The sequence below is a fragment of the Magallana gigas genome, chromosome 8, assembly GCF_963853765.1.
Source record: "Magallana gigas chromosome 8, xbMagGiga1.1, whole genome shotgun sequence".
Lineage (NCBI taxonomy): Eukaryota > Metazoa > Mollusca > Bivalvia > Ostreida > Ostreidae > Magallana > Magallana gigas.
Window position 1 is genome coordinate 31,683,693 of NC_088860.1, and position 60,000 is coordinate 31,743,692.

General features: G+C 33.6%; 3 protein-coding genes across 3 annotated transcripts; 1 reads left to right on the top strand and 2 right to left on the bottom strand.

The window, feature by feature from the left end:
* The first annotated feature begins 5,881 nt into the window (after positions 1-5,881).
* LOC117686008 (uncharacterized) lies at positions 5,882-13,421 on the top strand. The gene is made up of 8 exons (XM_066069714.1): positions 5,882-6,315; positions 7,621-7,676; positions 8,188-8,265; positions 8,693-8,779; positions 9,165-9,355; positions 9,991-11,191; positions 11,402-11,597; positions 12,148-13,421. Exons 1-8 carry the CDS (start codon positions 5,895-5,897, stop codon positions 13,239-13,241), a joined length of 3,324 nt encoding a protein of 1,107 aa, XP_065925786.1. The 5' UTR covers positions 5,882-5,894; the 3' UTR covers positions 13,242-13,421.
* An 8,589-nt stretch (positions 13,422-22,010) lies between these two features.
* Positions 22,011-27,463, bottom strand: LOC105339353 (zinc finger protein ZIC 4). Its single transcript, XM_011444873.4, has 2 exons — positions 26,279-27,463; positions 22,011-22,670 (listed from the first exon to the last, which is right to left on the bottom strand). The coding sequence occupies exons 1-2, from the start codon at positions 27,141-27,143 to the stop codon at positions 22,159-22,161; spliced, it is 1,377 nt and encodes a 458-aa protein (XP_011443175.3). The 5' UTR covers positions 27,144-27,463; the 3' UTR covers positions 22,011-22,158.
* A 20,241-nt stretch (positions 27,464-47,704) lies between these two features.
* LOC105339352 (zinc finger protein ZIC 4) lies at positions 47,705-54,367 on the bottom strand. The gene is made up of 2 exons (XM_034473921.2): positions 53,192-54,367; positions 47,705-48,725 (listed from the first exon to the last, which is right to left on the bottom strand). Exons 1-2 carry the CDS (start codon positions 54,054-54,056, stop codon positions 48,169-48,171), a joined length of 1,422 nt encoding a protein of 473 aa, XP_034329812.2. The 5' UTR covers positions 54,057-54,367; the 3' UTR covers positions 47,705-48,168.
* Between the last annotated feature and the right edge of the window lie 5,633 nt (positions 54,368-60,000).

Sequence of the window (60,000 nt, forward strand, 5' to 3'; positions counted from 1 at the left end):
TATGTACATGTATTACAATAACTAAGTTTGCCAAATATTGAACGTTCATCAAAATTAATTGAAATGTCGCATCATTTGCCAAGTGCATTTGTGAAATTGTTTGTATATGTATATTTGCTTGTTTTGTTTACTTACATGTTTTTTTTGTAGCATTTTTTGGTTCAATTTACTTCTCCACTTGCAAACATAAACACATCATTACTTTGCCACCCATGTTCATTTGTCGAGTTCGACTTTTCTGCTTTGGTGAGGCAATCTATTGTCTCCGCTCCCCAAGCATTACGAAGATTTTTGTTCCGTTTCAATAACCTATAACGGTTCTTTATTTTACTTCCCGTGGTGAATTTCCACTTGTGATTGCCTTTCATGATTCTAAGTAGAAAATCCTCGCGAAGTTTACCATTTAGGGGAGTGTTACACGATCGAAAGTGTTAAAGGGCCTTTGAAAAACTCACCATGTTATCAAAAGAACTTTTTTTTCACATAAAGTCATAATATTTTTTATATAAGGGTTTTAAAAAAGGCACCCTGGGAAAGCTAGCAGGACTTGTATACATTAAAGGGAATGAAGTATTGAGTATACTCGCGAGAGGCACTGTCACTCTTGGAGTATGAGTAGTCAGTTCATTTTACCTTTTTTTTCTTCTAGAATATCACTCCAAAAGCAACAGAATAAAAAAGATCAGTCTTCATTACAAATGTAATTAGTTAATATGACTACTCTATTGCAATTTTTTGACACACCAAAGAGTCTTTTTTTTAAAATACAGATTGCTCAGTTTATATGTCTGCCGAATGTTCAATGTCTCTGCTGACAATGCAACATGTGAGACTACAATTCTTTACCCTCTGTATCAATTTTTTGCAACTATTCGTTGAACATGTCTTAAAAAAAACTTGAGTTTTCATTTACTCGTTTCCATAGTCAGCAGTCAATATGATTTTTCTTTTAAATAAGTAACGCATCTCCTTGATTTCATTATAATATCATGCGCGGATCTAGAAGGGGGGTCGGGGGGGTCCCGACCCCCCCTGGAAAATGAAAATTTATTAAATTTACATAGTAAAATTATCGCGAAAATATGCCTCGGACCCCCCCCTGGCAAACACAATTATCCTTCGGACCCCCCCTGGAAAAATTTTCTGGATCCGCGCATGAATATTATTATCTGCAGTGGATAGATGCAATTATTGAAACCTACAATTTAGAAAAAAAAATCCACTTTTTAATTAGATCGAAAACTTATAATAGAATGATTATTGCTTAATTTGGTAAATGTGATAATGCAACAACAAGTGTTTTGTTGTTGTTTTTGTTAATATTGTTGTCGAAATAGATAATAGGGATATTCATTGTAAACTGTTAAATGGTCTTATACGATTAAAGCACTGTGACAACAAAACCCTCAGACATAAGCAATAAGTCACAGCTACCTGCGGGTAAGAGGCTTGGACAATAGTTTAATGTATACCTCCTACCTCCATCGTGACGAGCTAATGTCAAAATTATTGAAATTAATGGTTTTCTTCATTCATTTATCCAATACAATATATGCATGCTTTTCTATAAAATTCCGAGGAAAGTTTAATAAAAATTAATGTTAGTTCATAGTAAAAGAATTAAGGGCACATAAAAACAAATATTTTCTTGAAATTAATTTAGTTTTTCTTTTGATACACTATCAGGAAATGTTTCAAAATCCCATTATAAAGGAAGTCAATTCCATCAATAAAGAGCTGTATTGTGTTGTAGCTTTCTTTGAAGTCAATGGCTTTGTTGCCACGATTCTAAAGTAGTCCTAATTGATAGTTCGGCGCCGAGAGGACGAGCTAAAACTTTCAGACGGTGATACTTGAATGAATCGTTTATTTGCAATTCCATATTGAAAAAATGGTTCAAAACATAAATAAAATAAAATCGATTGAAATTTGTATATTTCTGAACTGAAAACTTTTTTTTATAACCCATTATATCTTTTAGCTACCTTTAATGTTGCTTACAGGAAGTGGCGTCATTTTACGCATGCGCTTACGTATGTATGTTTCATTGTATTGCTCTAGTCGTGGAAAATCTGTCAGTTCACTTTAATGAGAGCCTATGATGGCTAACATTAAACGAAAAACCCCAAACCAAATATAGAAAAATTAGAGCTACATGTGAAACGCTCGCCCTAATTGCGAGCGAAATCTTCGCCATACAGGTGCAATACGTGGAACAAGTCTGTGCCCTGGGCGTCGTGATCTCTATTTATATAGAGACAAATTACTGCAGAATCGTTCTATTAAATACAGCTCCGACCACGGAGATACCCCACAACAGAGGCATGGACGGATAAAGGAAGCGGACAATGGTTCTTGTCGGTAATTGTTGAATGGCTGACGACCCGCTGGGGATGGAGATTAATTGACACTGCCCCCTCACGGCCAGGGTAAAGCAGAATGCCCGCTCGTCACCACCACTTCATTAAAATTCCGAAAATTATTTTCCTATAACATGAAATATGTGCTTCTGCAGGGTATTACCAATCTAGACAAACAATTTTGTACAGTGTATTTTAGAAACCAAAATTTATATATACAGAAACAGAAATTCTATCGTAAACTTTTATGAAAAGACGCACCTACAATATAAATTGTGTAATTTTTTTGGTACAATAATTCATCAGAATTCTGACGAAAACATCGATTAAACCGATCTAAGTACTATACAAATTAGCGTTGTAATAATATACATAATTATGTAAAGTTAAGTTATTATTAAAAATATTATATAGTATATAAATATACTGTATATTAAACAGATACGTATACAATTATTTTTAACATAATTGGAAATAAAATAATGAAACAGATGACACCACTAGAAACACACAAAGACCCATGCAGATCCATTTTCCAGTTTTGCAGTCTAATTTTTGACTCCTTTCTAAATGCTAAAATGTTTAACGGAACTTTTCTATAGAGGAATTAATATTCTATCAACAGAGTGCGTAACATGCCTTAGTCTCGGTGAGAATCTCCCCTTCTTCCCCCAGGATTCAACCCGTGGGGTAAAGTATCCCCTTTCTGAAGAGGAGGACATCTTCCATTCATTTGTAAAGAAATAAAACATAGACGATCTATTTCCAAGATCAGCGGTGGCTACTGATTGCACGGCGAGGTGCTCATGCAACATTGGTGTCATCTGTATATGGTAACTGCAAAGGATGTCGTTTTTGTATATGACTGCAGGTAAAGTCTGCTTAAGATACGAAATTGGAATCACGACTAAATAATTTTCCTTATTTTTTTTTTTTGTCACGTAAGGCGTTATAATAATTTCTTTTTGTGTGTTGTTGTTTTTATCACTCTTGATTTATAGAGTTTTAATTTATTGTTTTTGTATCATTGGTATTTTTTAATTTAAACAAAGATTAAACTTTATTTTAGTTCATACAAATTGTCTGTTCGATGCTGCACAAAAATATAACAATTTAAGACACATAAGACTGTAAAAAAAAAATACTTAAAATTAAAAAATAAATTTACAATAAATTTTTATTACATTTCATTAAATTTACATAAATTTGATACTTTAATAAAATTTTACTTTAAAGTAAAACAATTTTGATGATTTTTACCTATCATTTGTATTCATGTGTGCTTTTTAGAGATTTCTAGCAGTAGTCAGTATGTACACGTATTGTATCTATATTGATAAATCAGACCATTTCTCATGCACGGTAAAAGTTTGTTTTTCAATAATTTTAAAGTTTTGAGGGCAGTTTAACTTTGCGAATTGTGCTTAGTTCCATTGTCTTAAAAATACGATAAATATGTAAATTTAGACAAACTTTTCAGTTTGAACTCAGAAGTCATTGACATTTTTTTTCAATTCAGGTATTTTCGACAATCTGGACATCTCTTGTTAATAGAAATTCTTCTAAACCAGCGAGACAAACTGAAAAATGAAAAAAAAATACATGAATAAAGATTAACAATCTTTAAATAGTTTAATTAGCAATCTCTGCGAGGAATTGTGATTTGCGGGATATTATTCCATTGACAAAGAACAACTGATATGAAAATTTGATATACCGGATTTCACAGATCTTCCCACAAGACAAAAAGAATTCAGAGGGAAATACTTTATCCGGATTAGTGTCAGTACCGCACGGAGAAGCGGACGGCATTTAGACTACCTGCAGTGGTAATCATAGCCAGGGTGAGCTGTTTCCCAAAAGAAGACCAATTTCATTGATATCAAACATTTCATATTTTTGTCTGTAAAACAAAAGCAAAATGTCCTCGCATGTGTGATATGGCCAATCCTCTTATATCACATCCACGAGTGTGACATGCTGGTATCTTTACAAAGACCCCAGGAATTTGTTAACGAAGCTGGTACAATGAGAGAAGACGCTGCTAATTTCTTACAATGATGGCGTCAAGTAGCGAGATCCCTGATAAAGCACCGACCAGTTTACGGTGGAGTCTGAAGACGACTTAGAGTAGGAATATGGCACCAGAACCGATTTAACGGTGCCTTTCAGCTAATTAATCATTCATTGGAGAGAGAGAGAGAGAGAGAGAGAGAGAGAGAGAGAGAGAGAGAGAGAGAGAGAGAGAGAGAGATGGGTTGCCTCATTTTTTTCCCTGTTTGACTTGCGGCTAGGTTTTGCAGACATGGGAAACTCCGCCTCCATTTCCGTACCTTGGTTTTCCTGACAGATAATGCAAAAAATTGTCATTCAAAAAACCTGTCATCCGAGAAAAAAAATCTAAAGTTTCTTTTCAAATTCTAATTATACTGTCTTTTAATATCAGTTAGATAAATTTTCTACATCGACAACGTTTTGGTATAGTTGTGCAGGTGTGAAGGAGCTGGTGGCCCACCTCTGGTATATACATCAATCCCAACTCATTCAGTTGACGGGGGAAACTTACATTTCTATTAGCATTTTAATTTGTTGTAAAATAGAATTGAGGTAATCATATTACAAAACTTTTACATTACCGAAATTGGTCACATCCCTTCCATGTCAAACGTCTGAGCGATGCACTTGTGTGATAAAGATCAGGTGCAGATGAACGCTTTCATCGTGCAGCGACTTGGCCGTTTGACTGTCAGACACCCAAATTAAGACCTATCCGTTTGTAATGACACTGATCTACGTTTGCTGACAGAGAACTCCCACTTCCAGGTGTTGGTGCAGCAATCGACCCCACGTGACAAATTCTTGAAGCTGCTCTCTTGGGAATCTTTTACCAATTTGCTGTACGACTCTAGAATCTGGTTATTGTGCAAATCCGAATAGGTTGCTTTGCTAAAATTTTGTCTTGTCGTTGCCTTAAGCAATTTTCTTAACAAAATTAGACTCATATTTTTTTTATTGACATATTTCTAAATATAAAAGCAAAAATAAGTTCAAAATACAGAAATATATATTTTCTAATTCTCTCACTCAGAATTTAATTGGGTTTTTTAAAAATTGAAACATATTAAGTACTGCTCCGTGTAAGAGTCAGGCAGGCCCTATGCAGGCATTACACACATTAAATTTTAAATTTGTTAATTTCTTTTCAATTGTCATTCAAATTAAACCTCTTTAACTTTATGAATTAAAAAAAAATCATTTCTTTGGTATATTGTGATATTCACCCCCAAGGTAAATAATGGGTTTGGTTGAATTTTTATAGAATATCATTAAAATTCACCCATTTTAAATTAATGATATTTACAAAAAGCATTCAAAGAAATTGTTTTTCATGATAAAAATATTTTTATTTTAATTTTTGCTTTCATATAGATTTGTTAATTTTTTGTGTTTTCTCCATGCTATTAAATATTTTGCTTCTAAAGTTAAGTCCCTTCTCCCAATTTTAACCACAAGAGTTATCTCCCGTTTCCCATAATGCATCGGGGCATCAATATGGCAGACTCCATTGAAAGATGCTCTATTAGTGTTTATTCCTCAACTTGTTGTGATTTTTCACCTCTTCATCCATCAAAAACAAATTTGACTAGATTAAAAGACTGCAAGAGAGGTATTGTTTCACATCTAATCAAAAATGGAGTTCGATCTGGTGTAAAAGGAGAGGCTGATGTGTTCAGTGAAGCAGATCTAATTTGCAAGCGGGTGGGACTCTTCACTGTCGAGGAAACATTCACAGTTTGTCCCTATCACAGAGATTTTCTAGGTATTCACTGGCGTCCCAAGACCTCTTGTCAGTATCCTAACCATAAGGGAACTGCCAAACCATATCGGAGTTTTAACTCTCGCATGTGTAAGCGGATGATTTCTGAGTTTGGAATTTTAGTGCCAGTCGGTTCTGGTAAGTTATTCTTATTCATCATGTTTATATTCAGCAAGATTTTTAACAGAAGCTATTTAAATTCTAAAATGAGACACAGTAACAGTAAAATATCTCGCAAGGGTTAATTAAAATTTTCATGACCCTGCATGGACAAAAACTGGGGGGGGGGGGGGGGGGGGGGGGGTGGTTCTACATTGGTCTATGTACCTGATACAAGTACATATACATGTATAATCATAGTCTGTCACAAGTTATTGCTTTCATCAATTTTTGATGATTTTTTATTAAAAATACACATCTATGTGAAAGAAATACAGTTGAAATAATATCAAAGATATCTTCATTTACACATGTATGCTATCATTTTTCACTCTGACATAAAATTTCACAGGAATGATAACAAATTCCTAAGTGAATTTATAATGGAAATTTTTACATCTTTTTACCGTACCATTAGGAACTCACTTGGAATACTTATTTTTCAATGTATTATAGCTATTTCATGACTGTTTCAATGCAAAATCCCCGTAGAATTTCTATTTTGGGTTAAGTATTGAAACCTGAAGTGGTAGAGGGGGCATTTCAAAACAGGTAATCCAACCTGGACATTTATCATATTTGTGGATGAACGTAGTTTGAGCACAAAGCCTTTAATGTAATGATGATTATCGAAATGTCAAGCGAAAAGTAGTGGAAGCAAAATCTTGGGGCAGAGTATATATAGCTAAGAATTCCAAATTACATGTATTTTCATATCTGATTCAATCAGTAGATTTATTTGATCAGCTGATGATTGGTAATTTAAATGCTTTTATACCCGCATGTATTAGAATTTTCATCAACCATACATTATATGATAAAACACATTTTTTGCATGTACAATTAGGAGGCCCAGATGGTATATTTGCTGAATCCATCAGGCAATACTTATTCAGAAAAACTGAATGAATTTGGCATCAGGCATACAATGCTCATAAATGTCCTCTTCATATCAGAAGTGAAGGTTGCACATACAATGAACTGAGTAAACATGTTATCATACATACAATGTATTACAATGGTTAATTAAACACGCTTACTTTAGCTCTCACACATATATACATATAAAGATATATATAATTATAAACAAGAAAATAAACATTGAAATGTTCATCAATGTTAAAAAAAAGCTAAAGAACACTCTAGGGATATGATAAATCTGTCATTTAAAATTTACCTCTAGAAGTAAAGAAGAGTTGTAAGTCAATTATTATGATGGACTTATTATACAGAGATATATTTTTAAAAAATGATAAATTTAATACTTTTCTCTTAAAATTTTAGGAATATGCAGAAAATGCCATGGAGATTACTTGAATCTTCCATCATCAATAGGAGAGGTAACAAATGCAATCTTATTTTACTACTGTTAATTTCCTGTTGTATAAAATAAGTTACTTATCCATAGTTGCATAATAGTATATGAATGTGAGTTAAGGCAATTAAGGCATGGACATTTTTAATTCACCTAAGTCAGATTACCTATTACATGTACTTTCCGTTTTTATCCGTCGTCATGCTTCATTGGATGTGTGTTATCAATAAGGCTGGGCTCTATTGATTGTACATGTTACATGTATAATGAAAGGTCATGAGGTTGGTAACCATTGTATTTATATAAGTCCTAGTGCCAAGCATCATACATGTATGCACAACATATCAAATCCATGCATTTTTCAGTTTTTGAGATGTAAGGGGTGTTTCAGACAAAGACTCCAGGTAAAGTGATCTTTAAGTGTAAATTGCTCTGCTCAGTAGGCAACACAAGAATATGTAGGTCTGTGTACTGTGATAAAAAAAAATGATTGTATCCAAGTTTAATTAAATTGTAAAATATATTATCTTTATTAGGTTGAAGTTCCCATAGAAGACAACAGAGAACATACAACAGACTCTCTCAAAAACCAGAAGTCTTCATGTACTGATGCTGTATGTAAAACTCATGTCTTGCAGTCAATATTTTGTTAATTTAAAGTGTTTTGAACCTTTCAAGTTGTATTCAACATGTATGGTATTTAAAAACCACATAATCAGTGATCTCATATGTACATAACAATGTATACTACATCAAGAAAAGTAAAGGGATAAAATTATGCATTTATAGAGGCTGTTTCAGAATAATTTCAAATTGTATATTTTGCCAATGATGAAATTTGAATCAGCAAGTTCTGCATGATCATTAAGACAGGCATTTAAAATTGCTTCATGCAGCTCTGACTGTAGAGTATTGAAAGGCCTAAAAAAAAGATATTAATTTCAGTATTTGGCTTTTATTTATGTGAATTATCAAATGAATATTCTTGCTGCAAATGTATGATTTCATTGCTATAACATTTCCATCATTTTTTTTTCTCAGCCTTTGAATGAAACAAATGATGAAGCATGGACTTGCAGACTCCGTACAAGACAGACAGATAATTCCATTTATGAAGACTTAGTACCGGTAAGTGTTGAATGAATTTAATGAATTTCATGTAAACACCAAAAAATCTGAAGAAATACTGTAGTTATACTTCTTCACATACATTTGCATTAGGAGAGGCAGTCAGACTGTAAAGTGCATCAATTAAAATTGTAAATGTCATGAGAGTAAAAACCTTCTCCACACCCATATGAAGAGATTAGGAAGTAGTGGCCATGAAAAAGAACCCCAAATTGTTACATGTGCTCAAGTGGGTTATGTGGATCACATGTCAAACAAATATATATGTTGCAAAAACTAAAATTTGCTGTCTTCAAAGTACATGTACATGCATAATATGCATGTATACATTGTAGTACATGTAGCTGTAATGTATTAATGTACATAACTTTTGATTTTGTAACAGAGTGATAGTCAAAGCAGCGCAGTTTGCAGCCAAAGTTCTAACTGGAGTCAGGAAGAGGAGGCACTTCCCCTTCAAGAAATTCAGTTGGCTGATGTTAATGCAGCCATCAACATCATAAGCCAAGGTCAAATTAGTCCTCTTCGCTCAAGACTAGGCACAGACTTGGTGGATGTTAAAGAACGAACTTTAAGGTGACTAAATTACACTAATGTTTTAAGATTTAACTTTTTTTCTTGGATGAAAATAATACGAGACCATCATTGTTTCCATGCACAATAACATTTGTTTAATTATATCCCCTGCAAACAATAATGGAGAGGGGTTATAGGAATCACCTTGTCCATCTGTCTTTGCTGGGCTTTAACTTTGTAATGGAGATTCAGTGATATCTCATACTTGGTATAAAGAATTGTTTATAACCTGAGGCTGTGTAATGAGTATGCCCCAAGATCATTCTACAAGTTCAAGGTTATTTGCAAAAAATGTACTGTCTACAACTTAGAAGTTGATACTTGACACAAAGATAGCTTATGACTTTAGGGTTGTCATAATCTAAGCAAAGGTCATTTTGACAATTTCAAGGTTACAGGCAGAAAAAGGTGTTAAATTTGTGTTTGATGTATAATTTTCTAATTAAGGAACATTAGTTCATTCTTCACACAAAGTTTAAATGTGTCTTGAAGTTATGTCCAAATTTACTCAAAGATTAGTTAATTGTGAGCATGCCCACAATGCCTCTGGTCTCATATGCACAGGTGTAGCTCTTGTCTATTTTGTGTCATGCACTCTTAACTACCTGTATCTTAATTGTTTTTGTAATTATTAGGTACTACAAAAGGAAAGCAGAAGAGACTTGTACAGCTCTGCTAGATGCGATTGCTCCTCATCAAGGACAAAGACTTAAGAGAATAGTTTTACCAAGTTCAGAATCTTCTGATGATGACCTTTTCAATGTTGTTGGTGAAATGTACCACAATATCAAAGATGCAAATTTGAAATGTCAACTTTTGTCCCTGATAGTACACAGGTGTTCTAAGGCTGAACTATTGACAAAATTTCCAGAGATTACAAAACATCAGATAGACAAAGCTAGAAGACATGCTTTTGTATATGGTCCTGGATCAGATGTTCAACTAAAAGCATCTTCTCAACACAGAGAGAGAATCAATTATGCTAAGTTACAACATGCGGTTGAATTTTTCAGTGACCCATCATTCAACGAGATTTCATCATACACTACAAGGAACCTAAAGCTAGATTCTGGAAACACTTTACTAATTCCTGATATAGTTAGGACTATGATCCATTCAAATTTGATCAAACTTTACAATGCTTATTGCACTAGTATCAACTTTGAGCCTCTAAGTGAGTCGACTCTATATGAAGTGCTAAATGCATGCAGTGCCTCAAAACGGAAGTGCCTGAAAGGACTTGATAACATTGCAGTTGATGGTTCGTCAGCTTTTGACAGTCTGAGCAGCTTAGTAGATAAGCTTGATGAACCTCAACAATGGAAAAAAGAAATGAAGGAGAAGCTGTTTAATGCACGACTGTACTTGAAGACTGACTACAAACTTCACATCAAGCGAGAGGATGAATGTGCTTTCCACTGCTTACAGTATGCACTGAGTGACCCCAAATCAAGCCTTCTTGGTGTTACATGTGATCATGAACATAACCAAAACTGCAGCAGATGTTATATATTTGGTGAGGCTGTGACAGAAATCCGTGAGGTCATCATAAAGACTCCATCAGAAGAGCAAGAGGTATTTTTGCAAGATTTAGAAATGTCCATTACCCAAGTAGAAGACTGGAGATCTCATATTGTAAGAACCGTGAATCAGGATGATGGAAGAATAGACGTTCTGCATGACCTGAAGAACAACGAAGTCCTAGTGATTTTAGACTGGGCAATGAAGTACTTGCCACAGATGTACCGGGAGAAAATGAAAGACTTCTTTGGTCAGAAAGGTGTACACTGGCATGTATGTGTTGCAGTTTTCAAGGATCAAAATGGAAGTTTGGTGGTAAGCTAATGTATTAATATTACTCTTATACTAAGTAATTAGCAAAGGTCTGATTGTCAGGGTTTTTTTGCCTAAAGTGTTAGATATACTTGTGTATAAAATGTGTATGGCATTTGAAAGTTTTGTTATTTATGTTTAGAAAAAAAAATGAAACTGTCTTACATTATAGGTCCATGTACCTTAAACAATTTTACTCTTTTGTACTTGTAGCACAAGACATTTACTCACATAATGGATTATGTGAAACAGGACTTCTTTGCTGTTCTTTCATTACTAGAACATACACTAGTAACCATTAAACAACATATGCCAAACATTATGGAAGCTTACCTGAGATCAGACAATGCTGGGTGCTACCATTGTGGGCAGATATGGCTCTCCATACCATCATTGTCAGAGAGAACAGGTATTTTGGTTTTTGTTTTAATTTCTGCACAGTATACAAATACATGTATATTGTACAATGAAAGCATCTTACATAGTTGTTGCTTTGGAATTGCTTTTTGGATGTTGTTTATTTTTAAGAAATGAGTGTTTTTCCTTGCTTTTTGGTAATCATGATTTCATCAATCTTAAAATAAGGTTCAAATGTTTAAATTTCTTTTTTGTAGTCATATATTATCTGTTTGAACATTATGCAAATGAAAGTCTTATGTCCTTTAAAAGAACCTTTGAGAATGTATATATATACATTCATGTATATAAAAGCATTGAATTGTTATTTTTGGAAAGATGAAGTATTATAAGTGCAATGGTGTGTGCAAACAAACTGAGTAACTTTCTAAATAAAAGCATAATTTATCTTAACCTTTTGACCTTCTGTACATGTTATGGTGTTTAGAATGCTTTCCACACATGTTATAAGCAAAATACATGTACATGTGTAATGTAAATGTACTGTAGTTATTAATATTATAAAAAAAAATTATTTGTGACTGTGTATTTTATTATTTTAGGTATTACTGTGAAGCGTTATGACTATAGTGAAGCACAGAGTGGAAAGAGTTACTGTGATGCTAAAATTGCTCATATGAGGTCAAAGATGAGGATATTTTCTTCAGAAGGTCACAATATATGTACAGCAACCCAAATGAAGGAAGCAATTGATAGTGGAGCAGGAGTAAAGGGAACTTGCATTGCTGTTGTTGATGTTGATGTCACCAAACAAGAAGTCACAAAACATTCATGGAAGGGAGTGAGCTTCATATCGAACATAGAGTTCACATCAACAGGAATTAAGACATGGAGGGCCTACGGAATTGGAGAGGGGTGCTTTAAGGACACAGAGAGTCTTCAGAAACTAGGACAAACCCAGTCGGCTACCTGTCTGAAAATCATCAGCGACTTTAACTATCCCGAGAACCATGGTAAAATTCATCTCAAGACACCAAATACAGATGATGAATCAGGATCACATGATCGGTCTGATAGCATATCAAATGACGAGGAGGAGTGCGAGAACGAACCTACTGGAATGAACTCTAAATTGTTCTTTTGTCCTGAATATGGATGTGTGAAGTCATATCAGACTTTTGGTAAACTTAATGAGCATCTGCTCATTGGGAATCATGTGTTCAAAAAATTGTCAGAATCTTCAAGTGATAAAACAAAGAAACTATGGGCAGAAACGTGCAACAGTGTGCTGACAACTACTCGTCCTAGAGTTGAACATGAACCAGAGGCTTCAGACAGTGTGGATTTGCCAGTTCGAGGATGGGCTTTGAAGAAAGAAAAAAGATACAGCAGATTCTCTCAAAAAGTGAAGGATTTCTTGACTGATTTATTTAAGAAAGGAGAGGAAAGTGGTAGAAAGGAGAATCCCACAGCTGTTGCATTAGAGATGCGGAATCTGGTGGAAGATGGAAGGAAGAAGTTTTCACCGTGTGAATGGCTACAGCCAAGTCAAATTTCATCCTTTTTTTCACGACTTGCTGTAAATTCCAGTCAAGCAAATGTGATTTGTGCCGAAAAGCTTGGATTAGATGACAGTGACTTGCTGAGTGTTCTAAGTGAACTTCAAAATGCAGAAGTTTTTCAAAATATCACTTGAACCTAGTTCATACTTGTCAACACAAATCACATTTGTTTGAGTCAAGTTTACATCCTAAGATATTTATATGGCATATCCATAACATAGTGTGGTCAAACTTAGTAATGCCATGTTGTTGATTTTTGTTTTGGATGTTATTTTCCCTTAGGCTTCTGCTGTGAATTTTGTACATCATCATTAGAAAATCGTCCATTTTATCTGACCCGATCTGAAAGCTCTATTGTGTTTTTCTGAGCAAATTTTGTTTGGAGTTGATGGTTTGACCTCTTCTCAAAACCACTGATGTAGAATCAAATTTGGTTAAATAAGGACCCATGGAGATAGGGTGGAGTCTTAATAGAAAATAAAACATACAGGATAAAAATCTAAATGGAAGACAGATAAGAACTTAGTATATAAGTTGTTTCTGAATGCTAGACTTTTTCTCTTTAAATTGTTGTTTTATTCTCTGGTTGATTGTTAAGGCCCTTAGGCCTCTTGTTTGGGATTGCATCAAAAGGTAAAAATAAACAGCCTTCTATTAATTTTGAGGTCAATGTAAATGGTAATTCCTATATACCAGTAATAATATATGTTTACTCATGACATCTGTATTTTTCTAATCTTTTGTAATTAAACTTTATGCAATAATGCTATACAATTTGCATAAGATCTCTATTAGGCAAAAAGGTCAATGTCAAATGTTGCCATAGCAACCAATAATGTCACTTATTTATGATTCAAGACTTTACTTTTGCTCTGTATATCATTTCTTTTTTAATTTATTGGAACTATCAATTAATAAAATAATTCTGTTAAGGGGATAGAGGATTATATTCAGAATGTTTAATGTTATAAATTGTCGAAATACGTTAAAAACGCCTTTTTTCCCCCAAAGTGTGTTTCATCAAAAAACGGAAAACGCAGAATTTTTATTTGATAATTTACATATCCTAAGGTTACAGTTTCTGAATTCATCAATGAAATTATACACACTGATTGCTTTTTCATGAATTTCCACTTAAAAGTAATTAAAATTTAGGCATTTTTGAGAATTGCTCAACTGGGCTATTTATAGATTTCAAGAATCAGTATTGCTTAGAAACATTAAAAAAAATCAAAACTTGAATTGTTGAAATAAATACATTTTTTATTATAGTTTTTGAAAATAACAAAAATTTCTTTATGAAATTTGCAGTGATTGATGGATTTTGTGTTGAAAATACAGTAAAATTGTAATTTTCCTGCACATTTGTTTGTTCTTTCATCCAAGAATGATATCCAGTTGGTTACCATAGCAACGATTAACAATGAAAAAAAAAGTTATGTTCAAAGCTCAAGTCTGTGAACATACATTACATAAAAATGATCAAATACATTTTTCATCATGCACATGTGCCACCCTCTGCCTGAATCTTACATAGAACAGTACTTAAATATTTTTAAAATTAAAATTACTGTCATTAAAGAATGAAAGGAAGTCATTTTCGTTCATTAAAAGCGAGCTGGGGTTTTAGACATCTGATTAATAAAATAAACAGTAACCTTAGAACTATTTTAACAAGAGCTTGGACTTTGGTTAGTTGTGTCAAACAGCAATGTGACGTAGGCCTGTCTATTTCATTGCTGGCCACTCAGCCATGGTTCTTTGAAATCAACAAGATTTGTCTGGCTTTTGAGCTAAGACTACGCAATCGGTGCATATTTTGCTTGAAAACGCGTCATTTTTAACTTGTTTTGACGCAAGAAAAAGATAGCTACATTCAACCGAAAGTCAAAGGACTTATTAAAATGGTTCTACTAAAATTACTTCACTTATTGCAACTGATCACACCTAACATCTTGGCACAAAAAATCATCTGCATTCTGTAGAATCATTTATTTAAATCCAAATACTAATATTCAAAAGTCAAATTCTTCTTCGCTCAAAAATGTAAAATAAACATGTACTAAAAATGGTCCGGTTATCTCCCCTCGTCATATACAACTTACGAGTGCGTCACATCTAAACGTACGTTTTATATAGAGCTTACAGAGAAAAAAAAATCTTCAAAATCTATGTGACCTTCAGTGTTTTTTAAAAAAAAAATCTCATTTATATTCTTATATCAGCATTAATATAGAATGTATGTTACATACACTGGGAAGTTTTTTGTTGAAAGATAAAGAAGATAAAACTTTCAGGTGCCAGTTTTTTTAACAGAATATAAAATATGAATGTAGAAACCATTTCATTCAGAATAAAAGTCGGCAGTCCTTTTTTATCCGCAACTTAATGTGAAAATCACAATTTCATGCTGTTTTGGATCATTTTTCAAAACACTTTCTATCTTGACTTGTGAAATGAATGAATAATACTCCCAGCAGAGTGCTCCTATATCGTTACACTGTGGCAAATGAAAAATGATTCCCTTTTAAGAGAATTTGCTCGCTTGTGAATATTGGAGCCTGTTAAAAATTGAAATTTGAACATTAATTGTACAAGCCGATCGAGTTAGTCATAAAGGGGATAATCCTTCAAACTGTATACTTCTCAAATTGTATTTTTAAATAAAGATTGAATCTGGACAAGTGGGCGTGTCAAAACCTCCCGGGGCGACGCGCATCGGGGGTCATTCATGGCCACAACAAAAACATGTTTTCAACATCAATTATACTGAATTCGTCAATTTTGATAGTCTATTTTCCCTCTAAAGACGCGTACATAATGCATTTAGTGTATTTAAAGCGTTCAGAATTTCGAGGCGGTGTAGAATAGCCGGGGTACAACAATGGCGGGTTCGGGAGGCGAACACTGCGCCTAATGACGTTCTCATTACAATCGTCTATTCTGTTCCTTTCATCGTTACCGGGGTGACACTTTTTTCATCAATTAGTCCAGTCTTTTAGTATGGGGATAGGTATCATCGACAGCGAATTGTGATTTTCAATTGAATGCCAAAAGAATAAGAGTTGTTTGTTACTCTGCGGGACTCCTCGGGAGTTTACTTATTCTTCGTGTGAAACAGCAGGAATCAACAGCTATCTTGCACTTGGCAATTAAAGAAGCATAATTATAAAGATTTGATATAAAGAAAAATTGGCGCAATTAAATGAATCCAAACCTTCCATCCTTCATGCATTCAAATGAATTTATGAGTTTTTCAATACGTATACGTAAGGTTTCATTGGTCTAAGAAAGTGCACTTTTAGAAGTTTGGTGCTACAGATATATACATGCACATTTAGTTCAAAATGGCAAAAACAATTTCAAAACCTCATTTGTTGCGAAATTTGTAGCAAGCATACCTTTTAAAAAAGGAGCCATAAACAGATATGAATTCATACACCCACAGTGAAAAACACCAATAAAACTTAATTTGCTGCGATTTCAGGAATTATACTATGTAGCAAGCATACTATTCGACAAAAAGAAGCTATTTATGTGCAAAGTGTTCTAAGAAAATCATCACACAAATATCCTCTCTCACAGACTCCACATCTGGCCCACTATCTCACGAATCAGACAGATGGTTGGCTTTGACACTCTGTTGGTTCTGATATAGGAGGAAAATTTCTATGGCATATGTATTTATTTTCATAAGTTTAACGTGTTTGTTTTTGCACTAAATTTGATAATGTCGGATGTTGCACTCAAAACGGTGCTAGACCATATGCAAAGTCAGTCTCGCTCGCTTCTCGTTGCATATATATAAACGCTTTTCTTACAGAATGGAAACTTGGGCATATATATATAATTCCGGCTGATCGCTAAAGAACAGACCACAATGACTAATGATGATTTGCAGTTTCGTAAAAAAAAGTTTTAGGTTGAGTTGGACCTTCACGAATTGTTTTAGTTTTCCCGAATTTCCTGAAAAAAGTCTTGAGTTGAATTAGACCTGTACAGAATTGTTAGTATTCCAGAAAATCGCCTGAAATTTTCCTGAAAAGCTCCCTCCTCTGTATCTTTGTTTTTCGATGAAGGTCAAATGTGTTTGGAACCAATTTAATGCCCACCTTCTAAGAAGAAGACCAACAGAAACGTATTTCATCATAGAAATAAATTATCACCGGCATCCTGAATACATTAATCTTGTTGAAAGTGATCCATCATTTTTCATAAATCAGAGGAATATATCGTCCGGTAAATGGGAATGGAATCACCATTCTTGTCCCATAAACTCGCCACTAATTCATTTCACAGGTTTATATGTTTTATGAGAAGGATGGATGGGCAAAATTCTCATCTACGGGAATTTATTTCAACAGATCAAATTCTGCAAGCATTTTGGTCCGATTTTCAAGAAAATTTTCAAAGACTTTTCAGTGAAGGTCAAACCTTATTCAAGACGTTTTCATCTAGCTACGAAACCGCGAGAGTCGGTGGAAAGAAGCGAGTGAAATAACAGTTTATATAATTTTACCTGTTGTGTTGATACTTAAGAATTCACTAAACCGAAAAGTTTACAATTAAAAAAAAGAACAAAACCTCATGATGAAAAGGGCATGCTATACATTGTAGATATCCAAAGTCAATTAAGAACTTTTTTTAATTTTAAGATTTCAATTTCTTGGTCCATAAATCTTTCATCTGAAATCATACCAGTAATTGTATAAATATAATATAACATTTTTTTTTTTTTTGCGGTCAAACAAAGAAAGATATCGCCGAATATTTCCCATATCCCACCCGTCAAAAACTGTCATAAAAGTCAACACAGATAATATTAAAAGCCCAGCTGTGTACACTAATAAACTATTACAGAACAATCCGGCAGTATTCGATCATTACATGTTGTGATAAAAAGACCACCTTTTTGTTGACAGAGAGGTCTAAAGTTAGTGAATAATGATGTTCTGATAAACCGAGGTTATATAAGTATACATAGCTTTTTTCCCCCAAAAAAACAGAAATCATTAGTAAATCGCATTATAATGATTTCTTTTATATATACTGTGTAAATCAGTTCAGGAGCAAATCAATAATGCGTTTCATTTCTTAGCTACGCATGATATCATCTATTGTTATTGCTTGTTTTGCTTTAGTTTGCATGTTTTTTTTTACTTTGGTCTAAAATAAAATATATATAAAATAAATATTTTTCAATTAAACAATATTATGCATTCATGAAAATATTTGTGGGCAGGTAAAATTGCAAATTTATGATATACATGTGCAAGATGCGCAGAGACTACCACCCCTAGAATCTTTAAAAGAAAAGTTTCAAACCAACTGCTATCATTATATACATGCATGTATTACAAATATCTGTTCTTTTACGCGCAAAAGGTACTTTTATCCTTGTTGGCACTGTACATATCTATCGCATCAAATATTTGAGTGCTATTTATGTTCCCGCTAATCTTACAAAAGATACCCAGGAAATAAGAACATGCTATTTTTAACTGATGATATCCATCCGAAGAGAGACAATGAGTGCATACTTTGCACTATACACATTATTTGTCCGCCCATCACTCATCACCGGAAAAACCTACAACACATGTCGACCCCCGATAACCCCTAAATCTTGGACATACTGTTACATAGGTGTATGTAATCACGAGCTTAGTTCTACTGATCTTAGTACTTATAATAATATATATGAGATTCGGGGTGGGGTAACTACAATTTTCTAATATTTTTGTAAGAATTAAAATTTCAATGCCTTATCAATGTCCATTTAAATGTATACGAGAAATATAAAGAAGGAGGCAGAGGAAAGTAAAAGCTGTATAGAAGATTTTTTGTTTGATGTTTCACATCTATTCGAGATTATTTGTGAAAATCTACATATTGAGTCAGAGGACTTCAGATTATGTTCTTTAATTCAGTGACATACGGTGGGACGATCCGAACCCTCGACTTAAGGATTAGATCTATCTGACATGCATGCATGACGCCAGAACGGAAGTAGTACCTCCGATCTGCCTCTGTGTCTTTGTTGCAAGGACGCAATTTGAAAAAAAAATCACTGTTATAATAAATTTCACCGTAGATAACAAAGAAAAATTCGTCACAACAAGTTTACGATAAAAATGAATTGGTTCGGTCTAATTGCCCTTAGAGTGATTTAGTTATGTCATAAACCGTTTAATACGAGCAGAATATACGGTGTCTGCCACAGTAGGCAGAGAAGAGACTACGTGGAAGAGGTGACGCATCAACTGTGAGGCTTTTTATGAAGACATAAGCGACCACCGGCATGGCGGTCCTAACTAGACAAGTTCCGCTAGAGACTGCTGGGAAACCATGGCGAGTCTTTTCCTTGCTGTGCTGGAATTCGTGCTAAAATAACAGGGACCGCGTTTGGCGGGTAATATGAGGGTAATTTTCTCTCTCTGTCCCAGTGTGAAGGCACTTTGCTTTGTCCTTTTATAATAATAAGTGTCATTGCGCGTATTTCATGTCGCTTAGGTCCGTCAGTGATTATGGCACGTTTTTGTTCTGGTTAATACACTACTCCCGGTGCTAATGCAGAGGCTGACAGGACCCTTCCGGAAATGTCCGCAGACAGGAAATGTTGATTTTTCCGAACTTATAATTCGACTAGACCTTCAGAGAGCGATCTCGAAATGTTTCTGTCGCACGACAAGATTATTAACTTTCTTAACAATGTTTCTTTATCATTTAATAATGTATGGCAGATATCACAACCAAATTTTCAATAACAGACAAATATATATGAAGTCTGACGAGTTTCGAGCGTCATTTATATTGTTTCATCTACCCTTTGATATTCATTCTTCTTATCAGAACCCGAATAACGAAATATATATCCAAAAACGAATTCAATCAAAAGCATAAAATCTTCATTAAAAAACCTTCATAAGAGCATTCGTTTGACAACCATCGGACACCAAGAAAGGAATTTACAATACTCTCGATATAGAACATCATTATCGTTCTAATCACATTTCTTGACACTTTAAAAAGCTAATTCTGAGATAGAGCCTGCAATGTGTGGGTATTTTTTCTATTTACTGATTGATAGTTTGGAGTACTTGGCACCTTTGGGGGTCTCAATCGTACAGGTGCGCGGTCACTTGGAAGAGCCTCGGGTGTTTAAGACTCAAGGGTGAAATACTAAGTATAAAGCTATTCTGAGCTTTATTAAGAACACTTGACACATTACACTTTTCAGTGTTAAAATAATATTTTGCCTGGTCCCCCATTTAGGCTTTAAATTAAAAAAAATGTTAGCTGGGACTCTTCAGTCTCAGTTTTGCCTGAAATTCAAAGTGTAGCATCACTCTTGGTTGTGTTTTGTGGTTGGAGAGGGCCCACTTTGAGCTTCTGACAGCAGCAAAACTCTCTTCTACAATTAACAGCACAAACCTCTGAGCAAGGCCTACCCATGTTCTATTCAAAGCAAACCCTTAATTAGCAGGTCCAACGCAAGGGCACTGGACCGGCCAGGTACCCGTAATTCCGTCCGCCTCCAATGATGAGTCATCATGGGTAGAACTGCAGTTCCCTTGTGAGAAAAGGCTGGAATCTACTGCTCTCCGGGGCAAAACCAGATACCCTACAATGTACAACCGTCATTAGGTGGATGACAGTTTTATCATGGACCGCAGATAATGACGAGTACCCGACTGATATTTGAAATATTTCTAGTATTGATGTGACGTCCTTACTGTGTTCAGTTCTGCTCGTTACATATTTTGTTGTATTTGATCAGGCAGATAACGGGCTCTGACCTTAGTCAGACCTACGTGAGGAAATATTACCTCCATCTAGGCCCTGATGCAGGTGTTAGTCGGGGGTCAAGTTGCGTGTGTACATGTATTTCTACTGTTGCAATGACTTTGTCTGAAGTTATTGGGGGTTTTTTTTTATCCTAAGGTTGACCTATATCTTGTGACAGTGCGCATACATCTGACACCGACCCCTCGGGTTTACCATGACGAGGGATTTTGGTTTCCTTTGTATTAAGATAGGTTTTTTTGTGTGAAACCCGCTATTCACTCAGGTGGTGACAATACTATCACATGCTTGTGATGAAATTCATAAACGGCCATGATACGTTTGTGCATTTTCAGCTGAGCTTGTTCACATTTCTGTGGAAAAGATCTCTGAATACCATATGCTTATGGACAAACCGAATCTAACACTATTATATAATGGCGCATGTGTACCAAATGTTACGTTTCTTTAACATATTTTGTACATTTTATCCCAGTTCTGTATCTAGTACATTCAAATGCCTCAATGGTGATTTGCTGTTTCTTCCTCGCTTCTCTCTGATTAAAAAAATTTATATAAATTTGTCATGTATTATTGTTTTCATTTGTTATCGAATTTGCTATGGCATTTCAACGATTTGATTCTAAAATACATTTGATTTCGCTCATCCAACTATAGAAGGTCCTTTGTTTGATTCGATGGTTCCAAAAAACACCAAACGTATTTGTTTTCGCATGATCATAGTCCAAGAATACTATCGAAAAAAAATGTTCCTTTGAGTTTTTGGTAAGAGGACTGTCAAATCAGAATTAACTGTAGTATTTTGAAAAAGTACATATCATTTCTCATGGTCAAACATTGATTTTGGAAGTCGCAAGATTCGATGATGCAAGCATGCACTTTAAGTGTAAATGCACCAGCAATTCATTGGGGTTATAAAAAGAAACAAATGTCAGTTTTAATTTCGAAACTCAACTTATCTTATAGGATTTTAAGTAAGACATTCTAAGAAAAAACTAATTAGGCCTTCTGGTATAGAATGCCATAGGAAACAACTTTTTCCCGATTAATGTCATGCCCATCATCAATTAACGAGTGGAGAAATAATAAAACTTCAGTTTGTCAATAAGATTTTTTATTCACGTATATATACCACCATATAAAAAACTTCACAAACTGATGATCAAAACACCAAAGACCTATTTAGCTATGTAAATTCAACAGAAAAATAACTTAAATGTCCCTGATATATAAGTCACATTTATGTCACGAATATTGCATAATGGGCATTGGATGGAACGAAGAAAGGGAGGCAATGCTGGAAAAGTGGGTGTGGTCTTTACTCCCGGGATTCACAGATGTCCGAGGGTGGCAAACAAACCAGTCGTTCATTTTTGGAACTTCCGGTGGCGGATGAATGTTATGATCCAAATGTGATGCGCCGGATATGGTATTGATATCCGGTTTTCTATCGACGGTCTGATCGCTCATTGCCGGGGATTTGGCGGAGTGATCCGCGGACGGAGTGGTTCGGTTAGTGCTCTCGCTACACACGGACACCTCGTCAGAGTCCTGGCGCTCCATCGTTGGGGAAACATCGCCATGGATCTTCATGTGCTTCCGGAGAGAACTTGGATGCGTGTAACTTTTCTCACAACCCCGAACCCGACAATTATACGGCTTATCACTCGTGTGGACATGGGAATGCTTTTTTCTGTCCGAGCTGTTTGCAAATCTGCGATCACATCCGTCAAACTCACACTTAAACGGCTTTTCACCTACAAAAGAGAGAATAAACCATGTATACAACTTATCACTGCAGGTCACGAAAATCCTTTTTACCATTCAGTAAAAACTCTTCTTATTGAACTATTTGTGCCATATCAATATCTACCACTTATACCATAAAGAAATATCATTGAATTTACAAAGATAAAAACCTGTTATAATATTATGATGCACACTTTTGTTAAGCCTTGTAATTGACGTTCATGGCTCGACTTGTTGTTTTTTTTTAATCTCTTAAACTGGTTTATTTTTGAAAATCATAAATCACAACTGAAACTCTAATAAAGCAAATGTATTTTTTAAAACTATTTTGTTCTTTCTTTCTTTCTCTTTAATTTTTTTTTTATGTACAAGGCTTTATAATTTTGTACGTAAGATCTACTACATGGAAGAGGAAGATACGTTGATAAGTTAGAAGTTTTTAAAAGTTGGATTTAAAAAAAGTAAAAAATAGTTAAGTTTTCTGGCTCTAGTTTTAGAGGTATTTATTAAGAATACACTGTATATCTTGACAGAAAAGACAAAGGAAAGACAAAAAAGTCAGTGGAGGTTAGTTAAGCTTGTTCCGTATTTTTTTTTTTACCATGTTTAGACCCCCACAAGACATCGAACCCGACTTATTATCCCTAACGGTGCTAAACCCGCTGCTTGAGTTAAAACTACATTTCCCGAGAAATCGGATTGGTGACGTTTTTGTTGACATTAGCTCCTTAATTCGCCGAGAAACACCGCTGTGCAGCTGCAGCTAGTAATCCCCGTTGATACCACATAACTTGGTCTTCAAATGGTAGAGAAAAGTCGTGCAAATATTCGACTTCTTTGTGTCGCGTACTATTTAGTATAGATCTAGTTTCATTCATTATTTTGTTTATTTGTTTATTTTTGCACTCGGAAGTAAAATATAGAAAAATATATAATATTTGACATGGACTGACCTATGAAGTGTGAGATATTTTTTCTCTGAAATTGGAACAAAAATATAAAATTACATGATAAGAGAGAGAGACTGACTATATATATAATGAAGTAGAAATATTTTTTTAATTAGAGGCATACTATGTGTTGTACATTAATCAATTCTAATTTCTGTTCAACCAGATAAAGTAAATCTTTTTTCTTTTTAATTTTTATGTTCGTTTAAATTTCTTTTTTTTTTAAATACTGGGTTTTTTGGTTTTTTTTTTTAAAATCAATATTTAAATTATTCAGATTTTTAAAATCATTCTATAAAAATATAAATTGATTACATTGTTGTCGAAGACATAATTTATAGATAAAATGAATCAATGCCAGTTTTAAGAACTTCTTAATTCAGTAACGAGCTGGAGCAAAATAATGTTACTAGTATAGGAATTCTGAAGTACATTTATTTTAAAAATCAATTTAAAAATACTTAAAACTTTATCTACATGTATGTAAGAGTTATTTAGAAGAAATGAATTTTATAGTAATTAGGGGTTTTGCTATACTTTCTTTAAAAAAATATAAGGAAAAAAAGAATTATAAATAAGTATACCACAACTTAAATAACTCTTTTATTCATAAATGATAATTTGCTTTTTAAAAATGATGATATGGAGAATTTTACGCTTGTCAAAAAAGCTTAAGTTTTAATAATGACAATTCATATGCAGAAAATAAAGAATCAAATATAGAACTACAGATGTATGACTTTTCTTGTGTTAATTAAAGACATGTTCATAAAAATAAAAAATAATATATTTCTCCATAATAATTGAATATAACTCCATTTACGGGTATTTGATATAGAAAAAAAAACTCTGTTCTTTTTATATAGATATATTTTAATAAAAAGAAAATAAAACAGAATAGGGGAGGGAGAGGTGAGTATTATTGGATCAAGCTTTGCGGCTATCAACGGCTCGTTAATCTTATTAAGGGTTAGATTAGCCTTCTAATGATTTCTTAACAGCCCCTCGGGAAAGTCGATGTACGTTTATAACGTAAATTTATTGCTGATACTGTGGTAAGGAGACTTTTCTAACACCCCATTCAAGATGGTCAGCATCCTGCCTTAAGGAAGCGAGAAGGAAGGTCTGGCAATTTCAGCATTTCTCAAAGGTGATGGATTTACTACGTCAAAATGATTTTCCAAATCAGGTTGGGGGAAATAATTGATTTGTTATGATCCAAGAAAGTAGAAGCCAATTAGGCCTTTTGGTTTTAAGCCTTTCATTATCGAATGTTATTACGCGACAAACCAAGGAGGTAAAAAGTCACGATTACAAAGTAGGTAAAGCATTCATAATGCGTATATCAGACATTGGAACTCTTCTATCGATTGTTTTTTAAATACTATAGATCAAAGAAGAGAAAGAAAAATCTGTCAAATCGCTCTCGTATGAAAGATGGAGGACCGCGGTTCCCAAAGAGGAGGTGGATGTTTGAAGGACAAAAAATAATGTATTTTCAATACATAACGCTTCATAATGACCTCTTCAGATGCCAATAGGGAACCCTCCCTCCATACAATTCTCACGGAGGGAGAATTCTCCTTTGTATTTCAACATCTGTACGTATTCCCCCCTTAGCGTATGTCTTTAAGCGGTTTTCGAAAATAAAGTTTGTAAAAAAAAAATATTAGAAGGTCCATTTTCAAAGCTAAGATTGTGGGAACTTGGAATGTTCAAAGCTATAGTAACGATCTCTTCTTTTTCTATTCTCGGACACGTGTTGATTTTCCTTGGACCCTCGCGCTCGTGCATCGTGCAAAGCGGTTGCAGGTGATGTACTTTCTATCTCACACCTGTCAGAGTGCCTACTTGTTTTTAGGAAATAATAAAATCTCAGTAAGTACTGTAAATATTTTGACTGGCTCCCACACCGGCCTTGCAATCGTTCAGGGAAAGAGGAGGAGAGACATGTGGTGTATATTATCTAGTCAAAATAAACTCACTTGAAAATTGTCAATGTCAAAATGAAATAGAAGCACAGGGCTAATTGGAGCTTTTAGAAGTGCGAACGTCACTACAGAAGGGCTATTTAATCACTGATTTATCTGATATCTTCCTAAACAATGGCGGTATCTTTAAATTATCTATAGCGAACGAGATACTAATTGAGAAGCTATTCTATCACCTGATAAAATACTATTGAAATCCAGTTTTACTCATTGTACAAAAAAAAAAATACAAAACAAAACATTGAATATTCGTAACCTATAAAAATACTTTAAAAACGTGTATTATTTAATAATAATGATTATGACCATATATTTATTTTACAATTTAATAATAATTTGTTACAGCTGGACAATGTATTTTACATAAAAACGAAAAACTAAGATATATATTTATGCGGTAGCGATTAAAAATAAAACCCTTCTTAAGCCATATTTTATATATTGTATGAAACTAGGAAGAAAAAAGAAGACAACTACTAGGTTTGCTTTTAAAAATAAAAGTAGCACTTTATACTCTAAAATAGAGAGAGAGAAGACGGTCATACATAGTCTGATATATTATATGATCATTTTGTACTTAAATTAATCTTGTGATTTATTTAAAAAGTTACAAAATAGATTGATACTGCAATTTTATCAAGTATTGTCTAGTTTGGATACATAGAAAATACAAACCTGTGTGTATTCTCTTGTGAATCTTTAGGTTTTCACTTCGAGCAAACACTTTTCCACATCCCGGAAATGGGCACGGGAATGGTTTTTCTCCGGTGTGGACCCGGATGTGATTGACGAGCTTGTACTTTGCCTTGAAAGGTTTGAATTCTCGTGCACACTCCTGCCAATAACACGTGTGATTGGTCTGTTCTGGACCGCCGACATGATCTATAGTAATGTGGTTCACAATCTCATGCATTGTGTAAAATACTTTGTTGCACGGCTTCTTGGGGTCCGACTGTTCCGGGTCCACCCACAGGCATGTTCTCTCCTGTTTAATGGTTGGTCTTCCGATGTACGGAAGGAAGAGTCCCGGACCACTTTGTAACATGTTCATGGGGTTCATAAACTGCTGCTGGGCATGTTCATATTGATCTATCCTACCCGAAGCATTGAAGCTCATTTGGTCACTACGTCCATACATATCCCCTCCGCTTGACGGCATATTGAAATACCCGGATTGTGAATGCACATGCTGATGACGTGGGTTGTGATATGACGACACATCGGGACGGAGTCCCTGGTAAAGCACGTGCGGGGAAACCTCCTGATGATGCTGTGGCGGGAATCCGGACGAAGCCGGAAATAGCATCCCGGAACGAGCGGAAACGTTCCCATCATTAGCTGACAGTCCGAATTCAGATCTCCTTATCAACAGATCTCTAGACGCTAAGTTCCCGACGTTGGAATAGGACACAGGGTATCCACTAGACTGGGAATTGTAGTAGTTATACTGTTGGTTTTGTAGCATTCCGCTGTCAGGGTAGCCCACCCCGGGGGTCGAAAGATGCTGGGATTCTCCACGGTCCACAAAAGAACTCAGCATAGTCTCAAAGTCAATTGGTTTGTACGACTCACTCGTTTAACTTTATAAAGCAAATACACGATTGCAAGAAAAAAGTTAAACAGTTTCTTAACAATTAATCAGTTGCACTTTTAACCACCAATGTCTTCTTTTTTGAAGTCCAAAAAGTCCACAAGTTTGCAACAAGGTAGGAATCTACATTCCGCTATATTGGTAGGATATTTTGTCAGTAATGAAATATAATGAAAACATCTTAAGGATAAACAGTCGAACAGTGCGTCAGGATATTTAATACGGTGTGCGAGTTACCGCGTTGTGTTTTGAGACCTGTATGTTTGCGCTGTTGGAGACTTATCAAACTGTAGCTCCGCCCCCTTCCTTCCGTCATTGGGTCTCAATATCAGTGTGAAATCAATAATAAAGTAATCAGCGCTTATACAAACGACGGGGATGAACAAGGTGTAGATATAATTTCATTACAACTTTTCCTCGCTACTCAGTTGTGCGTTCCAGTAAGCATATTTGAGTTTTTTTCAATTAGGTAAAATTGCTTATAAATTCTATTTTTTTTACGTATTTACAGGTAAATACATCGAAAAAAAATCTACCTTATATTTATAAATCAATTTAATCAAATTTACCAAAAAAGTTGTATTATTGTGATGTGTCCAGGTAATTTTTTTGTTTTTTAACATAAAATAATTATATTGTTTAAATAATATCTGTCTCATAAATTTTTAATATATCTTTTAGTAAAATGTTACATGTAATTTGTAAACTTATTGAAAAAATCATTTAAATATAGGTAAGGTTGGAAGAAATCGACCTTTGCGTGTCTCATCGTAGTCCTATTAACACATGATTTCTTTTTCGCCATGTTTACATAAAGAAAAGTGCACTATTCCAATTAAATATTTTTTACCGCCAAGATTCTGAGAGAGAGAATGAAAAAATTTCGTAAAATATTGATGGGGCTGGAACTGATTATAGCTCCGCAAGCATAATTAGCCCGGCCATATGAAAACGGCCGGCATTCGTTCTGCAAGCGACATGCGGTCATTTAGATAGAGCAATGTCATAATTTCTCTAATGTGCGCGGGTTGGGGAGAAACTCTAAGCCTGATGATATTCTGTTTAGAAATGCAACTGAGAAAAGTTATTAAGTTTGAAAACCGGCGAAATCTCCGGTTCCTTCATAAATAAAATCGCAGACATTTTATTATCAGAGAGTAATATTAATACTCGACAACAGGGTGTATAGGTTGTTATTTTTATATGCTCACCCGATCCATTTTCTTGCACATAAAGCATTAAAGAGGAATCAAGTGTTTCGCGCAATCTAAGCTTCTAAATTATCTTGTTCCTCCTCAGTTTTATTTCGGTTTCAACATAACATTGTGCAAAGAGTTTAAACTTTAAACCTCCGCTTGTTATTTTTTCTTGTTTATAAAAATTTTTTTAAAAGAATTCTAAACTTTTAAGAATTCATAACAAAACATTATTTCTTTTAATCATCATATTTAAAATATTTTTGAAATTTCAAATGTTTTCGAATTTTAAACATAATAAAATGTCTTCCCTACATATCAAATCGGATACTATTATTAGTATTAGTATTTCTATATGCATGCACAGCAAAAAACAACTATGAATGAAAGTACGCGGAAATTACATGTCAACCTGTTGGCGGATTTAACTGACCCTTTTATTCATTAATTTTTTTTGGTACACCTTAAAAGTATAAAACTCTTTATACTATGTACCAACTTTTACACTACTTTGAAATAAAACCGAGAATTCCAATAAATGTAGCAGTTTTGTAGAATTATTTAACGCGTTCTATTTATCTTAAAGGACAATTGTATTTCAGTAACTGATATTCTTTAATGGATAACAATTAATTCAAATAAGCTTAATTTCAAGTGTTTTTTGGTGAAAAAAAAATTATGACATACCTTAAGCTTATTTAAAGTGAGTATTAACAAGTATATAAACAAGTTATATTCAATTTTTAATAATCTTTTTAAGAGGTTACTGAAGTAATTTGTATACCTACGTTCAAGAAAGTGTCACTTTCAGCTTATTCTTCCTGGTAAAAGAAACATCACAGCATACTTAACACGAAACAAATTAAAAAAATAGAAACTGTATATTCAAGCTGTTGATAAAGGCATGTTAAAAATATCACTATATACGCTCATTTTACAGTCTAAAAAAATTGAAATAAATATATATACATTGTGTATGTAAAATGACAAGATTTAAAAATAGTGGAGATATCAAAAACAAAAACAAACAAAACAAACAAAAACAAACAGTACAAAACAAATAACATTCCATATTTATGATTACAAGAAAAACTTTACCCTTCATAGTGATTTGAAAATCCTTCCGTTTGTTTATCGTTGTTGAAACATGAATATATATATATATATATATATATATATATATATATATATATATATATATATATATATATATATATATATATATATATATATATATATGGATCAGTCAAATAATTATATTGTTATATACTGCAAAATACTAAATGAAAAAACAAACCCATGATTAGGTGATAAAGATGGTTCAAAAAACTGGGTGAGGCATTGTTATCGATTTTACACCATCTTGTCACTGTAAACAAAAATCAAATCTTGAAAAATAATTCCGTAAAAATCTTATCTTATGCGCAGATGTTTGTAATAGAGTCCATACAATTGTCTCTTTCCTAAATTTGAATTAAAGCACACCATATTTAGTAACTAGTTGATAACGTGCACGTATTTCCGTTTCCGTTTAAAATTTAGCAATGTCTGTTTACCGGAAGAACACAGTGAATTTTATAGTTTATAATTTATGAGTATTGAACCTTGAAAAGGTTATTGTCATAAATTTTAAAATCTAAAGCAAATTTGATTAAAAAAAATACACTTGTAAAATACATTAAGTAGTATACATTCTGGATATAATGGAAAGAAAACACTCCATTCCTTCAAAATCAAAAGAAAAAATTGAAAAACTAAGACATGATTTTATTTGTGATAAACGTTTGATTGAATTTTTTCTACGTATATATCAGGATTTATATCATTGTTCATACATGTAGGAATATTGCATAGTAAAAGTAGTTAATTGACAGAAAAAGTAGATAGCAGCCATAAGTTCAGTCAAATTATCTGTCTTAGTTTGGTTGACTATCTTACTTTTTACCTATGAAGCTGGACAATCATTTTAATATCCATCATACATGTATCTACATTAAATGTTATTTTTAACTATAAAACTATTATTTAGTAAAGAAGAATTTCATTTTTTATCTTTAAAATTAAAAAAAAAACCTACACCTTCAATTTTAAAAAACTCTTCTTCTCAAGGAGATTTATAAAGTCTAAAGGTTGCCATGACTATCCATCCCTCTTAATCCTCTCGTTTCGTACGTCTTCATCTTATAAGTTTTCATAGAAAATGCAGTAAAAAACAGCCTCTGCATGCTACATGTATATATACTATGGTCGTTTGTTACGTTCGAACCAAGGACCTCAAACCCATAGCTTTGGAATTAAGACGTGACGGTCACAGAATCAGCATTTTCCATCAAGGTACCAATGTAATTGCTTTGGTGAAAATATACATATAAAGTGTAATACTTATATACATTTACAACATTTTGTTTAAACGCCGAAATACTGAAATAACCATATAAACTAAGTTGCATGACATCAAAACTATTTCACTTCAGTTTGGTCAAACAAGTCACTAAAACCAATTTAAAGCTTGAAATGCCTACTTACAGAGCTAACCTTTACTGTACAATATTGAACTAACAAATTAACACTTTCATACTCGTATATGTCTTTCAAATCTTGTCAATGACGTATCATATTTTAATTTTTATTCTTAACTGCGTGTATTGAAGGAAATGTAGAAACTCTATCAAGGAATTTTATTCGTTTATGTGAAAAATGAAAATAATCATGTTTAGTAATATGAAATGTCAAATTAAGAAGGTTGGATGACAACAGATTACCTATATATTGGCTATATAAACCACCTTTTTGCAAAAAAAATAAATAAAAATCGACCATTTTTAGTTTTAAAAGTTCACAATATTCCTATATACCAACTTTTATACAGAGCTAAAAATCCAACCCTCTTAAAAAACAATCGAATATACATTTTTGCAAAAAATACATGTTTCTCATTTACCAAAACGTTCAGGGATCTTTAATTCTCTTATAAAGGGGACAAATGCAGTCTAAAATTGGCCACAACCATCGAGGTTGTGGCCAATTTTAGACTGTGGTTGTGGCCAATTTTAGACTGCATTTGTCTAAACTTGGCCACAACCATCGAGGTTGTGGCCAATTTTAGACTGTGGTTGTAGCCAATTTTAGACTGCATTTGTCTCCTTTAGAAGAGAAAGAGATTTTCTCTATATAAAAATATATAGGAAAATACCTAAATTTCAAAGGTAAAATATATAAATATTTTCTTTACTAAATAATAAATTATATAGCTTAACATATCATATGTTGAAGTTTTAGGTAGGCTGATGGTTGTTGACAATCCAATCTCCTTTGAACAAATAAGATTGACAATTTTACAAACTATGCAAAACAAACTTGAATGAATGGATAAAAAACGAACAAACATACAACAAAAATAAACACTATGTACCATATATTTCAAAGTGGATGAATCCAGAAAATAAAAGAATCGTAAAACAAACTATTTATATGTAGAAATACAATTGGGATATCAAAAATCAATGAAAAAATCTGTCTAAATGCAAAGAAAATATGATAATATACTAAATAGATTAAGTTAACGATTACAAACTACACAAACAAGTTTGGCATAAATACATCATAAATACATCATCTTTTTCTTCATAATAAACCATATAATCAAAATGACACCACTATAAAGGACTAGATTCTTTCCATAAATGATTTTTGTAAGTTTTAAACCTTTATCTGAAACAGGTTAACAGAAAATAAGATAATACATGAACTCAATTGAGTTTTACCCTTAAATGAGGACAGGTGGTCAACTTAACCAACGTTTTAATTTGAAACTTTAAATCATAAAAATGCGATTTTTTGGCTTTAAACTTTGATTTAGGTAAGAATTATCTAACTAAAAGTTTAGCTTTGAATTTGAATATTTTCCATATGTTTATCCTGAGCTCTTTTACTAATAAAGGGCAATAAAGTCTAGTAAGATAGCCAGGAACATCCAGCAATCTTAAACACGTATATGTTTTATAATACCAAAGTCTTTTTTTTAACTTATGATAAATAAAAATCAATTTATCAAAGTTGCATTTTAGAAATGATCAGCATATACTGTACAACGAGTCTAAATTGACGAATGCTGACATTAGTAGAACATTAACTAAACAAAAACGACCGTTATCATTTTATAAAATAATGTAATTTTTAAATTTAAAAGAATGAATTAAATGGCAGGTAGAGGTTTTTTAAATTATTTAAAGTTAATATGTTTTGCAGGGATTTTTTTGGATTACAAATTTTATTCTTTCTTAATTTTTTTTTTGTGAATGTAAAGGAGGAACTATCATGTTAAAATTGGTAGTAATTTTCAAAAGTGAAAATATTAGATAAAACCTTCATTATACAACAAATATATGAAATGCACTATTTGAAATAATTTTACAAATTATGTGAGTAAATTAATTATGGCTTTGCTTTAAGATATTATTTCAGTTGTTCGAAGACTTTGATTGGTGTTGTGAAGATGGATCTCCATTCTCCAAAGACAATTTTCATTTACAAAATATAAAAGAATAAATAATATTTATGTTTACATTCAATTATATTCAATTAGTGTACTTTTGCATCGAAAATACAGATCAAATGAATTTTGTTTAGATTTAAGAAATATACAGGTATCCAATAAGCATATATGACAAGAAATATTTTTAAAGTTTGAATAAGTAATCAATTTCTGATTTCTGTACGTTAGTGTAATAAAGCTCAGTATATATACTAAATTCATCAGTTTTCACATTTTATTGCCTTTTGCATTCATTTGATTCTTAACCACTAATCTCCCCTTATTATCATTTACGGGATAAAGCTAATCAGTTAAACGGAAGATTGCGCCAAAATTTCCAGCTCGCTAATTTATGTGCGTTTACAGTATAAAGATGTTAATGTATAGAGAATGTATATTCCTTTCCTTTATACATATAAGCTTTATTGAATAAACAAGAATCTGAATTTTTTGCAAATAACATTTTTGTATAAAGATATTCGATAACATTGTTTTTGCCATTCCAACGCACAAGCATTGGAGAGATACACTTATACAGACACAATTGCTGAAGCAACTTGTTGAGTCACAACCTTGTGACACGAAAATCTCCTCTAGCCCTCGAATACGTTCTGGGACACCCAAACAATCCCCTTGATCGGACACTACAACAATGTGTTTATCGTCTTCAGCTACAATTAAATTTGGACTCGGTTCGGGGATATGAACGTTGATTCCCTTGTTTTCGCGCCGCGGGAGGGCTATCTTAAGTACCTAAGTCATACATTGGTAATTAAAGCCCATCGTTTTGCCTATTTCTCCAGAAATAGTGGAGTTTTGAAAATGATAAATACATTTAAACTAGTGCATCGTAAACAGCTGTAAGGCTAGCTAGCTCATTTTTCATACCATTTTATCTAAAAATCAAAGCCAGGATGAACCTTCGGATTGTCGCTCCGTGACTATCGTTGCTTTGCCAGTATTTACCAAATGAGATAAAAAGAGCGCATTGCTTTAATCTCCAAACAGCTACGAATGACGGTCGAGGAATGGCGTACCCGGGGTATCGTGGGAGCCGGTAAGGCATGGCAAGAGAGAGCTCTAATCAATATCTGTGATCCACGGAGAGGTGGGATGGCTATTTGAAGCACCTCGAGGTGTTAAGATGGCCTATTTGCTTATCCTTTTACCTGTGAAAATGTTTTGCGACGTCAAGATGATGGATTTTTTCTTAGGCTCAACTAATCCGGATTGTTTCAGATTGTTTTCACCTTTTTCCCAGGGTTAGAGATATAATGGCTGTATTTTTTTTATCGTCTAAAACCCAGACTTATATCTATCTTAAGTCCTATAAAAAAGAGCCTCTTGTTCTATACTTCTGAAGAAAGGATAACCCCTGATAATTGTGTATAGAATGCAATAGTTTTACGCATGTTCAGTTGTATTTATTGCAATCCAGAATGCACCACGAACGCCACTTTCTTTTTCATTTGTCCTTTCCAAAGACACCTTATACTGCTCTAATCTTGTTGCAAAAATATTTTGTTCCATTCTTATTGCACTGAACAAGGTTCAAGAGATGATGAGAATGTATTTAACAAATTGGAGACATCTTACCTTTAGGAATCCTGATAGCTTTTACTTCAGGTGTAATGGAAAATGGCATCAGATTTCAAAAATACTATGAAAATGGATTTCATTTCAGCCGTGTTCTGTGTTTGGGCCCCTCCTGGGGAAACTAATTGTTGATGGTAGTTGATATGACTGTCGGTTCTTTAACGTGTCATTTTTCATCATAAGAGGAAATAAAGAGCACTGCTGAGGGGTAATCTAAAGGCATCAATTTATAGGAATCCTGCGAAGCAAAAGTCGAAAGCCGATCTTTGGTTATAATAAACAGTATGGGTTTTTTTATGATGAGGGTAGGAGTTCAAACACTATTAGTCTTTCATTAATCTCAGAATATATATATATATATATTTGTGTTTGCGGTGTTACGCAAGTTTTTGAGTTCTTATTAGAAAAAACAAGTACTCCAAAATTACCTAATTGGAAACAGACTTTGGTATTACTGTTCTCTTTCGAAATGTATTGAATCATAGTATCAGATTCACTTTTTTCTTTTATATTGCAGATTGATTTTTGAAGCATTATACCTAGTTTAGAGGAGAGGGGATGTGGAATGCAGTGGAGAATGATATAATTACCGCTACGATATCTCAAAGAAATATAGTTTTTCCTGAATCTCACTTGATATATCATTTCAGAATTAATTTAATCAAATAAGAATTAACACTTTGACACTCATCAAAAGTCATCGGACACCTATAACGCAGCATGGGCCTCGATTCTGTTTGATTCGCCACGGTAGTAATTTTGAAATCGGCATGATGCACAGACTGAGAGAGGAAAACACAGAGAATTCAGATGATTTATAGTGGAACTTCAAACAAACACGTGTTGTTTTTACATGTTTTAATCAGTAAAATTCTTATTAATGATAATTTTTTGACGGCCTGTAAACTTCCAGAATGATAATTCGTTTATGAGTGATACACGTCTCAGAAACATTTAAAGGATTCGACTGTTGAACAGGTTCAGACCATTGCTTTTGCGATATAAGATCAATGGAACTCGAGTAAGAGATAGCGCGTTCATCATTAGCTTCAAAACTCGTCCTCTACAACAGATCAGTTTATGATAAAATAATTTTCTTTTACTTCAAGAGTGAAAAATGGACAATTTCAAAAGTTAGCATCAAATTATCTCGCCTCGGGTATTTGCTTTCAAACAGTGTGTAAATATAGCTATATTTAATCAAGGATAACAGCTTCAAGCAAATTACGAGGGCTAAAAGAAGCATCTGGTCCTGGACGTCTTGGGGTTAACCAAATACCCATTTTGATATTCCGATATGTTACAGGCAAATGTAGAAGTCAAAGGAAAATAAAAAGGAGATAAATATCGCATATTTCAGTCTTGTAAAATTAGCCCTTTTCATCAGACTCATAACAAGCTGCATCATTTGACGGACTTTACCGCTTTACATCGCGTCATATTGTGAGGTTATCTTCTTCACAGGGTGAAAAGTGACATGAGTCGTAGGAAACCGGAAGTTGCGCATATGATACCTGTTGCGATGTCGTATTGTTCGCTTTATTTATTATCTCATCCCATTCTAATGAAAGATAACAAACCCGATTAATAATATGAATGTAATTAATTAATGGTGAAGAGCCCATATCTACAACTCATGTATTTGTCGTCCACAAGTCTCTCGACTGCTAGAATCTGTTAATAATAAAATTTGAATCAACCAAATTTTTTTCAGTGACGTCATATACCTTTTAGGAAAAAATAATGCTTGCATGGTCAAATAAGTGTTAAATTATCTGTGAATGTGCAAAAGAGATAAATATATATTTGACGACAGAATGTGAAATTTGGTCATAAAATTTTGAAAAAAAAGTGTCAGCTGTATCATGTGTACGCGGAAACCAGAAACTGTATCAGAGCCCCTTCTTCATACAATGTCTGCCTATACAATTCACTTGTACGCCATACTTCACGTCATCCCGGCGGGGATTCGAGAATATAAATCAACGTTTCAATTTAATACGCGACTCGTGGTTATTATAGGGAATTGTGGATATAATTTGTGAATTAACATAATCCTTAAAATTGGCGGGAATCCTGGGTGTATATAGGAAATTCACGTCTGCTTTATTAACAGTCGTGCTTCCGATGATTAACTATATACTTTAGAAAAAAAAATAAACAGATTATGGAGGAGTTTTTAACATTAAATTTCATAGTAATTTTTGAAGTGCAAAAAGTTATATATGTAGTTCAAGGTTCATACCCATAACCTTTCTAAATGAGAAACTTGATACAATTACTCCGGAATTATTCAAGGTATTTCGAAAACCATCTTCTGAGATATTTTGATGAACTAGGGGGGATTCAAATGAGTAGCTTTTATCTAATCGAGCCTCGTTTTGGGGGCTCAGTAGCTGGTTAGTGAATTTGAACTAGCTGTTAATTGGACAAACAATGTCTTAAAGTGTCGATCTATTCTCACTAGTGGTCACTTTTAATGACATAGTTGTCACAACTAGCCCCAGTTATCACCGTTCACGTGTGTCGCAGCGCGCAAAGGGGGCAAATATTTAAAGTCGGTTTAATTTCAGAAGTGGCATCGTATTGTTTGCATTGTTTCAAGATTAACCTGTCAATTGGACTGGTCGCATTCTAATAATATGACTAAGTGAGAATCCACGGCCAATGGTGATATCCAGTAATCCGGACAAGTGAGTGACCTGTCCGGGATCAAGCACTGAGTCAGCGCCACCATAATGGTTACCCAGAGAGCGGACATGTTCAATGAAAAAGTTTTCCTCTATACCTGGTAAATATATGACAAATATACCATTAACCCGAACCCCCCCCCCCCCCCAAAAAAAAAGGATAACAAGAGTCAATCCTCTAACAAAAATAAAAAACAACAGTAATCTCAAAATAATGTTTTAAAGCCCCTAAATTTTTAATCATACAATGTATATCCAATTTATCTTCACATATATTACTTTTATGCGATTTTAATGAAACATTAAAAAGTGCATTTTTTACTCATCCAAAAGGTAAATAAGCATAAAGAAAATTGGATAGTTAGGCTTTATAATATGTAAAAGTTAAATAGATATGAAACATGCTCCAGCTAAGAGTATAAGATTTATTTTCAATTAAGAGTAAGTAGTCCGGCTGTGAATAAAAATGAAACAAAGTAATTTGAAAGAAACACATAGCCCAGAACCATGATAGATGGTAGTTTTAAACTCAGGATGTGCAGAAAACAAAACATGCATTTCAAGCAAAACGTATGCAAAAAAAAACTTCCAAAAAGGATGAAGAAAAAATAGGAAACGGTGTATCTTCTAATGCAATACGTTAAATGGATTTTTATTTCAGAAATTTTCAGTAAAAGAATATTGTAATTTTATATTTTCATTTATCCTTTTTGAAGTTCCATATCTTTTTTCTGAATAACTTTTGGATTGAAATATATAAATGATAATTACATAGAAATATTCTTTTATTAATATAAAGTATAAATATGTAAGAAGAAAGGAACTCCTTAACAACAGAAAGCGCATACAAAGTTAATGTTACTGCTCATCATGTATATTGAATTTCAAGCAAAACTACAGCACCAATTTTAATAATCTACTAATGACATATCGAAAACATTATAATTATTGTAATATTATAAAACATGTAAACTTTTGAGTCACATTGAGACTTGTGGAAAATTTATTGGATGTATATTTATTAAATTTCTGCACTTTCGTGTAAAGGCAAACATGGGAAAAACGGACCCGATTTTGAACCCATGGGTAAAAATCCAACCCAGACCCCCCCCCCCCCCCCGATTAGGAATTTCATGATTTTGGGAATTAGGTTTTTTTTTTTGTTTTTTGCTTGTCAAGATTTCTGAGGATTAGTCTAGCCCCCCACTTTCAATTTGTTTCCGACGCCACTGTCTTATATATTATACCCAATCCCAAGATTTTATTTAATTCTATATTACAAATTTGCAAAAATAAAACTTATGAAATATATACTATACAGGTACCAGATCATTATACTGAACGTATCCAGAAAATAACAATTAAGATTGACTTGTATGATTATATATAGTCCTATTCGATAATGTCAAATACGTTAAATTAAGCAGACGACATACGTGTCGAAAAAATATTCTACAAAAATGAAGATTAATTTTTTGAAGAAGAAACAATATGATATAATATTTTGGTTCGCGTTGAACAATTTTATATACGGTATCTATAGATATGAAATTTTGTAATCTGGTAGGATCTAATTTGTTATCTTTTTGCGCTCACATGAGGTCATGTGTCTGCTTTACGTCATTATGATGTATTTTAAATTGAAACTTCAAAAAAAAAAATCTTTAATATCTAAGTATACAGAGCTCAAAATAACTCATATATTGCTTTCAATTTTATCAGTTACCCGATTTTATATCAAGATCATCCTGGTATCTTGTTATTCGGAGTATTTGTGGGTGTTCTGTAACGTTAACGTTTGGTGTGCTGGAGGTGGCTTCTTTAACTTGAAACATCTTTATAAGATCTCGCTGACTGCCAGTGGCCCAAAGGGAGATCCACAGTAACAATGTTACTGTCTCCAGGTTACACTTCCGCTGATGAAAAAAAAATTAATATGATGAAAGTTAATTTTTTCTTTGTTTTGTATGTATCATTAATTGAAATGTTAATTGTTAATCATGATTATACACATTGAAAACGAAACCTCGCCATTGCAAGGAAATAAAATCATTAATCAGTGAAATAGAGGGATTATTTATTATAATCAATGAATATAGTAATATGATTTATTTGTAATAATATTAGATACATTGTGATTAATAATAATGGTTAATAAAAATCAATATATATTTCGAGATTCCGCCATTGCAAATAATAAAAATATATTTTAGCATATGTGATAATTTAGACTATAATTCTTAATTAAAATCAATAATTTGAAATGTAGATATAAAATTCGTAAATATTATATTAATGATGATTAGTAAAAACCATAATATGTATGAAGACTTCACAATTGCAAATGAAAAGTGTTCAAGCATAGATAATATATGATGGTTCTTTATCATTACATGTATTATTTTTTTGTATGTTATTCGTTTTTGCGACAAAGGGTCTTCGTTTTCAGAAAAATCTTTGTGACACAATGAACATTTATTTTTTGTCAACTCTCTTTACCCTGAAAGTGTCTGCATGCTCTGTTTGATTTTGAAATGATGAACTAAAACACACAGTAGAATCATTTAAGGTGGTATGGGACACCTGTCAATACTAATGTGGATAAAAGTACACTATAATCAAAATAAAATGTTGTTTATTTCGATACGAACTACGTCACAATATATGGAGGTGTCCCATACCACCTTAATAACAAAATGACGATGAACTTTTCCATTTTTATACAACATGTAAAAAAAAAATATCAAAAACATATGCTTGATTCTTTAACGTACATGTAGTTAAAATTGTGTCCCTGAAAATCAAAGGTTATAGGGATACTTATAATTCACTGTGACCTCTATTAAGTACTAATTGACGCGGTAAAAGTTTCAAGCAATGTATATCTGCATCAACTTTAAAGTTAGAAACTTAAGAATATATTTTTATGCTTAAATCTTTAAAACGTTTGTTCACAGTATATCTATGTGAACAGAAAATGTTATATGACTATCAAATTATAAATTTAATACCTTTGAAGACAAGGACTTCAAAGATATCACACATTTGTTTTGCAAATAAGATGAATGTATATAAGGATAAAGGGAAAAGTTACTTTTGAAATTTTGAAATTAATTTGGAAAAGGACTACCTGAAGAAACTAGAGACAGTGTGGTGTGTAGAAATCTATATATCTTTTGATAAGAAGAAAAATGAATTCAAAAGCAAAAAATTCCTGTTACATGTATTTGTTTAGAATTACTGTTCCCAATATGCGTGCAATTTTAGAACTTTGGCAAGATAAACAGGTATATTGTCCACCCTAATTATCTATTGGCGCGTCCTTTTTCCCCATTTTTTTTTCGATAAAAATAATTTTAAAACTCGGTGTCCATAATTTTTTTTTCAATTATTCATGAATAACTATTGATAGTTTTGCATGGTATCTGTGAGAAACAAACAGGTTTTTTATACTCTAGCATTCTCCTAAACGACATTTTTTTTAAGGAAAAGTTAATGAACTTCTGAATTTAACCAATACGTCCAAGTCTCCCCTTGGGATTTATGTGTTTTCATATTAGCAGCTCCCCGGAGGTCGCGCACATTCTACGTTCATTTTCAAATTTTCGTCGCCATCTCCTTGTCTGCAAATTATTCAAGATATAGAATGTTGTTTTTTAAATAAATTAACAGCCTTGACAAGAAACTCTCCAGAAACATATTAATGTTTCTCCCAGAAGCCCCATTTTATTGCTCAGCGTGGCTCGAAACAGAGGACTCCTTGTGACCAAATTGACGGGGGATCGCCTTCTGGTTTCAGTCCTACCTTGAGGCTTCCTAATCTAATCGGGCATTCTTGTTGCATTTTTCTGAGTTTTGTTTATCAGAGGGTGTCTATTGAAATTAAATTATCAGATATATGATTGTATGATTGCAAGCAAGATAAGTAAATTTGTCGTGAAAATATCCCTCATTTTTTGGAAGCTTGATACCGCGTGTGCATTTTAATTGTCCCTCAGAAATATATATTTCGAAATAAAAAGTGAGGAGGAATTTATCAGATCCTAGTCTTGGAGTCATTAAAGACCTTCATGAACCATAAAAAAACAATAAAAAATAAAAATATCGTACTACGTCAAGATTAGTACAAAAATAAAAACACTAATAAAAACAAGATAGAAACAGAAGAAAACAAAGAATAAATATACGTTCTACGCTTCCATGATTTATTTATGTGGATGATAAATTATGGAATATGGTTAATGTAAAAGCGATCGCGTTTGATGAAAAAACCAAGGGTGTCCTCCCAACTCCCCAAAAAATGGTCTTTGAAGCTTGACATTGTCCGTGGTCATGATAAATGATTTTTCGCATAAATACCTCAGTGAGATGATCAGGGTTAGGTCCCCTACCGTTTGCTGCTAAAGGTCGACGTGGTCCTTATGATAATACGCTATACTAATAATCAAATCCATCCGAGTCAATTCGGATTAAACGGTACTTGTTCCAGTATCTTATCATTTTTTAAACGTTATATATTTTTGGTCAGTTTTATTGAATGTTTTAGTTTGATTACTCACCATTTTTCTTTCAGAAAAATAATTACAGCAAAAAGTGCTTTTGTTTCATTCGGATTTGTTTTGGAGAGGTTTTTTTTTCTCTCTCTTAGAATTAATTTGTTCTTCTTTCTATTCAATTGACAGATTGACCACACCACTTAACTCGGTGTTAATTGATTCCCCGCGGAAAAATAAAGAAATATAAAGTTCTGTGTCAGTAAGGAGAACGCGTCTTCGACTTTTTTAAATGCTTAATTAATGAACTACTCCAAATCGTCACACAAAAGGGGTCTATCAGACAGGAGTCGCTAGTTTCTTTCTTTGGGCAGTGTTTGAATTGTTGCCACTTGGTTCTGTAAAAGTCAAGTACTTCTGTTGACAAAAAGATAACGTTGTCAGATTTTCGTTGACTCCATACAATAATCTCTTCTAAGCAGTCGAGGAACCCGCAACAAAATCTAAGCGTGCATTTTTTGCATTGATTATCTCCCTTGTTCAGAAAAACCATCGTGGATGGTTTAAGCATAAAATTGTACAATAAATATGTAAATTTTGCTGGTATTCAAATCAGTTGTGTGATAAAGAGCCCTGTGAAATCTTAACTAATGTGGGCGTTTCCATTGAATTACCCCAATGATGCTATCCAAACATGGAACCACTGGGATTCATAATGATCGAAGACGGATGAAGGATGCAGTTTTACGCTTTGATTTGCAAATTAGTCATGTATAGACCCCTCCAAAAAAACCAACGAAATGAAAACAGTATCGCCCCGATTTCTATACACACAAGCATTTTGGTAAACCATATTCTTGTCTGTATGATTTGAAAGAATTGAGTGTCAACGCGATGCATTTTCTCTTTCAAAAGCACGGTCCTCGCGAGGCGCGATGGCCATTTGTATGCATTGAAACCTGTGCGTTAATCCGGTAGCGAGACACGCAGGCGCATCCAACAACGACCGACATATTAAACTATGTCCCGTGACTGAAGGGAGGAATATGTTTTCAATATATGTCTATAATTCCGTGAATGATTTTTTGACACACGAAGAAAACAGGCCTTCGACCTGAGTGATTTTTACAGCGAAATCGCATTAATGTTTTAATTGAAGTCTAAATGAATTGTCTGCCAGGCCACCGCCTTCTACGGGAAATACGGGTATCTATGGAGTGGTAAACGTGGACGATTTTGTCAATGGCGCCAGTTACAGCGCCTGTGGGACTTCATTAAACAATGGAAGACGTTGTTTTTAGATATGAAAATAACAAAAATCTATAATCAGACAGTGACGCATTTAATTGCAGAATTAAAATCCATATCTTTTTCTTCTTCTGTAGACTGTAATTCCTATCATCCTAAAGTGACACTTACCATTTTTGTAATTAATATATATATATATATATATATATATATATATATATATATATATATATATATATATATATATATATATATATATATATATATATATATATATTCTCTGCGTCTTGTGTAATACATTAAAACATCTTATTTTTAACTGCACCTTACCGACGTGATATTAAGAGTATATTTTCAACCATAAAATGGTTACAATCTTTTCTATATCATAAAGCTTTAGAAATATTTACAAAAATGTAAATGAACGTGTTTATGGACCATAATTATATTCCCACATTTAAATCTTTCTATCTTCAATACATGCATGGCCTAATCCCAAAATCTCGCCATGTGTATATTCTTTGGTAATGTGGAAACGACAGTAAGGCCAAAATATCATATCCTGACGGGACATGTTACACAGGATTTGCTTGTTAAATTTTTAAGAGGGCTGGATAATTGTGGCCATTTTTAGACTATATTTATCTCCTTGCGAAGGAAAGCTGTATACATGTACATGTATATGAAAATATAACAAAATATTCAATTTAAAGTCCAAATTTTTTTTTTACTAAATGACAATTTATGGCGAAAATTGTCATATCTGAAATAAAGTAGATCTGTTGGGAAAGTTGTTTGTCATTGCCTGTTCAGAGAAATGCTTTGCTATAAAGAAACAACTTATAGCTCTACGTAATAATAGTGGACGCACGTAAATTACCATGTAAGCAATCTATCTGAACATATTCAACAACAACAAAATACACACGTTCAAGTGGAAATACGTAGAACGCACTAGGTACACATGCGTGCACATCGAACGTACACCATATGTTAACACTAAACAAGCATCTTTGTAAGTAAACGTTGTTGAAACCCAAGAACAATTAACAATGGGTGATTATAATAGAGGTTGATAATTTAAATGATAAATGAAGAAATTTATACTATTTGATCATCTGAGGTTATAGAAAAATTGATGCATTCACAATTCCATAATAAAAACAGTTACATAAATGTGTTACCATAATTTAAAACAGCTTATCAAATAAAATCCTAGGAAGAGATTTTGCCAATGTTATAAAAAAATTCTTCTACACGATTGTAATACAAAACATTTCCTTTTTTATATTCCTTTTTCGAGCTTTATAATAGCAAGACACGGAAAACCACAAGCATTAAAAATATACTGTTCACAAATGCCGGCTTTGACTTTATATCCTCTTTTGATGGAGTAGAGTTTCAAATGGATCCGAACTACTGCGGAACCCGGTAAGCTCTCAGCAGGCCAGAACAGAGGAAACGCGGGGAAATCGCCGGGAACACGATTGGAGCAGGAGATAACGGCATCTCGGCTTCTCTCGCTCTGTGATGCTGACACAATCCGCGTTTTTACACCTGCTGTCGGTCATTAAAAATTGTTTATTTAGCTCCATGTTACTCGATCATTAATGAGTTAAATCCAAATATTTGAAACTTTATAGGTGCGTGATGGAGATATATATTCAGAAATAACGATAGAAGCCAATTAATAGAAAAATAAATTTCGCATTGGTGGTCCATTTATGACTCCAACACATTGTGTTGTGTTTTTGAAAAGGGGTGTTCTATTTTTCGAGAGAAAAAATAATTAAGTTATAATATTGCCACATAAAATATCACGTAATTAAATAATGACACCAGTATGACGTATCACTGACGTTTGGCGGCGGAGTGATCTACAGCCGGGTTATTAGAGCAGCGATGACAACGCACCCCAGCGGGACCGTCATCCAACCAATCACAGCGGTTACAGTTCGCACGTGTATTTTTGAAAACTTTTGCTAAACTTGAGACATGCATGCTGTGATTTTAATAAGATTTGATCTTTTGAAAAGAAATCGAATTCTCTCAATTTCCATTCTTTTGTCCAAAGTGTCTCTCGAATTAACATCTGAAAAACGGTGTTGCATCGCGTTTTGATTATAGGTCTTAGTTTGATGGACACGCGCCCAAATTTTACAGCAAGATCGCTCACACCATTAAGAAAGAGGAAGTGAAACCCAATAATTTTGATGCAAATTGGACACAAACACGTAAAAATCGGAAAGAAAATACAATAGTTCCTTCACAAATTAATAATTATCCCTTCCATAAAATACACCAACCTAATTGAACAATTAGGCACCGGGCTCCACTATTTTATCATGTTTACAAGATGTTCATAAAAAAAAATGGTCAATTTTTTTTATGATTTATTCGTTGGGATTTCTGTGCATCGAGTAATATTTTCTACGCATTGTTTAAGTTATACATCCAGTGTATGTCATCAATTTCTCATAAGCATATACATGTCTATACATGAGGTCTTCAGCCAAATCATGTTCTTTGATAAATGAATGCACTTTTCGACTGAATATTATAATGTAAAACTAATGTATATATCTCACCAACATACAAAAATTGATTCCGATATCTTTGTATGCGAGGTCCATTTTTTTGTATATCTACAGCTGTTGTCGATGGCTTTAGATTGCCACAACACCGTTGATTCTATCTCAAAAGCCACAGTTGGCGCTAACCTTATCTCTTCATATTCTCCATCATAAAGTCTTTAACAGATCATATTAAAACATTTAGAATCTCTAAATAACTCGATACACAAATGCTAAAGTATATCAACACTTTTTATCTCTATCCCCATCCTACACATAAAATGCAGAGTCAAAAATATAATGATTTCGTACAAAGAAAAAATTTGGACAGCTGTACATGTCGAACCCGCGACGCGTATCTTTCTTCTCAAATCAGAGTACTAAATGAATTTTCGAACGAAAAATATGTATATATAAAATAAAGTTCTGCTCTCTCTCTCTCTCTCTCTCTCTCTCTCTCTCTCTCTCTCTCTCTCTCTCTCTCTCTCTCTCTCTCACCACAAGCCCATTCAATCATTATTTTCAAATTACAATTAGAAGAACTTTACTTTCAAAAATAAAATTTTCAAAACCCCCTTCTAACTGTAAATTGTTGACCCCGCACGCATCGGAAGATGTCTACATGAATACACCCCAAGTCTATAAAGAAAACCCCCAAAATTAATTCAGTAAATTATTTTGCTCCATTTGCCTGCTGTAGACTTGTGCAGACAGTTCTTTATACAGTATAGAAATTTTAATGTCCATGCGGCGACAAATGGGTCAGAATCTTCTATGGCGGAATACAGGCTTAAGTCCAGGTGAACAAGTTTAGAGAATTCATTCTTTCTGTTTGTTAAATGAAACCGCAGAAGTTATGGATTTTATATCACATCTTCTTCTTCTTATACGACTGGTTTTTAACACACTTCGTGGTTGTTGCAATATCTTTTTGACGCTGGGTTTTCTAGTACTATTTCATGTTTGTAAAGTCGAGCATGAATCGTTTTTATTTCAATAATTCTAGCTTTCTAATCCTATCAAGGACTGGGAATCAAATTAACCCCTATGAATAATAAATGTCCATTTGCTATATTTCTTACAACTTTTTTATTACCTGAATCGGTTACTTGTTGGGAGTGTATTCGATGTGAAGGAAATTGTTGGTAAAAGTGATCGTCCATAAAAATAATTTTAGAAGTGAATGTTTTTGTTTAATAGGTATGCCTCCTCCTGAGTTAAGGTTGTTTTCCCATCTAAATATTGCAGGGGCTGATGCAGTAACCTTCAGAAAATTCACATAAAAGCGCCATTGTTGTCCTCTGTTCTCCCCCTCTTATATATCCATTCAAAATTAGATTACCAACGTGTAACATTGGGGAGAATGAATTCATTCATAAAAACCCAAGGAACACAATGAAAACGTTCTTAAAAGTAGTTGAATATTAACTGTAATGCCGAAAGTCAACATTTCCTGTGGAGAAGGGGAAAGTCCGCACATTATAAAAGACGGAATGATAGATAATGGAGGGCGGTATGAATGGATTCACAAGAGACGGACTGCGACACACAGACAGAGATATTTGATTACTTAACTCGTAATTTTTAACAAAAACGAAATAATCGAATGTCTGGTAACAATTTGACTTTTAAAGACTTTACTATTGACTACGACAAGACAAGAGGAGGAAAAGTAATTTATTGAAGCGACAGGGGTATTGACTTAAAAACAAAAGAAAGGCCCCGATGGCACCACGAAGCAGAAAAGATCTAGAAGTTGTTTGTTTATCTGCACACATTGCATGCTCAGTTGAAGAAAATTAAATGTTGACACACTCTTACTTTGAAACGATGTTTTTTTTTATTTTGCGAAGTCAAGTGCTTGCACAACAGTTAATCAGTTTTGTGCAAATAAAATATTTTATTTTTTTAAAATTGTGTATATTTATATATAATTAGAACAGTGCAAGCTTTATTTTTTTTATATTATAATTGGAAATAGTAGATTGATATAATTTATCATTTATTTCATAAAATAAAATAAATGTATTTCAATCACTGAAAGAAATAAATCTTTTAAACAAATTTTTAAATAAATAGAATATTTATCGTAAGAATGAATTTCAAAGATTTTTTTCCAAATAGAGCTCTAAATTCTCAATCAAGGCAAAATTTAAAAACAAATCTAAACTGTATAGATCTATATTCATAGGAATTTTATTTACATTATTTACCATGTTATACATGGGTATAATTATTCAATGTTCATTTATCATTATACAGGTGTATAATTTGATTAATGACAATACCATGAAATGTGAAAATAACTTAAAACCTAATACAAATATGTAGTTATCTGTAGATTAGAACATCTGGGGGAGAACTCGTGAGAATCCGTTCCCCTCGGTCGCTTTAAAACAGTAGAAATGTAAGTTACACATTGATAAGTCACGTCTTCAAATCATTTTCATAATCCCCCGATCCCGATCAAGAAAGCTTGAGGATTCAAAACACAGAGAACGCATACCTGCCCAAGAATCAACAAATATCGATCATTAGGTGTAGAATTATTTGCAGGAGGTGGGTATGATCGTCTTTGTTTTAACACCGATGATCTAGACAAGTCCTTTAAGGTGAAAGAAAAAAAAAACTCATGATCGATTTCTCAAGAGAACTGAAGTATTGGAGGGGGTTGTAGATTTTGAAGATGGCCGAGTGTGCCCAAAGCTGATTGTTCGCTCGTGTGAGAAACACTCAATCCCGGGGGTCCATTCGTTCCTTGACAGACATACCATTCGCTAAGGTTCGTTGTGTTATTATGAGGAAGACTAGAATTTACTTCGTGTGGCAAGGTCGGGCTCGACATAGAGGAAACGGGCGGAGTTTGCTGCTGCTGTTGCTGCGGCTGTGAACTTCCGGTTCCGGTGGTATTGGTCGGGATCGGAGTATGAAGGGATTTTGATAATGGCGGACTAGAGGGAGGGGCTTCACCGTCTGAATGACTGTCGTCGGAATCTTTCTCTTCCATGCTCGGGGAGATGTTCCCGTGGACTTTCATGTGCTTTCGGAGGGAACTAGGGTGTGTGTAACTTTTGTCACAGCCTCTAACTTTGCAGTTGTAAGGCTTGTCACTCGTGTGCACGTGACTGTGCTTCTTCCGGTCCGAGCTGTTTGCAAATCGACGATCACATCCATCAAATTCACACTTGAACGGCTTTTCACCTACAAGATAAAAATGACGAAAAAATTATGATAACTATTTAAGTATTCAACCTAGTCATATATCTTAAATAATCTTCCTCTTAAATTTTTCAAGAAGCTGAGAAATCCAATTCCTCTTGAAAACTCTATCCTTGTTCAACGTCTTTTGTTTTCTTATTCTGCCTTATTCTCCTCTCTCTCGCTGTCTGCTCTTGACAGCAACTTATCATCTCAGCAATTAATTTGTTTAGCAACTTTCTCCATCTTCTGACACTCAGATAAAAACATGGTTTTGACATGAAAACAAATTCTCAATAGGAACAATTACAGGCGGTGCAGAAGCACATGTAACAGGCGTAAAGTGTAGTGGAGGGGAAACGATTTACTCTTCTTCAAGTATATACACCAGCGATTGAGTATCGCGAGGAGTAGGAATTATTGTCTCTCTGAACAAGTGCAGCTATTAGTGGAAACACTAAAGTCAAAGATATATTTGCCGGAAAAATAGGCAATGGTTGATAAGTCAAATACAAATTTCGTAACCATTAATTTCAATTACATATTTCTCATTGATTTTAAATATTTATATCTATCTTTTAATTTGATAATCCAGAAATAGTTTTTACGAATTAGGGTTTCAAAGTTTATTAATATTTTCTTTAAAAAAAATGTTTTCAGAAAAAAATATATATTTCACGCTGAAAAGACAACCAATTGTTTCTGAAACAGATTCTTTTTTATTATTTTTATTTTATTTCAAAACATTTTTATTCTCTTTAAGTATAAAATCAAATTTTAGGAAGAAATCTGATCATTTAAAAAATAATTAAACGGAATTTGTTAAGAATTAACTATAGGATTTTAATAACAGTATGTCACAACAAGATGCCATTTATTTTATTTCTGTTAAATACTGTGCGGTTCAGTTTCTTTCGCGCCGTTTGATACCGCGTTGTCCGGAATAATAATTTTAACATATTCTCCCCACCGTAAAAATGGCCACTACATATTTCGTTGACCCCTGCCGTGGACTGTTATCAACCCTCAGTCTCTTCATTAGCCCTCGCCGTCTCATTTAGTTTCGGCGATAAGATTCCTGCGGCCGAGGAAATCCGGCCCATATCGAATGTACATCAATAATGTCCCGGCGTAGTTCTGACACTGGTGAAATGTTTGGGTTTATAAATTGATATGGGACACTCTATCAGGGTAGATAATTTGTAATGATGGAGATTGGGGTTAATAGATAATTAGTTAACAATCAACTGGTACGGTAGTCTGTGCATGTGCGTTTAATTTCGATGTCAGTTATTCGAGTTTTCCTTGTGATCACATGAAAAATCAGTGTTCAAGATATCATGATTTTAAATATTATTCCACTAAATAAAAAGAAATTATTATTATTTTTTTAAGGGCCGTGTTACAATTTTTTAAAAATTTTCTTCACTTTTTTAAAATGAAAAATCACATAAAATAATATTTATATCAATAGAAAAAAATCTTTAGCTTGAAACAAGAATTAGTAAATAAGTTCATGAATATATAGAAAAAAAGGTATGTAGAAAACCTGGAAATATAATTTTTGTATCCATATAAATGGATATGGTGTAATTTCGATGAGGGTGTGTGGAATCAGTTTATTATTAAACGAGTGATATTGACAGGGGACTCAATAGTGTTTATTGTCAATAATACACGCTGTGGCCCCCTGATTATAAGTTAATCAAATACAAATATTTTCATTCTTCAATCAGTAGGGTCAATAATCACACTGAGAATTTTATTGGGTTTCTCAAATTAAAAACTTTAAAGGTATCGGGATAATTCATCTTAATGAATCGTCATTGATGTAAAGTGGGTGACTTTTTTTATGCCATCCACAAACATTTTGTTTTTATCTAGAATTCTACTAAAATGTAATTATTAAGACGGACTGGGTTAACAAATATCAAATACACACAAAACACTTTTTCAAGTGTTGTGTTTCGGATATCTACTAATGGCTTTTTGAAAATGAAAACAAACTGTGAAATATGTTGAATAGATGTTACAAAGTGGATATAAAATGATCTGCAAGAAGCATTTTGAGTGACTTTAAAACATAACATCTTGTAAAACCCTCCCCCTTCTTACGGTTGCAACACTACTTCCTAAATGAATACCTTCTGTGTTTTAATATTCGTGAGAATTATTTTTATAGATAAATATCACGGGTTTCGTGATGTCATACGGTACGGTTTTAAAGATTATTAGTACCCTAATGGCGGTGTTCAGCTCCAGTTTTTGAAGGGTTTTTATTTTCATAGGACTTTATAATTGAACATTATCAACACAGAGATTATTCCAAATGTCATGTCAAGAGGGCTGGATTATCTGCAGCAAGGGATTTCATTTACGGAGGGAGATTTTCTTTTATTTTGGCATTTCAGATGCGAATGGCGGTCAGTGTGAGCCGTGTTTTTGAAATTTGAAATTGTAATAACATAAAAAAAAGAGATATTGTATACCAGTATTAAGTTACCGAGGATAACATATGTCGGGGTGCAGCTGGGGTTTTCTTTTTTAGCAGTGTGAATTCATTGAACGACCTCTAATCGATCACAACAAAGACTGGAGAGGACCATGTTGTACCAAGCATTTACCCATTGAAACGTCCCTTTTCACCCCTCGAGAACCTTAAAACGTTCCCCTTTAAGGCATCCATTTCTAAACACTCAAATCAAGTTACTATTCATTTCATAATATATTCAATCTCAATTAAGGGTCCTTTTTTAAAGGTGCAACCAAGATGCATGGATCATATTCCAAAGTTTGTTCAGAGCATTGTTGAGATGACAGCCTAATGCCATTTTGTAATGAAATCCATCTACATTCAATTGGCGACTTTTATATGGCTCTTTTCAAGTATTTGCACAGACGCAAATTTTTCAATTTGTTTAACTTGAGTTTTACAACGGCACCGAAGCTAGGGACTATCATTTAGTAATTTATCAAGTGATAGATCGTTTAAGTGTTATTGGGGATCAAATCGGAAACTGAAGTTCGGAGGCAATGAAAGAGGCCAATAGCTATAAATGTGTGGATCTGGGGCCGTAAATATTTCGCATAAGATGTTGTGGACATAACAGTCTTTTTTCTGTTCAACCGTAACTTTTCTTGTCACATTTGGTTGTATTTGCATTTTGCAGCTTAAAGTAAATATTATTATTTTTTAAATGAATTTAAATAATGGTATTGTCCTTGATAAAAGAGTATGTTTTATGTAACGTTAAATGACATGCAATTATTGATGCATTATTTTGAAACACCTGCGTTCTAATTTGTTATGAATTTTTTAAATAAATTCAAATTTGAAATTTAAAATTCACTATCAAGAAACTCTAAAAAAAAAAAAAAAAAAAAAAAAAAAAACTTTTGAAAATTTGGGAGAAAAAAAAGAGAGAAATATTCGTTTCCTAATTCTAAGCGTAAATAAAGGGGGAAAATTGCTCTGCAGATTAATTCACAAAAAACATTAAATTGACACATGTTTTAGAAGTAAGAATTCCCCAAACTACAAATCCAGAACTCGAAATATTCAAATCTACTTTTATCTGGGCCCTTTTCTCCATCATAGATGTGTTTAGCAGGACACTTCGGCTTAATTATGTGAATAGGGGGGTTTACTGCATACTTTGATGGTCTATAAATGAATATTGCACCTGGACAAAAACGATATTTAAACACACAGTACTTAGGACAAGGGTTACCTGATAAAGACATCAGCTTTTCTAAGTATAAAACACCTTTATTACACTGCGCGGCAGAAAAAAAAAACCCTTGGGGAATATTTCAATTGTGATCTGGGGTTAATTTTACAGCGACAAAATTGACCATCCAAGTATCTAATTGTATACAAGTTTAAACTTTCAATTTCCTCGCTTTTTATAATAGTGTTACAGGGTTTTATGGAAAATTTAACTTTCAACTAATTACAGAGCCCCAGGGGGATTTTCCCGCGCAAGTAATCATGTAAATCCATTTCGATTTCCGCTGTAAATAACATGTAAATAAATTTGCGCAACGTTCCTTGAATGTAAACAAACAAACATTGATAGGAGACTTGTGAAACAACAATTAAAGAACGTGTGAATTTTTTCGACCACTGTCAGATTATGCACAAAAGATGACTTTACATACAAACAATTTTAATCGGCGTCAACCGGAAATGTTGTTTAATTTGCCGAGGTAACACACACGGGGTCTTTTAATTAAGATCGGTAAATAAATATTAAACATCTAGATAATACCATATATCAAAGCAGTGTTTAAAAGTTAACCATTCTTTAAATAAATATTTATATTTGATACAATCGATATCCAACAAATAAAATTAATTTTCTGAGGGGAAAAATTCTTTTTCAATATTTATCGGGAAAAAAATTGTTTATTTGTTTAATTGAGTTTTCATTACTTTAAAATTTTCAGTTATTTCATGAGGTACCGACCTGTATGTGTTCTTTTATGAATCTTCAAATTCTCGCTTCTCGCGAACACTTTTCCGCATCCCGGAAACGGACAAGGAAACGGTTTCTCTCCTGTGTGGACTCGGATATGGTTGACAAGTTTGTATTTGGCTTTGAACGGGCGTCCATCCCTGGCACACTCTTGCCAGTAACAGGCGTGGTCCGTCTGCTCGGGCCCACCGACATGGTCAACTGTTAAATGGGTCACAATTTCATGCATAGTCGAAAACACTTTATTGCAGGGTTTTTTCGGCTCCAACTGGTCCTTCTCTATCCAAAGACACGTGTGTTCCTGCTTTATTGGAGGTCGCATATAACGGAAAAAGGCTCCCGGTCCATGGGCTCCCATGTTCATGGGGTTCATTCCGTTCATGGGGGGCATGTTGAAAGGCTGGGGGGTCGGGAAATGGTCATGACGAGGGGGTGCAATTTGGTTGTACTGCTCCGCGCGTGAATACATGTCCGAATGAAGTCCAAACCGTCCATTGACGTGATGGTGGCTGCTGGGGTAGTGGGCAGACTCATGGAGTCCAGATAGTAACATGTGACTAGATGTTTCCGAGGGATGGGAGTGGAAGGCCCCCGCCGTGGCTCCGAACATCCCCGAATGACTGTTCCCATTGGCATCGTGTCCCGGAAGAGAGATGTCTGGCCGCCGTAGTAAGAACTCCCGGGCCGAGTAGCTGCTCACGTGATGGGAATGGGGAACCCCGTATCCACTAGATGGGGGACTGAACTGGTTGGATTGTCCGTGAACGAACCCCCCATCGTTCATGTGGTGAGGTGGGCTCAGCTTCAGAGCCCCCGGTGGTAGATGGGGGTTGGAATCCATGAAAGGGTTGATCATTTTTGGAATACACTAAAGTCTATGCCAACTCGGTTGATCGCGAAAACTTCATTCAAAAAAAAAAAGTTAAAATGACACAAAATCGAGTTTGTTAAAAAGCGATCCTGCTGCTGCTGTGTTTGGTGAACACGGTCCCTGGTGCTGTTTGATATTTTAGACTCACTGAGATCGGCAGATAAACCTTCTGTCATCGGGGCTTTTGGGAGTCCCCTACTGTTCTTACTTCTGAGATTTTGGGGAACTGCTGACGCTCACTGCTGAGTTAGAGTAAACATTTTGACCCCATGAAATATTTCGTAGCGAAAATTATTCGATTGGAAGAAAATGCCCTGACTGACAAGTGAAGTTTATTTATCAATTTTCCTTATCTGTGATAGGATCAATATAGCGGTCAAGGCGGGGCTTATTATTCAGGAGGGCGTGACTTGTATGCTAATGAGGACGCGTTAAGCCGATAACATCGTCGGAGTGCATGGTTCTTGAAAACACTTTACGTGTGAATGTGTTATTTAATTCCCTTACTATCTAAACAAAAAAGATACATTGTAACAAAAAACCCATCAGTGGTTTATTTTCAAAATGGCTATTCTTGAAAAAGAAAAATGGAAAATAGATAACAGAGATACAAAAAAAAAATCTGAAAAATAGTGAAAGAAAATAAAGATATTCAAAAAGCATGAAATTACTTCAGGTTTAATTTTTTTAACACTTAAAACTATAAAAATATGATATATTTATTCGTTTTAATTTCAATAAGCTACTTATGTACCTCATTCTAATAGAATAAATTGCTGTGGTTTGTCAAAATCTCTCGCTTTCTTTTGATTTTTTTTTTTCATCAAAATTAGTTCGTTTAGCATGGGAAAGTGAGGCAATTAGAGAACGAAAATTGTCCTAAAAATAAGACCCGTCCAAAAGTAGAATAGAATGGCAGGCTATTAGAGGCGTCTGTGGAGACTGCTGGGTTAAACTTAGCTGGGAGGGTGTCCGGGGATGGCATGCATTGTCACAAACTAAGACGATTCAGGCAGATTAACACTTCATAATCAATTGTATGTCATTTTGTTTCAAGTTGGGTATTATCTTATTCATTTGTTTACAAAGGCAAATTGGCGCGTTATTTTATGACATTTGAATATCCAACTAGAAAGATTATTTGCAGGAGAGGAAAGAAATAATTGAAATGATTGAGAGAGAGAGAGAGAGAGAGAGAGAGAGAGAGAGAGAGAGAGAGAGAGAGAGAGAGAGAGAGCCTGCTATTCTCCCATGGTATGGTGTAAAAGGCAAATAAAAAATGAAATTGTTTTGAATTATGGGATGTGCAAATAATGTTTTTGAAATCGACTTCCTAGTAATAGAACGAATTCAAAGAGTTATAATTCTGATAATTTTACTCCGTTGTCTAAATCTATTTACATACATTTTATTTTTCATTATGTAAATATTTGACTTTGCTTTGATGGGAAAATTGCTCTCATTTTAACTTTTAGGAAAAAAAAAAAGAAATTCGTCGCCGTCTGTCTTATATAATTTCTTCTAACAAACTTAGGAATCAATAACAAATAATTACAAGCCCAAGTGTCGATAATATATAATGATTAAGTCTTTTTGTCCGAAATTACCAGTTTGCGCGACAATTTCGCAGTTTGGTACCCCAGCCGTGTGACGGTGTCCAAACAAATAAGACCTCCTGCATTTCACACCATCTCATTCACAATTTCCGAATAATTAGACCAAGAGTCCCAAACTCTGCATGAAGCATCATTACAGTTCTTTCTCTTTCTTTTATAAGAAAATGCCTTTCTGTTTCCTTAATTTTTCGTGATGATTTTAGCTTTTGTTCATATCTATAGACAACCTAAACCTTTCAGACTTTATGTCTTTTTCGGCAATTAAACTTTGGAAAATAAATGCTGCACGTGAAATCGTATTCGATTGAAAATTATTGATGTGTTGTATTTCTGTCGCCTTTTTTTAATTCAATCCAGCGCACATTTCATTATATAAGAATAAAACAGCCGGTGAAATTCCATCAGTTCTTTGTTCTCGCGACTTTATGATATATCTATAAATGTTCCGTCTGATTCAAGTGCTTCGGCGCTCATCGTTCAAGTTATATAACAAATTTACACATATTTGTGTACCATTTTACGCACAATTATTCCATTATCAGCGTTACGAGAACAGTGCACATGCTTAGATTAGCGGTCATTAGGCGGAAAGAAGTCTATCCTCCCCCACCGTTCCCCCCTAGTTCGCTAATTAGTACCACCCGTTGAAATCGCACCACCCCGGTAAGCATTAGACAACGATATCAGAACAATCGCTTCCAGCTTCTTATTTCCACGTATGGGTTTTCTATCTTATATACGCATGTTATCTACCGAATACGGAAATTTAGAGCCTATTTCTGACTAGTTCCTGCTTTGTTAGATGCAGGTGTTTATTTTGATTGACCACATCTGCACGCGTAAAAACTTCCCGTTACTTTGGAAATTCTAAAGTTTTCGATAAAAATTCAAATATATGACTAAATTCGTTTCTAATACAGTCACCTGCAACCAGAGTTAAAAACTTAAACATTAAAGATATTTGTAAATTATTATATAAAGATTCATTTTGTTAAGAGCAAATATTAATGGTATATTTTTTTTAAAATATTACTGGGCTATATTAAATGTTGATGCATTGCAAAAAGGTTCAAAGATAAGATATTTTTTCTAATATTAAATATATCTTTATGTAAATAAAAAATGTACATACACATTTTGTTGAGAATAACAAATGATGATGACACTATCGCCAAAATCACTAGTGGAGTAAATTATAGCCCGGACTAATTGACAATTACTGCGTTTACATAGTGGGAATGGTCAGAATTAGCCTTATAAAATTCCTCCGCCGGAACGCAAAATTATCTTCCCTGCCGATTTCCAATATCTAAATAGATGGCAGGTTAATTTTGCCCCGAAGAAAATTGGTAATGAATTTTATAAATGAAAAAAAAAATATAGGAGAATAATACAACTAAAATTAAATTCGTTAATCTTTGAACTCATTTTTTTTTTCAGGAAACCCGTTGACCATGAAATGGCAACATGGGCGTGTTGCAAAACTACTGCACTATCACAATGTACGCAGCTGTCAAGGATGCTGATACAAAGCTTTCAAAATCCAAATGATTATAAAGGAAAACCGATTGATTTATAAATTTGATTTTGACCCAAAGTAAATTATCTATCGGAATTTTAAATAAATTGTGCGATTTAAGGAATAATAACAACCAAATATAAAAATGAAAAAATATATGTCTCCTCTTAAAATAAATTCATTTAATTTTATTTTCTTTGCGTTCAAACACTTTAAAAATATAAAATATAAGACACTTTTTTCTTCGTGATATAAACATAATATGTGTTTTCATAAGAATCGTGGTAATACCGTTGGATCTACGTCCATTTCTCGCACGTGCATTTAATTTGGACTCAACTTTCATCAAACCGATCATCACATGCGAGATCTATCCATCTTAGATCCGTTAAATCGGCTGTGGCACCATTTCAAAGTCCATTGAATTCTAGCGACCACGACGGATTTTATGATCGGGATCGGCCTGCTAACTCTCGTTTAATGTCCGACAAACTTGTTATTGATATAACTTCAAAACGGCTTATCAAATCAACTCGTATATATCTAGAAAAAATACGATTTTTGATCTCATGTCCAGTATCGTCTGATGTGGCGAAACCGTGGAAATTTTACTGTTAACGAGCAATTATATCGATAGTATTTGCTGTAAGCTGACACGTAAAGAGACGTTAAACGAATTCCTCCAAACCCAAGATTATAAATATTAGTGCGTTATGATAACACTGTCAACTGAGTACAAGAAAGATGGGGGGGGGGTGTAAAGAAAGGAAGATTTTCGTATTTCTGCGTCTCTATAAGGTCACGTTTTCACCATTATGTGTGATGCAACTTCATATGCATCTTGCACATTTTTCATGATTTGTATTTTAATGTGGGTTTTTTTCTATCTCTAATTAACATAATGAATATTGCAGTGTATGCAGGAACCAATTTTTGATCGGGGTATGACTATTGAACGCAGAACACCCTGATAACCCGAATGGTATAACGAAGGAAATTTCCCTAATGTTACGATTATTTCAGAGTCAGCTTAGAACTACACACGACCGAGTCTTAACAATTGCGTGTGTATGAATCAATAAATTGTCATTTCTCGGTGTGACAACAAATTTTAATAAGATTTCCCTCATGTCTATATCATATATTGATTCCAAATTATGACACGTTCCTCGGTTATGAGTTATGGCCGTCAAGAAGAAATAAGCTTTTTTGTATAAGATCACGACTCATTTGGAAACAGTTATGATCACCGATTCTAGTGTACATATGTAACGTTGCTCTAAATCTGTATTGTAATAAGATATTAACTAATATTACAAAATCATTTTCTCTTTGTATTATTCATCTACAGAGTAACAGCGGAGACAAGACAAAGACGAAAATACATACTGTGCTATTTTTATGTACGTGGTTATGAATCTATATATGAGAGAGAGAGAGAGAGAGAGAGAGAGAGAGAGAGATTTCATACAGTATACTTGTGGAAGAACATCAAACAATAACTGAAAGCATATTTGATTCGAAATTCTAAATACTACAAATACTGAATTTAAAAAATCGAATGATTGAAAGAATTCCAAACCCAGCATTTTTTTCACAGTATTTTACTCATTCAAATTACTGACTTGACGCAAAGTCAGGAAGTTCACAGTCGGCGGCCATGTTTACTCCTCCATTGTACAAGAGGGAACAACCATTCTAACAGAATCCCCGATAATTGCGTGTGTTAAAAACGGTGGTCTTATCATGTTTATCCTCTATGCACATATCTATGGTAAACATCTCATTTTATCTGTCTTTATCACAAATTTACTCATTGACAGTAACTGTAAATAGGAAAATATTTTAGAAATCTTCAGGGATGTGCTCTAAACATTAGCGTGTTAGAATGGGTGAAAAATAAGAAAACTGTGAATTTTGAATTCTTAAAGAAACAATTATAGAAATATTTGCAAATCCAAAGTACCCAACTATTTTCTTTGTCAATAATGATATCTACCGGTGAAATATATAAACAGGTTTCTAAAGGATACGATATTGCAAGGAGCATACAGTTTAGGTGTTTCTTTGTTTATTGTTTAAAGTCAAGGCAAGAAGTTGATGGCCATTATTTTGATTTCTTTTATCATCGCTTCATTACTGTCTGGTCCACAATATACAGCTGTGGTAATTAAGGAATAGAATTTCAAATTAATTCACTTAATATTCTGTTCCTCAATAGTTCAAGTGTATTCACACTGAGAAATGTATTTACCTTACATACACAATGTCCAAATACAATGATCTTCTGACATACATTCTATCATATGTACATGTACTATATTTGTATCATTTATCAAAACAACTCGCTTATTTCCGTTGAAAACAACTTGTGTTAATTCTTTTAGCTAAATACTCTCTTTAAAGAAAAATACTATATAGTATATCGTGACATAGATATAAACTATGTTCTAATTTACACATATATTAATAGAAATTCCTCACCTGCATGAGGTAAATTACTTAACAGATTTCTTTTGTAATTATTTTTTTTATAGTTACAAAATTTATTATTATATATATAGCCTTTCAAATGACATTAAGGGAAATATCATCATTGTTTTTTAAAAACGTTATTGAAATATTAATGCTACAAACGTCATAAAGAATAAATTCAATTTAAACGTTATGATATTCAAAGAGTGTATTGGGTGCTGGAAATAACCTTTGTGTTGTCTGCATCAATATAACGGTTCTGCATGTCTATATTGGCATCATTCTACGTGCTCTTGAAGAAGTACATTGAGCTATAAAT

What these genes read in the sequence shown, in the direction of transcription:
- LOC117686008 (XM_066069714.1), top strand. Translation starts at nt 5,895, where the DNA reads ATGCATCGGGGCATCAATATGGCAGACTCCATTGAAAGATGCTCTATT. An exon ending in TTCCATCATCAATAGGAGAG is followed by an intron (nt 7,677 to 8,187) that starts GTAACAAATGCA and finishes TATCTTTATTAG; the next exon opens with GTTGAAGTTCCCATAGAAGA. An exon ending in TTTATGAAGACTTAGTACCG is followed by an intron (nt 8,780 to 9,164) that starts GTAAGTGTTGAA and finishes ATTTTGTAACAG; the next exon opens with AGTGATAGTCAAAGCAGCGC.
- LOC105339353 (XM_011444873.4), bottom strand. Translation starts at nt 27,143, where the DNA reads ATGCTGAGTTCTTTTGTGGACCGTGGAGAATCCCAGCATCTTTCGACC. An exon ending in TCACAAGAGAATACACACAG is followed by an intron (nt 22,671 to 26,278) that starts GTTTGTATTTTC and finishes TCTCTTTTGTAG; the next exon opens with GTGAAAAGCCGTTTAAGTGT.
- LOC105339352 (XM_034473921.2), bottom strand. Translation starts at nt 54,056, where the DNA reads ATGATCAACCCTTTCATGGATTCCAACCCCCATCTACCACCGGGGGCT. An exon ending in TCATAAAAGAACACATACAG is followed by an intron (nt 48,726 to 53,191) that starts GTCGGTACCTCA and finishes TTTATCTTGTAG; the next exon opens with GTGAAAAGCCGTTCAAGTGT.